This window comes from Chiloscyllium punctatum, chromosome 8 (genome assembly GCF_047496795.1).
Source record: "Chiloscyllium punctatum isolate Juve2018m chromosome 8, sChiPun1.3, whole genome shotgun sequence".
NCBI lineage: Eukaryota > Metazoa > Chordata > Chondrichthyes > Orectolobiformes > Hemiscylliidae > Chiloscyllium > Chiloscyllium punctatum.
In genome coordinates, this window is record NC_092746.1 from 108,696,773 (window position 1) to 108,768,861 (window position 72,089).

A 72,089-nucleotide genomic window follows, 5' to 3' on the forward strand; every position below is an offset into this window, starting at 1 on the left:
ATGTCAGAAGGTATCACTTGAGCTCCTTTCCATCTTTTGTGAGTGATTGGGCCCGTGTGGACTCGGAATCAATATGGTTGGGCGTTGTGGCCTCCCAGGCAAAGTGTCCTCTTATTAACCTGTTGTTTCTGGACAAAATGAGGGTAGTTGCGGAACATTGCCGCAATCTAGTTATTAACACTGTTAAAGCGTGGAGGGCAATGAGACAGATGGAGGGTAATATGTCTAAAACATCTTTCCATCCTCCCATACTTGGTATGGCAGGTTTCTGGCCGGGGACAATAGATCCTGGGTTAAGTCCAGGGCAGATAGGGGAGTCTCTTGTTTGGGTGACCTGTATGAAGATGAAACGCTAATGTCATTCGATCAAATAACCTGTGAGTATGGATTATCGAGCAGGGATCTCTTCCATTTTTTTCAGATGAGAGATTTTATCTAAAAAGAAACTACGCTTCTAACTGAGTGTTATAGATCTGATACGGAACAGAGGGAGCTTCAGGCTAAGAGCATTCTTTCAGTGAGTACTCTATCATTTTTTGGGGAAAGGTTTCTTGGGTGACATCGAGCGATTGCGGGAGGTCTGGGAGAGAGAGTTACGGTGGAGATCACTCCGGAAACTTGGGAGGACATTTGTGAGATTGCGAGGAGGACCTTCATATGTAGTAGGACCATGTATTGCAGTTAAAGATTCTCCATAGGGCTCATCTGGCCCCAGATTGTCTTGCAATATTTACATACGGTGCGTCTTCAATGTGCCCCGAATATAAGATAAATGCACGTGCCCTCACGCATTGTTTGTGGTCCTGCCACAGGCTCCGAACATATTGGAGCGCTGTGACCCGAGTAATAGAGAGGGTCTGGGGGACCAAAGTTAACGTAGACCCAGTTTCTCTTCTCTTGGGTTTGCCAAATTTATCTCCCTTAGTTGTATATGGGAGAAAGCTTTTTAGCATCCTCACTTTTTGTGTGAGGAAGAACATTCTGATGTGCTGGGTATCTATGAACCACACCCCCACCCCCCCCCCCCCCCCCCTCTCCGGGCCTGTCAGGGTGGCATAACTTAATTATGGAACATATTGCTTTGGACTTTCTTACAAACATGGCACACCAGAAAACAGATAATTTTTAATAGGACACAGCAGCCCTTTTTGAATTATTTGATTAGATTAGATTCCCTACAGAGTGGAAACAGGCCCTTCAGCCCAACAAGTCCACACCAAAGAGTAATGCACCTAGACCCATTCCCTCTAATACACCTAACTCTGCAGGCAATTTAGCATGACCAATTCACCTAATCTGCACATCTTTGGACTGTGGGAGGAAACCAGAGAAAACCCACGCAGATACAGGGAGAACGTACAAACTCCACACAGACAGTCACCTGAGGCTGGAATCAAACCCAGGTCCCTGGTGCTGTGAGGCAGCAGTGCTAACCACTGAGCCACCAAGGTCTGGGAGCAAATCTGTCTGCCATTTTAATTAGGGTTTTTATCCAGCCAAGGTTGGTTTAATAAGCTGAATGTCCTGAGAGGAAGAATTTCAAGCAACGTGGGTTTAATAATTGATGTTTCCAAGGGTTGAGAGCTGAGGACTTGTTACGTTGAGCAGTAACAATGTTGTTTGTGAATTCTCATCTATCCTCTTCAAAAAAAAAGCCACATAGAGATGCTTTTATTTACTTTTCTTTTCCACGGAATAATCAATAAACTTTGGTTTTGTTGAAACATTGATGGCTCATCTTTGCTTGCTCTTGAGAAGGTGGGCTGTGGGTTTGAATGAGGTTTAATTTACTTAATTATTTACTTATTTATTGATGCATAATGAGTGAGTTCTTTTGTAGAGTAGTATAGTAGTTGGTTTATTGTTAATGTTTGCTGTTTTTGTTATTATAATTTTATATTTTCATATTTTTGTAATTTTATAATTTTGTAAAGAAAAGTTTCTCAATAAAAGTATTTTTTTGAAAAGTACAACAGATGGCTGGTTTAGACCTTTGCTACTTTTCGTTTCCTTTTCATTTTAGTGTATTCAAAACTGGAGCTTTCCTGTCTTCCCATCGCTAATGTTTAATCTTTAACTGGACTCCGGGTGAACCTTTCTTTTTGACTGGCAAGATGTTTGCAACAAGAAGCAAAATAAACCACCAGCAATTGTTGACATCCTGAAGGTTAAAACAAAACACTTGGAAACACTCAGCAAATCAGTCAGCATCTTTGGAGAGCAGTTGAGAAGCTACTGGGGGCAAAAGTCAAATTCAGTGAAGGGTCAAAGTTGGCAGACATGGATTGGTTGTCTGTGTAGCTGGTTGTAAGGAAATTATTGGGCATGTCGCATAGGGGCACACACAGCCATTTTGCACCCCAAGCAATAGTGACTTTTACCCTCAGTGTATCAAGGTCACATTTTCAGTGTTTCAGGGTCATAACTTAAACTCTGACCATGAAGGAAGATGCAGACTTGAGACATTAACTTGTCTGCTCTGACTGTGCAACTTTCTCTGTTATTGATGCTTGCAACACACAGGTTAAGGCACCTAAATGGAGTGTTTATCTGTTAAAATATAAATGAGTTAACAACTTTATTAAATTGAGGAACACATTTACCAATAATTTGAAATAGTCATTTCAAAAGTCAGAGTGTTCAATACCAGAATTATCCGTGTGATTTGTCACGGATTGTCCCTCAGTGCTTTGAAACTTTGATCCCCAAAATGACACATTTTCCAACTTTCACTGGGATATAGTAATCTAGTGGTAATCTAGCAGAGGGATCATGAGCTTTAATTGGACTACTTTTCAGATTTGTGCTCAAACCCATGTAAATTTGCCCACAGCAAACTGATATAGTATTCAACAGAGAACAATCTCACCTGAAGAGCACTGTCTCCTAGTCTTTGGGTACCTGGCTGGGTCAGAACAATATGGTTGAGACCTTGCTTCGACCGGTGCTTATTGCATCTCGATTCCTGAACTGTTGTGGTTCTGTTCGCCGAGCTGGGAATTTGTCTTGCAAACGTTTCGTCCCCTGTCTAGGTGACATCCTCAGTGCTTGGGAGCCTCCTGTGAAGAGGTTCTGTGATGTTTCCTCCGGCATTTATAGTGGCCTGTCTCTGCCGCTTCCGGTTGTCAGTTCCAGCTGTCCGCTGTAGTGGCCGGTATACTGGGTCCAGGTCGATGTGTTTGTTGATAGAGTCTATGGATGAGTGCCATGCCTCTAGGAATTCCCTGGCTGTTCTCTGTTTGGCTTGCCCTACAATGGTAGTGTTGTCCCAGTCGAATTCATGTTGCTTGACAAGTTGGTACATCAGAATTTACAAGCAACATTTCAAAACATACCTCAGTGTATTATATTGTTTGGAGGGTGGATATAATTAAACAATAGAAACAGACTGGTCAGCCTACTGGTTTATGCTGATATTTATCTTTCAAACAAATTGGGAATACTGCAGCAAGGAACTCATATCCTGATTTCCCAAAGCCATCTACATATATAATGGAATACTCCATACTCACCTGGATGGGTGCACTCCCAACAACACTCAAGAAGCCATTCAAGACAAAGGAGCATGCTTGATTGTCACCATATCTAGAAGCATCTATTCCCTTTACCACCATAGTAGCAGCAGTGTGTTCTATTTACCAGATGCACAGCAGAAATTCACCAAAGATCTTTAGACAGTACCATTCAAACCCAAGTTCACTTCCATCTCAAAGGAAAAAGGTAGCAAATACATGGGAACATGACCACCTTCAAGTTCCCCTCCAAGTCATTCACTATCCTGACCTGGAAAAATATCATTGTTCCTTGAGTCAATTCCTGGAATTCCCTCCGTAATGGCATTGTGGGTCTACCCACAGCACGTGGACTGCAGTGGTTCAAGAGGCAGCTGACTACCACCTTCTCAAGGGCAAATAGGGATGGGCAAAAAGAGCTAGCCCAGCCAGCAACACCCACATCCCAAATGAGAATAAGACCAAACTTCCTCCCACTCTATTCCATCTCACCCAATGTTCCCACCCTCATAAATATTCTTACATCACCTGTTTTATATATGTTTGAGACAGTTGGGACTGAACGCAGGCCTTCTCATTCACAAACAGGGAAACTACCGCTATACCACAAGAGCCCCTGCTTGCTCTCATTTTCATATGTTCAATGTGAAGGTTAGGGTTAGGGTTAACCCTAGGCTAATCCTAATGGAGCCTAATAAGCCACTGAGCTATATTTTGAATTGTCATTTGTGAATTCTGATATACCCTCTTCAAAAAAGCACATAAAATGCCGTGGGCAGCATGGTGGCTCAGTGGTTAGTACTACTGCCTCACAGTGCCAGGGCCCTAGGTTCAATCCCAGCCTTGGGCAACTGTCTGTGTGGAGTCTGTGCTGGTTTCCTCCAGATGCTCCAATTTCCTCCTACAGTCCAAAGATGTGCAGGTCAGGTGAATTGTCCATAGTGCTAGGTGCATTAGTCAAAGGGAAATGGGTCTGGGTGGGTCACTCTTTGGAGGGTCAGTGTGGGCTGAAGGACCTGTTTCTGCACTGTAGGGAATCTAATCTAAAAGTTGCCTTTAATTACTTTTCTTTGGCATGGTGGCTCAGTGGTTAGCACTGCTGCCTCACAGCGCCAGGGACCCGGGTTAGATTCCAGTCTTGGGAGACCGTCTGTATGGAGTTCTCCCTGTGTCTGCATGGGTTTCCTCCCATAATCCAAAGATGTGCAGATTAGGTGAACTGGCTACGCACAATTGCCCATAGTGTACAGATGTTTAGTCAGGGGTAAATGTCAGGGAGGGAGAATGGGTCTGGGTGGGTTACTCTCCAGAAGGTTGGTGTGGATGTGATGGGCTGAATGGCCTATTTCCACACCATAAGAATTCTACGATTGTAAAGAAACTTAAATAAACTGTGAATAGAAAGGGGCTGTTCTTTCACTGGGGAGTAATAGGTGGTGATGCGTTTAACCTTAGGGTCACCACACCTCATGCAAGGGGCTAGGTTGAGAAAGTGGAACCTTCCTAGAGATCTCAGCTAGTACAGGAATCTGTACTGTGGACTAGATATCTAGCCAACTAAACTAACCAACTCTCTATTTATGAACATGCAAAATTGTACATATATAAAAATGACCCATGTTCATGCCTTGTTAAACAGCAGGGTAAGACATCCTCCTCAACTCATTTAACTTTGGAGATGCACACTTTGAACAATCAGTGTGATTTGTTTAGAGTTTAAGCTTAAACAACGTTTGAAGTTTGAGTTTTTCTTTTGGACATCTATTCTTAAGCCAAAAGCAATAATCCACTTTTTCAGGACTATTTTGTGTGAGCTGGATACAATTTTATGTAACAAGTAATCCAGGATAACATGATTGATGCAGGACAAACAGTGAGCCGTCTTTATTGTTAGGGAATGCACTAGAAAAGGGACTGGATTGCAACTTGTAAACCTGAACTCTCAAACACTCGGATAACAGAGCGATGGAGAGGGGCAGATAACAGATAGCAGGCTAAAGCTACTTATGGAATTTTTAAAGAAACAGAATAGAAGCAGGATTAAAATGAACTGCTTCTGATACATGTCTATATCAACAGAAATACTATGACACACCCCTGGAGCACAATGGGACTTGAACCCAAGTCTCCTTGCTTAAGGCCATTATTACTGCACCACAAGAGCCCCATAAGAGGTTTGGCAAATTTATAACAACTATTTAACTCGCAGGAGTTTCTATTAAACAATCAAAGTCATAAAGCTTTAACAGCTTGCTGGGATTATTGTTTAAACCCTTCATTATCCACTGGCCGCCTGAGGGTACAGAGTTAGAAAGAATGTATTATGTTTAAATGTAATTTCAAGTAGCTGCTGACCACTCTCCTTGTTTGCTCTTCAACAGTAGAGTGGGAACGTCTGGGTGAGGATGGGAATCTGACATCACCATGACTCCATCCATATTTGAACAGCCCAGTGACACTCATAGTCAGCTCAAACCTGAATGGTCTCCTTCCAGCACCTCTGGTACTGTACTCTCAGAATGGGTTAACAGCTTCAGGTCAGGACAGAGAGAAAAAGATAATGATTATAAGGAAAGCAGTATCATTATTTTACAGTCTTTTAATATTGAAGCAGAACAGCACCCAGTCAATAATCTATCCGCTGACTGATTTTGGAATGCTGCGTCTTCATCAGTTGGAACCTATGTGGTGCACATACAATTATAGTGCTACTAAGAACATACAACAGAATAGTACAGCACAGGAACACATGTCTGCACTGACCATGATAACATTCTAAACACATGGTCCATACCCCTCTATTCCCTGCCTGCTCACGTGTCTGTCTAAATGCCTCCTAAACATTGCTATCGCATCTGCTTCTAAAACTCCCATTACACGTTCCACGTAGCTAAACTTGACTTGAACATCTCCTTTAAACTTTTCTCGTCTCACCTTAAACCTCAGTAATTGATTTAATAAACCTATTCATAGTGATTTCTTCCATTTGATCTCTTTAGCAAAAAAGACCCTACACATGTTCCTGATTTCTCCACTACCCATTGTACCTCGATACATTTGCACCTCCATTGATGGTGACATAAAATGAAACAGTCAAGATGTAATCATGAACTGTCCTTCCTTTTATTCAAGACCACATTCTTGCAAAAATAATGTTACAGGAAACATGTGCACGAGATAATGCAAAGGGTTTAGTCTCTGGTTTTGGTCATCATTAATACCGGTGAGGATGATTCTTTTCTCAATCCTAATTTCTGAAATCCTCCTTTCATTGACTGGGTGCATAATAAATCGCATTTGTTAGCATCACCTGTAAGTTCAGAAGAACAATCCAACCTGCCAGCTGAAACCTTAGCTGTGCGGACTGCCCTAAATGGAGACCGTATATCTTCCACACGGGGTAGTTGCATGTCTTTCTGAGCAACAGTGTTCTGACTCTGAAACATGGCAACTAGTTTCCATACACATGAGAACTCCAGCTGACTGAAGTAAAGCCATACCATTTAAAAAAAAACAAACAAGGAAGATACAACTAATTCCAACCACAGATCATTCCAACAGTAATGACAATTTACCTCCTTGATCTTGGCTGAAGTTTAATGATTGTTTTTGGCTTTAGTATAACAACATCTATGGTGATTACTTTATTGTGGACCGTAGACTTACATTAGTTTGGTTCTGTGGGAACTGCCTGGCCTCTGATCAAAACCTTTGAGATCAAATAAAGGTAAAGTACTATGGATGCTGGAAACCTACAACAAACCACAGAACAATAAGGAGCTCCAGGAATTTGTCACAGTAGCCATGGAGGGACCTTCATATTTTTCCAAGTTAGTTAGCCATAGAGTCATAGAGGACTGCAGCACAGAAAAAGGCCCTTCGGCTCATTGAGTCTGCACTGGTCATAAACTACCAGTGAGACTTGAAATAGGGAGCTGGTACAGTCAAATATATAGTTAAAGAACTGGTGTAAGACAGAAGACATCAGGTATGTGGATCATTGACTTGACTTCCAGGTTAGGTGAGACCTGTACAAGAAGGATGGGCTGTATCTAAAAGGGAGGAGCACCAACATCCTGGCAGGGAGATTTGGTCGTGTCACTCAGGAGGTTTAAGCTAGTGTGGCATTGGGGTGGGGACCAGAGCAGTAGGTCAGCAAATGAATTGACTGAGGAGGAGTTAGAGTCTAAGGTCAGTAAGACTAAAAGAAAGGACAGACAGGGAGAGGTTGCTGAATGCAGTGAGACTGGCGGTCTGAAGTATATATGTTTTAATGCAAGGAGTAGTATACATAACGTACATGAACCTAGAGCTTAGGTTAATGCATGTTAGTATATCTGAAATTGTAGCTATTACCAAGACTTGATTGAGACAGGGACAAGACTGATAATTGAGCGTTCCAAGATTTAGCTGTTTTAAGTGAGATAGAGTTGGATGAAAAAGAGGCAGGGCAGTTGTGTTACTATTAACCTAGAAAGTCACAGGCTGTACTGAGGGAGGATACCTTGGAGAGATCAGCCAATAAGGCCATGTGGATATAGTTTAGGAATTGGAAGGGATGGATGGGATTTGATGGGATTGTACCAAACAGACAACAGTCAACAGAGGAACAGCGATATAGATGACTCTGAGAATGGGTCACTTGACCCGAAATGTTATCACTAATTTCTCTCCACAGATGTTACCAGACCTGCTGAGCTTTACCAGTAATTTCTATTTTTGTGTCTGATTTTCAGCATCCACAGTTCTTTTGGTTTTTATTTAGATAAATGTACAAACAACAGGATTGTTGTGGTGGGTGATTTTAACTTCTCCGATATTAACTGGATCTCCCTAAATGCCATGGGCCTTGATGGAGGGAGGAATTTGTTAAGTGTGTCCAGGGTGGTGTCTTGAAGTAATATGTAAATATTGTAAATATGTAAATAGCCGAGCCAAATACAAGGCCTGGTATTGGGGAATGGGCCTGGCCAAATGATCAAAGTTTCAGTGGGAAGCATTTCAGGGACAGTGACCATAATTCCATCAATTCTAAGTTACTTATGGATAAGGATAAGAATAGTTCACAGCTGGAAGTACTAAACTGGGGGAAGGCTAGCAAGGACAATATTAGGAAGGAATTGGGGATTCTGTGAGTATGATCTGGACCTCCACAACCACCCGATGAAGGAGCGGCACTCTGAAAGCTCGTACTTCCAAATAAACCTGTTGGTCTATAACCTGGTATTATGTGATTTTTTAAACTGGGGAATGTAGATTGAGAGCTTAAACAAAAAGGAAAAGGAGGCACACGTAAGGTTTAGGAAACTGAAGATAGGCAGAGCCCTCACAGAACATAAAGAAAGGAGGAAAAAAACTTAAACAAGGAGTTAGGAGGGCTAAAGGGACATGAAGTACCCTTAGCAAATATTATTTAGGAAAGTCCCAAGGCTTTTTATACATATATAAGGGGGCAAGAAGGTAGCTAGGGAAAGGATAGGTCCATTCAAGGACAAAGGAGGGAATTTATGTGCGGAACTGGAGCAAGTAGATGAGGTCCTTAATGGGCATTTTGCATCGGTATTGACAAAGGACTGGGTGAATGGTGAGTGTAGAGAGAGATATTTTGATATTCTAGCAAATGTCAACATGTAAAAGGGTTGTGCTTTGAAAAGCATTAAGGCAGACATGTCCCCAGGACCTGATGGGATCTATCTCAGAATCCTGAGTGAGATGACGGAGAATTTTGCTTAAGACTTGTACAAAACCTTGGTTTACTTAAGCCTTGTACAAAACCTTGGTATCCTCTTTAATCACAGGACAGGTCCCAGAGGACTGGAGAATAGCCAACGTTGTTCTTTTGTTTAAGAAGGGTAACAGAGATAATCCAGAAAATCACAGGCCGCTGAGACTTATGATGGTGGTAGGGAAATTATTGGAGAAGATCCTTAGGGACAAGGTTTATTCACATTTGGAAAAATATGGACATATTAGCAATAGGCAATTTGGCTTTGTGCAGGAAAGGTCTTGTGTCAAAAGCTTGGTTATAGAAGAGAGAGGCTAGCAATGGAAGGGTGTTTTTCATGTCTGGAGATCAGTGACTAGTGGTATTTCACAGGGATCAGTGTTGGGACACTTGTTGTTTGCAATATACGTAAATGATTTGTAGGAGAACTTGGGTGGTCTGATTACTAAGTTTGTGCACAACAGCAAGATTGGGAGAGCTGCAGATAATAAGAAGGATTGCCAAAAGATACAGCAGAATAAAGGTAGGCTGGAGACATGAGTGATGAAATAGCAAATGGAATTTAATCAAGACAAATCTAAGGTGATGCATTTTGAAAGGTCTAATGCAGGAGGCAAGTGTACATTAAATGGCAGAACCCTTAATGGCATCAATGTATAGAGGAATTCAGGTGTACAAATCCACAATTCCCTGAAAATGACAACACCACTGGTTAAGGTGGTCGAGAAGTCACATGACATGCTTACCTTCATCGGCCAATACATAGACTATAAACATTTGCAAGCCATGTTGCAGCTGTATCAAACTTTATCGAGGCAACATTTTGGAATATTGTTTACAGTTCTGGTCACCACACTACCAGAAGGCTGTAAAGGTTTTGGAGAGAGTACAGAAATGGTTTTTCAGGATGCTGCCTGGTTTGGAGGGTATTAGCTCTGAGGAGAGATTGGATAAACTTGGCTTGATTTCATTTGAAGATTGGAGGCTGAGGGGTGACCTGATCGAATTGTACAAAATTATGAGATCCATGTCAATTACTATGGTACATAGGTTTAAAGTAAAAGGGGGTAAATTTGAAGGAGATGTAAGAGGCAGGTTTTTTACATAGAGGGTGGGAAGTGCTTGGAACTTGCTGCCAGAGGGGGAGGTGGAGCCAGATATAATAGCAACGTTTATGCGGCATCTTGATAGTTATATAAATAGACAGGAAGCAAGGCGATACGAACTGCGTAGAAGCAAAAAGCTTTTAGTTTAAAAAGAGATTGTGTGCCAGTGCAGGCTTGGTGGGCCGAAGGGCCTATTCCTGTGCGGTACTGTTCTTTATTCTATTCTGATCTCATTTTCTAGCACTTGGACCAAAGCCTTGTATGCCTTGGCATCATAAGTATACATTTAAATACTTCTTAAATATTATGAAGGTTTCTGCTTCTCCTACCCCTTCAGGCAATGATTCCAAACTTCCACCACCCTCTGAGTGAAAATGTTTATCCTCTAAACATTCTGCCCCTTTCCTTACATCTACACCATCGGTCATCAATCCCCGCACCAAAGGGAAAGATTTCTTCCTGTTTATCCTGTCTATGCTCCTCCTAATTTTATATATTGCAATTACGTATCACCCTCAGTCTCCTCTGCTTCAAGGAAACCAATCCCAGTCTGTCAAGTCACCCACATAAATAAAACTTTCCAGTCAGGCAACATCCTGGTAAATCTCCTCTGTACCTTCTCTGATGCAATCTCACCCCTTCTATTGTGTGGATTCCAGAACTGCACACAATATTCTAGCTGTGGTTTAACCAACTTTTTATACAGTGTCCCGCTCTATGACTTGAGAGGTGCCTCCGGAACCCTTTAACCCTCTGTCCTAATACCTTAAGTACATGGTTTACATGCACACCTAGGTCTCTCTGGTCCTTGCGGCTTCCCAGGACTTGACCATTCATTATGTCTTCCCTTACTTCATTTGCCCTGCTTAAATGCAACTCCTCACATTAATCCGGATCGAATTCCATTTGCCACTGATCAGCCAATCTGACCAGACAATCTATATCAATCTGTAATCTAAGGCTATCCTCCTTATTATTTACCACCCCTCCAATTTTTCCATCAATCCTGAACAAACTGATAAATCCTTTTACATTCAAGGCTAAACGATTTATAGACAAGAACGAAGAACAGTGCAGAACAGGAACAGGCCCTTTAGCCCTCCAAGCCTGCACTGACACATTTTGCCCTTCCACACTAAAACAGTCTTTGCTCACAGGATCCATATCCCTCTATGTTCCTGTTCATGTATTCGTCCAGGTGCTTCTTGAATGCTGCTGTTGTGTCTGCTTCCACCACCTCCTCTCGGAACACTTTCTCGGTACTTACCACCCTTTGTGTGAACCACAACCAGCAAAGGCCCTGACACTGATCCCTGTGGGACCCCACTAGACACAGACTTCCACTTACAAAAAAACACCCTTCAACCGTCACTTTCTGCTTCCTGCCACTCAGACAATGTTGGATCCGATATGCCAATTTCCTTTGGATCTGAAGAGCTCTTATCTTCACTCTCAGTCTCCTGTGCAGGACCTTATCAAAATTCTTGTTGAGGTCTAAGCTATCACATGCACTACTCTCATCTACACACCTATCACTTATTGAGTCACAGAGTTATACAGCACAGAAACAGATCCTTCAGTCCAACTCATTCACGCTGAACAGACATTCCTATCTGACCTAGTCCCATTTGCCAGCATTAGCCCAAATCCTTCTAAACCCTTCCTATTCATGTACCCATCCAGATGTCTTTTAAATGCAGTAATTGTACCCGTATCCACCATTTCCTCGGGCAACTCGTTCCATGCACCAACGTCTGCTTGAAGAACTTACCCCTCAGGTCCCTTTTAAATCTTTCCCTTCTCACCTTAAACCTATGCCCTCCAGTTTTGGATTCCTCTACCCTAGAAAAAAAGGCCTTGACTCTTCTCCTTATCCATGCCCCACATGATTTTATAAACTTCTATAAGGTCACCCCTCAGCCTCTGACACTCCAGGGAAAACAGCCCCTGCCTATTCAGCCTTTTCCTATAAACTCAAACCCTCCCTCCCAGCAGCAGCTTTGTAAATCATTCAGGACCTTGCAAGTTTAACAACATCCTTCGTTCTTCAAAAAAATCAATCAAGTTGATGAGACATGATCTCTCCTCAACAAAATCGTGCTAACTATTCTGGATTAGTCCCTGCCTCTCCGAATACTTTTCCAAATTAATGCAGTCGAGGTTACGTGCTTGGAAGGAGTTTGATCAGGACGAGTCAAGAAGGCATAAGGCATGCTTTCCTTCAGCAGACGGGACATTGAGTACAAGACTTGGCAGGTCATGTTACATTGTACAAGACTTTGGTTCAGCCACATTTGGAAAACTGCATAGAGTTCTGGTTGCCACATTACCAAAAGGATGTGGATGCTTTGGAAAGGGTGCAGAGGAAGTTCTTCAGGATGTTGTCTGGTATGGAGGGTGCTAGCTATGAAGAGAGGTTGAGTAGATTAGGATTATTTTGATTAGAAAGACAGAGGTTGAGGGGGGGACTTGATTGAGGTCGACAAAATCATGAGAAGTACAGACAGGGTGGATAGTAAGAAACTTTTTTCCCAGAGTGGAGGACTCAATTACTAGGTGTCATGAGTTCAAGGTGAGAGGGGAAATGTTTAGGGGAGATATGTGTGGAAAGTTCTTTACGCCTGGAATGCGTTGCCAGTTGGGATGGTAGAGGCTGGCATGATAGAGTCATTTAAGATGTATCTAGATAGATACATGAATACTGGATTAGTGGTGCTGGAAGAGCACAGCAGTTCAGGCAGCATCCAACGAGCAGCGAAATCGACGTTTCGGGCTTTTATTCCTGATGAAGGGCTTTTGCCCGAAACGTCGATTTCGCTGCTCGTTGGATGCTGCCTGAACTGCTGTGCTCTTCCAGCACCACTAATCCAGTATTTGGTTTTCAGCATGTGCAGTCATTGTTTTTACCCAGGTACATGAATAGGCAGGGAGCAGAGGGATACAGACCCTTGGAAAATAGGTGACAGATTTCGATAAAGGATCTGGATTGGCACAGACCCGGAGGGCTGAAAGGCCTGTTCCTGTGCTAATATTTTTCTTTGTTCTTTGTTCTTTGATGCATTCGCTTTGCACATTGCAATGCATTATCAACAGCAAAAGGATGAATAAGCAGATAGTTTCCATTACTTCTGGGTGACAGATATGTGTTTGCTTGAGTACCAGCAGAACTAGATCTCTCTCAAGGCATCGCAAAGTGTTTTACATAATGAGTTGTGCAACTACCATTGTTATGCAGGTAAACACACAGACACTTTGCACACTGCAATGCACTGAGATGAATAAAGTTAAAAATCACACAACACCAGGTTGGAGTCCAACAGGTTTACTTAGAAGTACAGAGGAAACTTGATTATCTGGACGAGATGGGCGGACACTAATTCATTCGGAAATCGATTATTCTGTTAATCGATTCGAGGCCTTTCCTCTGCGGCTTGAACTTTTCTGAAAAGTCTGCTTCCCCGTTCAGGAGACAAGGCTGCAGCACATTGTGTGCAAGACCCTGCCAGCACCCCAAACCCACCTAACACTGTCCCCCCACCCGACCACCCCCAAAACCCACCCAACACCGCCCCCCCTGCCAAACCACATCCCAAACCCGTCCAACACCGTCCCCCCGCCCGACCAACCCCCAACCCGTCCAACTCCATCCCCCCGCCCAACCACCTCCCAAACTCGTCCAACACTGTCCCCCTGCCAACCACCCCCCAAACCCACCCAACACTGCCCCCCGCCCGACCACCCTCCACACCCGCCCAACACTGTACCCCTGCCCGTACACCCCCCAAACCCGTCCAACACCGTCCCCCTGCCCAGACACCCCCCAAAACCCACCCAACACTGCCCCCTGCCTGACCACCCTCCAAACCCATCCAACACCGTCCCCCTGCCCGACCACCCCCCAAACCCGTCCAATACCGTCCCCATGCCGTGCCCCCCAAACCCACCCAACACCGTCCCCCTGCCCAACCACCCCCCAAACCCACCCAAATCCATCCCCCCGCCTGACCACCCCCCAAAACACGTCCAACACCGACCCCCGCCCGACCATCCCCCAAACCCACCCAACACCGCCCCCCTGCCAAACCACACCCCAAACCCGTCCAACACCGTTCCCCCGCCCGACCCCCTCCCAAACCCACCCAACACCGCCCCCCTGCCAAACCACACCCCAAACCCGTCCAACACCGTTCCCCCGCCCAACCCCCTCCCAAACCCATCCAACACTGTCCCCCTGCCCGACCACCCCCCAAACCCACCCAACACTGCCCCCCCACCCGACCACCCTCCAAACCCGCCCAACACCGTCCCCCTGTCCGGACACCCCCTAAACCCGTCCAACACCGTCCTGCCCGGACAGACCCCAAAACCCACCCAACACCGCCCCCCTGCCTGACCACTCCCCAAACCCGTCCAACACCGTCTCCCTGCCCTGCCCCCCAAACCCACCCAACACTGTCCCCCTGCCCAATCACCCCCAAACCCACCCAACACCGTCCCCCTGCTCAACCAACCCCAAAACCCACCCAACACTGTCCCCCTGCCCGACCACCCCCCAAACCCACCCAACACTGCCCCCCCACCCGACCACCCTCCAAACCCGCCCAACACCGTCCCCCTGTCCGGACACCCCCTAAACCCGTCCAACACCGTCCTGCCCGGACAGACCCCAAAACCCACCCAACACCGCCCCCCTGCCTGACCACTCCCCAAACCCGTCCAACACCGTCTCCCTGCCCTGCCCCCCAAACCCACCCAACACTGTCCCCCTGCCCAATCACCCCCAAACCCACCCAACACCGTCCCCCTGCTCAACCAACCCCAAAACCCACCCAACACTGTCCCCCTGCCTGACCACCCCCCAAAACCCGTCCAACACCGACCCCACCCACCCCCCAAACCCGTGCAACACTGACCCCCCTCTCAACCACCCCCCAATCCCACCCAACACCGCCTCCCTGCCCAATTACACACCAATTCTGGATTAGTGGTGCTGGAAGAGCACAGCGGTTCAGGCAGCATCCAAGGAACCTCATTGTTTTTACCTCAACCACCCACCAAACCTGTCCAACACCACCCCCCCGCCCGACCACACCCCAGACCCATCCCCCCGCCCGACCAACCCCCCAAACCCGTCCAACACCATCACCCTGCCTGACCATCCCCCAAACCCGTCCAATACTGTCCCCCACCAGACCACCACCCAAACCCATCCAACACCGTCCCCCACCAGACTACCCCCCCAAACCCGCCAAACACCGTCCTCCTGCCCAACCAACCTCCAAACCCACACAACACTGTCCCCCTGCCCTGCCCCCAAACCCGTCCAACACCGCCCTCTGCCCGACCAACCCCCAAACCCATCCAACACCGTCCCCCCAGCCGACCACACCTCAAACCCGTCCCCCCGCCCAACCAACCCCCCCAAACCCATCTACCACCGTCCCCCTGCCTGACCACCCCCCAGACCCGTCCAACACCGTCCCCCCTGCTCCACCACCCCCCAAACCCATCCAACACCGTCCCCTGACCCGTCCAACACCATCCCCCTGCCTGACCATCCCCCAAACCCATCCAACACAGTCCCCCACCAGACCACCCCCCCAAACCCGCCAAACACCATCCTCCTGCCCAACCAACCCCCAAATCCACACAATACTGTTCCCCTGCCCTGCCTCCAAACCCATCCAACACCGTCCCCCTGCCCGACCACCCCCCAAACCCGTCCAACACCGTCCCCCCACCCGACCACCCCTGAAACCTGTCCAACACCTTCCCCCTGCCTGACCACCCCCAAAACCCACCCAACATCGTCCCCATGCCCTGCGCCCCAAACCCGTCCAACACCGTCACCCCGACCGACCACCCCCCCCCAAACCCGTCCAACACCGTCCCCCTGCCTGACCACCCCCCAAACCCGTCCAACACTGTCCCCTACCAGACCACCCCCCAAACCCGTCCAACACCTTCCCCCACGAGACCACCCCCCCCAAACCCGCCAAACACCGTCGTCCTGCCCAACCAACCCCCAAACCCACACAACGCTGTCCCCCTGCCCTGCCCCCAAACCCGTCCAACACCGTCCCCCTGCCCGACCACCCCCCAAACCCGTCCAACACCATCCCCCGCCCGACCACCCCCCAAACCCGTCCAACACCGTCCCCCTACCTGACCACCCCCCAAACCCACCCAACACCGTCCCCATGCCCTGCGCCCCAAACCCGTCCAACACCATCCCCCTGCCCAACCACCTCCCAAACCCATGCAACACCGTCCCCCTGCCTGACCACCCCTCAAAATCGTCCAACACTGTCCCCCTGCCCGACCACCTCCCAAACTCACCTAACACCGTCCCCCTGCCCGACCACCCCCCAAACCCACCCAACACCGTCCCCCCGCCCGACCACCCTCCAAACTGGTCCAATACCGTCCCCCTGCCCAACCACCCCCCAAACCCGCCCAACACCGTCGCCCTGCCTGACCACCTCCCAAACCCACCCAACACCGTCCCCCACCCACCCCCCAAACCCGTTTAGCACTGTCCCCCCGCCCGACCACCTCTCAAACCCGTCCAACACCATCCCCCACCTGACCACCCTCCAAACCCATCCCACATCGTCCCCCTGCCCGACTACCCCCCAAACCCACCCAACACTGTCCCCCAGACCGACCACCCTCAAAACCCGTAAAACGCCGTCTCCCGCCCGCCCCCAACACTGCACCCCTGCCTGCCCCTCAACCTCGTCCAACGCTGCCACCTGTCTACACACACACACACACAATTTTACTGCAAAAGCCTTTGCCCTGTACAAGACAATGTTGGAGAGATTATCTGGGGAAGGGCGATTTAGGATACATGCCTGTGTAGAACTCCCGGGATAAGTGTGGGAAGAGAGAGAGAGGTGGGAGGTCAGTCATTTAGAAACACTGCCTATGCTTCCATTAGTCCAGGACTATTCTCGGCAGCATTGAGTTCACTTTTAATTACTGTAAACAAAAGATAGGATCATTGTTGGAAACATGTCTTTGATGTAATGTTTCTGTCGGGATCTCGAGATCTCCTTCGGATAATCTGATATTCGGATTGTTGTGATTCTGTTCGCCGAGCTGGGAATTTGTCTTGCAAACGTTTCATCCCCTGTCTAGGTGACATCCTCAGTGCTTGGGAGCCTCCTGTGAAGCGCTTCTGTGCTGTTTCCTCCGGCATTTATAGAGGCCTGTCTCTGCTGCTTCCGGTTGTCAGTTCCAGCTGTCCGCTGCAGTGGCTGATATATTGGGTCCAGGTCGATGTGTTTGTTGATAGAGTCTGTGGATGAGTGCCATGCCTCTAGGAATTCCCTGGCTGTTCTCTGTTTGGCTTGCCCTATAATAGTAGTGCTGTCCCAGTCGAATTCATGTTGCTTGTCTTCTGCATGTGTGGCTACTAAGGATAGCTGGTCGTGTCGTTTCGTGGCTAGTTGGTGTTCATGGATACGGATTGTTAGCTGTCTTCCTGTTTGTCCGATGTAGTGTTTTGTGCAGTCCTTGCATGGGATTTTGTACACTACATTGGTTTTGCTCATGTTGGGTATCGGGTCCTTCGTTCTGGTGAGTTGTTGTCTGAGCATGGCTGTTGGTTTGTGTGCTGTTATTAGTCCTAGTGGTCGCAGTAGACTGGCTGTCAGTTCTGAAATGCTCCTGATGTATGGTAGTGTGGCTAGTCCTTTGGGTTTCGGCATGTCCTCGTTCCGTTGTCTTTCTTTTAGGCATTTGTTGATGAAATTGTGAGGGTATCCGTTTTTGGCGAATACCTTATATAGGTGTTCCTCTTCCTCTTTTTGTAGTTCTGGTGTGCTGCAGTGTGTTGTGGCCCTTTTGAATAGTGTCTTGATGCAACTTTGTTTGTGTGTGTTGGGGTGGTTGCTTTCATAGTTTAGGACTTGGTCTGTGTGTGTGGCTTTCCTGAATACCTTTGTGGTGAATTCTCCGTTCGGTGTTCTCTGTACCATCACGTCTAGGAATGGGAGTTGGTTGTCCTTTTCTTCCTCTCTAGTGAATCGGATTCCTGTGAGTGTGGCGTTGATGATCTGGTGTGTATTCTCTATTTCTGTGTTTTTAATTATTACAAAGGTGTCATCAACATATCTGACCCAGAGTTTGGGTTGAATTTGCGGTAAGACTGTTTGTTCTAACTTTTGCATTACTGCTTCTGCTATGAGTCCAGAGATGGGTGAGCCCATGGGTGTTCCGTTGATTTGTTCGTATATTTGGTTGTTGAATCTGAAGTGTGTTGTGAGGCACAAGTCCAGTAGTTTAAGTATGCCGTCTTTGTTGATAGGTTCAACGTCTTGTTGTCTGTTATGTCTGTCCAGCAGGTTGGCTATTGTTTCTCTGGCTAGGGTTTTGTCGATGGAGGTGAACAGTGCCTTTACATCGAATGAGACCATAGTTTCTTCCTTGTCTATGTGTATATTTCTGATGATGTCCAAGAATTCCTGTGTTGATTGTATAGATTGTCTGGATCCGCTGATCAGGTGTTTCAGTTTCTGCTGTAGTTCTTTGGCCAGTTTGTGTGATGGTGTCCCTGGTAGTGATACTATGGGTCTGAGTGGGATGTCTGGTTTGTGCACTTTGATATTCGGATTACTGGTATTCGGATAATTGAGGTTTTTTTGTACCAGCTTTTGGAGTGCTGTTCCTTCAACAGGCAGCTGTGGAGTAGGATCATAAGACACAGAATTTATAACAAAAGATCTTAGTGTCATGCCTATCTATTGAACAAGGGCGGCACAGTGGTTCGCACTGCTGCCTCAGAGCACCAGGGTCCTGGGTTTGATTCCCACCTGTCTGTGTGGAGTTTGCACATTCTCTGTATGTCTGACCTCCCACAATCCAAAGATGTGCAGGTCAGATGAATTGGCCATGCTTAAATTGCCCACAGTGTTAAGTGCGTAACTTAGGGTAGGGGGGTGGGTTTCTCTTCGGAGGGGTGGTGTGGACTTGTTGGGCTGAAGGGCTTGTTTCCACACTATAGAGAATCTAATCTAAATCTAGATTGCTGTTAAGTCTTTCATCTTTGAGAATGGGTTGCAGGTTTTGGTTCATTAATTTGTAAAACCCAGAACTTCTTTTAAGTCACATTCTCAAGATAACTTAAGGTTTTATTTTAAAAAAAGGTGACATCTCAGCTCAACCAATGCATTAAAAAGTGTGAGGTTAGAGTCTGTCTATATCCCAGTCTTGAGCCAGACTGGTTCTATTTCCAATGTAGGAATTTATAAAATATTACATGGATTGACTGCCTGCAGATTTTGTGCTTTTTGAACAAAATAGAATACATCTGTAATTAAAATTCTGCAGATGAAAATTTACCCCGTATGTGTGTATGCGTGCATGTGAGGGAGAGAAAGAGTGTGCGTGTGTGTGTGAGACAGTGTGTGTATGTGAGTGTGAGTCCATGTGAGATTGTGTGTTTGTGTGTGTGTGTTTGGTAGTGTGTGCGTGAGTGTGATGGAGTATAAGCTCATGAAAGAATGTGTCATGGATCTGAGTGTGCGGGATGTCTGAGTGTGTCTGAGAGTGGGTCTGTGTGTGTGTGAGTATGTAAGAGTGTCTGTGTGTGTGTGTGTCTGTGTCTGTGTAGTGTAGTGGAGTCAGCTGCAGTGTGACATGAACCCAAGGTCCTGGTTGAGGCCATCCTCATGGGTACCGAACTTGGCTATAGCTTCTGTTGTTGCGTATCCCAAAGTCTGCCTTGGAAGATGGTCACCCAAAGATCTGAGGCCGAAGGTCCCTGACCACTGAAGTGTTCCCTGATTGGGAGAGAACACCCCATCTTGGTGATTGTTGTGTGGTGTCCATTCATCTGTTGTCGTAGCCTCTGCTTGGTCTCACCAATGTACCATGCCTCTGGGCATCCTTGCCTGCAGCGTGTGAGATCGATGAGTTGAGCATTGCACCATGTTCTTATGATGGCATTCTTCAGCACCTTCAGGTGTTTATCGCATTCCTCCTCATCTGAACAGATCTGTGTATGTGTAGGGCTTGTCTGTAGGGGACAGCTACCTTAATGTGTTTCGTGTATCACCTTTTTAATAAAACCTGAAGTTATCTTGAGAATGTGACTTAAAAGTAGTTGTGGGTTTTACATATTTATGAACTGAAACCTGTAACCCATTCTAAAAGATGAGGCTTAACAGCAGTTTAAGTTTGTTCGATTTATCGTTTCAGTTGTATGACACTGAGATCTTCTTCTATAAATTCATATGATCCTTCTCCGCAGCTACCTGATGAAGGAGCAGTGCTCCGATAGCCAGTACTTCCAAATAAACCTGTTGGACTATAACCTGGTGTTGTGTGATTTTTAACTTTGCCCACCCCAGTCCAACGCCGGCACCTCCACATCACTGAGATGAATAAGCAGTTCATTTGTTTTCAGTACTTCTCAGGGAGAGAATCTTGTTAGCCCAGATATCAAGAGAACCAACTTCCTTTCAGATCACCTCAAGGGATCTAGATCACCTCAAGGGATCTATGCTTAAACCATGGGCCAGGTTGGTCCTCGCGGAAGGACAGGATTTCTCAAATTCTAGTATTCACACCCACCCATGCAGTATTAAACTAAATGAGAAATAAAAACTTATGTTTTTATACACTGTTCAACTCAGGTCACCACCAAGTATTTTATAACTAATGAAGTGTATTAGAAATACATTCATTATTCTGATGCACAAACCACAGCAGCCAATTTGCATACAGTAAGCTCCTACAATGAACAACAACATGCTGATAGCCAAATGAAGGAAGATTGACCCAATGTTAGATGAAGGATAGTCATTGGCTTTGTTGAAATGCAAGATGTCCTTCTCGTTTACCTCAGTCATGGTTCAGAACTGAAAGAGCAATGTTAAATTATTAGAAATGCTGTCCTTTCTAACATTTCAACCATTCCTCATGGTTCGTGTAACAGAACCCAGGGCATGACTGCAGGAGAAGCTGCTCTGTGGGTTCGCTCGGGGGGTCAGAAAGAAAACGAGAGACTTGAGAATAAAAATCAGACTGACACAGTATTGAGGGAATGCAGCACTCTCAGAAATGCTATCTTTATGAGAGACTCGGGTGAGACTCTGTCTACCCTCTCAGGCAGATATACAATATTTTGTTGCAGCATGGCGTCTTTAACACAGGCCTTGGTGCTATCAGGCAGGATATTGGTGCTATCAGGAGAGCTTTTCAAGCACTACACTCTCGACCCTTGGTGCTATCAGTCTGGTAACAGCACCCCTGCAATGCTGCACCTAACCTCTAGTGCTAGTCTCTCACACTTTAACTCAGAGAAGCCTCAAAGAGAGCTGATGTGGGAAATGGAAATGATACTTTAGTACAATAGAGGGAGCTATGTCACCATTAAAGCCAAGAGCAGAACCAGCACTCTCCTCAGAAAGAGGTTAGAACCAAATGATTTTTGGTTTGATTTGATTTATTATTGTCACATGTACCTTGGCACAGTGAAACGTTTTGTTTTGCTGACATTACAGGCAGATCATACCATACAAAAGTGAATCAGGGTATTAGAACAGAGCGAGGAATACAATGTTACAGCTGCTGAAAAGGTGCACAATGAGCAAGATCAGTATTAAATTTGAAATTTGAGAGCTCCATTCAGAAATTTAATAACAGCGGGGAAGAAGCTGTCCTTGAATCTGTTGGTTTAAGCTTTGTATCTTCTGGCTCTCAGAAGAGGTTCGAAGAGATTATAACTGGGGTGGGCAAGGTCTTTGATGATGTTAGCTGCCTGTAACTGAGGGGCAGACAAGGTTAAGGTGCCAACAGTCTGCACTACCACTGCTGACCTCCTCAAGCTATCCATGAAGTGTGGACAGTGCATTTGTGAGGGTGTGACCATCTTCAATGGAAGCTAAAAGCACATTTATCTGTTCTTTTTGAAATTTCAAGAAGGGTATAGCAGAGGCTTTATAATGTGTTTTAGAATGTTATTTGATATAAAAGTGTTTGTGGTGGCAGGGGAATTGGAGTGAGGCAAAGCAGGACGGACAGCAAAGACTGATTAGGGATAGTCCGCATGGCTTTGTGCGTGGGAATTTATGTCTCATGAATCTGATTGAGTTTTTTGAAGAAGTAACAGAGGATTGATGAGGGCAGAGTGGTGGACGTGATCTATATGGACTTCAGTAAGCGGTCGACAAAGTTCCTCATAGGAGACTAGTTAGCAAGGTTAGATCTCATGGAATACAGGGAGAACTAGCCATTTGGATACAGAACTGGCTAAAACGTAGAAGACAGTGGGTGGTGGTGGAGGGTTGCTTTTCAGACTGGAGGCCTGTGACCAGTGGAGTGCCACAAGGATCAATGCTGGGTCCATTGCTTTTCGTCATTTATATAAATGATTTGGATGTGAACATAGGAGGTATAGTTAGTAAGTTTCGAGATGACACCAAAATTGGAGTGTAGTGGACAGCGAAGAAGGTTACTTCAGATTACAACAGGATCTTGATCAGAAGGGCAAATGGACTGAGGAGTGGTAGATGGAGTTTAACTTATATAAATGCGAGGTGCTGCATTTTGGAAAAAGCAAATCTTAGCAGGACTTATACACTGAATGGTAAGGTCCTAGGGAGTGTTGCTGAACAAAGAGACCTTGGAGTGCAGGTTCATAGTTCCTTGAAAATAGAGTCACAGGTAGATAGTATAGTGACGAAGGCGCTTGGTATGCTTTCCTTTATTGGTCAGAGTATTGAGTCAGAAGGATGTTGTGAAACCTGAAAGGGTTCAGAAAAGATTTGCAAGGATGTTGGCAGGGTTGGAGGATTTGACTATCGAGAGAGATTAAATAGACTGGGGCTGTTTTGCCAGGAGCATTAGAGGCTGAGGTGTGACCTTATAGAAGTTTATAAGATCATGAGGGGCATGGATAGGATAACTAGATATGGTCTTTTCCCTGGGGTGGGGTTGTCCAGAACTAGAGGTTTAGGTGAGAGGGATCTATAAAATGGACCTACGGGGCAACTTTTCACGCAGAGAGAGGTAAGCATATGAAATGAGCTGCCAGAGGAAGTGGTAGAGGCTGGTACAATAACAGCATTTAAAAGACATCTGGATGGGTATATGGATAGGAAGGGTTTAGAGGGATATGGGCCCAATGCTGGCAAATGGGACTACATTGGGTTGGGATATCTGGTCGGCATGGACAAGTTGGACCGAAGGTTCTGTTTCTCTGTGGTATATCTCTATGACTCGGCCAAACGTTTAAAATTTTCTTCAGGATCCATATCAGCAAGCCTTTGTAGTTGCTGCCAGTATGTGGACTTAAGACAGCAATGGGGTCCTGCTGGACCTGAATTGAGCAAAAGAAATCAAAGCCATTATCCAGGAGAGTGCACACCTTGGAAAGTCCACCTTTCCACTGTTTGGAACTGTTAAATTGCTTAGCAACATCCAAATTAGAACCAATCAAAATAAACACCTGGTTAAATTGTCACCTGGTTCAAATAGTGGTCGACACCAGTGTGGCTGTTTCAGTGATTGCAGAACCGGCCTTTATCAAATTTGCTCTGGACTCCAACTTAAATTTGCGTAAGACCACCTTGGCTAGTTTGAGAACCTATACTTGGAAACCTTTCAGACTAAAGGTACAACTTTGGTTCCTGTCTCTTATGAGAAGCAATTGATTCAGTTGCCACTACTTGTCGGAGAAGGCTTGGGCCTAAACTTGATGGGGTGAAATTGGTTGAGAAAGATTCACCATGATTGGCTCAACATTTTTCAGTCAGAAAATGGCTGTCTGAGTGAAGTCTTAATTAAATATCCCAAGGTCTTTCAGGAGTTTCTAGGGGCTATCAAACGTGCGAAGACCATCTTGCATGTCGATCAGGAAGCAATTCCACAATTCTGCAAGGCCCGCCCAGTGCCATTTATTTTACAGACAAAAGCACTATCATACCCATGTTGAAGTCTGACGGTCGGTTCGCCCTTGTGAGGATTTCAAACAAATAAATTTCAAATAAATGGATTTCAAATAAACAGTTCAAATTTCACAGCTGAATAAATACCTAATTCCTCGCATAGAGGATTTATACGTAGAGCTGGCAGGGGGACTGTCCTTCACAAAGCTGGACATGAGCCAAGTGTATTTGCAATTGCAGTTAGATGAGGGTTCCCAGAAGTATGCTACAATTAATACCCATAAGAATTTGTCCCGATGTACGAGATTGCCATTTGGGGTATTGTCAGCCTGTGTAATTTTTCAGTGGATGATGGAGAACAGTTTGTAAGGTCTACCCCACCTCGCCATTTATTTAGATGATGTGGGAGTAACAGGAAAGATGAATTTGGAGATAGTCTTTCGATATTTCTTCCAGGTGTACATATTCCTGAAGGGTGTGCAGGAGTAGAGAGACCTGGATGCATATTTACACAGATCATTCAATGTCGGAGAGCAGGCAAACCTGGTGAAAAAGCAAAAAAGCATTCTAAGGTTTCATAATTATGGCCATTGGGTAGAAAACCAGGGAACTTATGATGAATTTATACGGAAGACTAGTTTGACCTCAGCTGGAGTACTGTGTACAGTTCTGGGTACTACACTTCAGGAAGGACGTGAATGCACTGGGGCGAGTTTTTTTAAATTTATTCTCAGGATGCAGGCACTGCTGGCTAGGCCAACATTTATTACAGAATGAATTATTCAGATGGCAATGAAGAGTTAATCACAGTGCTGTGGGTCTGGACTCACATTCAGGCCAGACCAGGTAAAGATGGCAGATTTCATTTCCTAAAGGAACCTGATAGGGTTTTCCCAACAATCGACTGTGGTTTCACAGTCATTATTAGACTTTTAATTCTAGATTTTAAAAAAAACTATATTCAATTTCCACCATCCTCCATGACAAGATTCAAACCTAGGTCCCTAGAGTATTACCTCGGTGTCTGGATTAACAGTCGAGCAATAATACTACTAGGCTATCACCTCCCCTCAATGCAAACCTGGTTTATGAGAAATATCAGTTATGAGGAAAGATTGGAGAAGTTGGGACTATTGGAGAGGTAAAGGCTGACGAATGACTTGATAGAAGTTTTCAAAATCATGAGGGATCTGAACAGAAGAGATAGGGAGAAACTGTTCATGTTTGTAATATGAATCAATTTGAAGGAATAGTTTTAATGTACATGAGGAAAGATTGTGTCGAGTTATTTTTTTGATAAAAAGTTAAGGATGTTTTTTTAATGGGACTTTAAAACGAGGCCATGTCTGCCATTTTGAGTTAATGCAAAAGATTCATTGATGCACTTTGACAGAAGAGCAGAGGAGTTATCATGAATTCATACAACATGGAAACATACCCTTTGGTCCAACTAGTCCATGTTGATTATGTTCCCAAACCAAACTAAGTCACACATCTCTGGTATCCTGTCTTAATACTTCCCACAACATCCCAAAAACAGGTTACTTAGTCATTATCAATTGCTGTTTTATAACTTGCTGTGCTCAATTTAGCATCTACTTTTAAACAGTGCAACAGTAACAGTGCTTCAAAAGTACCAAACATTGGGATATCTTGTAGGCATGGAAGGAGAGATGTAAGACTTTTTTCATGTAATCGAAAATAAGCAAATGTAGAATAGCAAATTAAAAAGGTATTGGTTATAATCAAAATAAACTCAAATGTAATGTACCAATGAGACTCCTCATTTTTCCGACTTTTTTACCTTTCAAGCTTCCAACACTGCTGACTTGGAAACAGTTAAAAATCACACACCAGGTTATAGTCCAAATAAACCTGTTGGACTATAACCTGATGTTGTGTGATTTTTAACTTTGTCCACCCCAGTCCAACACTGGCTCCTCCACATTGTGACTTGGAAACAGTACAGGACCTACAGTGCACTCGTGTTAGATTCCCGACTTTGTGCTGTGGTGCTGAGTGCACCATCTAGTGGCTGCAAAGAACCTTGCACATTTGTGGTAGCAACAAAGAGATTTACTTAATTTGGCATGACGGCAAATACTCTTGCCAATTTTTATAGGTGCACCATTGAGAGCATTCTGTCTGGATGTATCACTACCTGGCATGACAACTGGACCATTCAAGATCGGAGACGGTTACAGAGAATGGTGAACTCAGCCTGGACAATCACAAAGGCCAACCTCCCATCCATAGAATCTATCTCCCAGGCCCGCTGTCAAGGAAAGGCCGCCAGCATTCTCAAAGATCCATCCCACCCTGGCAATGTTTTTCTACAGCCTCTACCATCGAGGAGAAAGTACAGAAGCCTGAACACACGCACCAGGGTTTTGTAACAGTTTCTACCCTACTGTTGTCAGAATACTGAATGGACTCACAAACTCTTAACATTCACCTGTACCTGTGTTTTTGTTTTTGCCACTATTTACCTATTATGTACTTATCTATGCTACTTAACTCTGTGATCTGCCTGTATTGCTCACAAGACAAAGCTTTTCACTGTGCCTCGGTACACGTGACAATAAATTCAGTTCAATTCAATTGATGAACCACATGCATTTTTCAACAATCTGGAGGTGATCTTAGTTTTTCTCATTGGTATTAATGACTGTTAGATAAATGTGCCATTTGGTTGGACATCAGAATCGCCCAATCAGCACTGGGACAAATGAATGATCTGTTTTTGGAAATGGAAAGAACTGCAAATGCTGTAAATCAGAAAACAAAACAGAAATTGCTGGAAAGACCCAGCAGGTCTGGCAGCATCTGTGAAGAGAAATCAGAGTTAACTTTTCATGTCTAGTGACCCTCCTTCAGAACTGGGGAAGTTCTGAGGATGGGTCACTGGATCAGACTGGACCTGCTGAGCTTTTCCAGCAATTTCTGTTTTTGAAACCAATTTTTGGATATCTCTTTGATGAAGAAATGATGGCCAACATCACATAGAATGCCCTGCATTCAAAATCTATCAACTCTAGACATGAGCACAACTGAAAATTTAACAATGCCATGCTAAACACCCATTTTACCTGAACCAAGTTAGTGGAGGTATTCAGTGATAATACTCAGAAAATCTCCAAGTCAGAAGGGGCCAGTTCAAGTCCCAGTTCAACAGCTTACAACAGTTGAAGGTGATATTTCAGTGCAGTAATGAAGGAGTGCTTCACTTTCAGTGGTGCATTATTCCCATTAAGTTACAGTCATTTTCATTAACTACTGGGAGCATCAGTGAGAAATTGGCAGAATCTGTCTGGATAGCATTTGGTAATTAATGTGAGGAGATTGATCATAGCACATCCATTGCTTCTAGTTCAAAATAAGTTGTACATGCTTTGTAGATTGTATCATTGTTCCTAAAAAATTGTAAAACATTGTTCAAAACTGTGGAACCTTGTGGCTTTAACCTACAGAAAGACCCCTGGAGTTTAGTTTTTGTCCACTTCAAAATTAAGGGTTGTTGATCCTTAACAACATTGGAATGTAATTTGATTCTAGATTAGAGTGGTTCAGGCAGCATCCGAGAAACAGGAAAATCAACGTTTTGGGCAAAAGCCCTTCATCAGGAATAGGATTGTAATAGAATTGGAATGTAATTTGGTGATCTCACCCGGGATTGTAACAATAAATTTGGCAACCTGGTCCAGGATCATTGAAAAAAATCATGACGTAGTGTACATGCTTAAACCTCTTTAATAATCGAGCACAGCAAATCCCCAATGACAAATGTTAATCTTAGTGATTGATAGTTTCCTGCTTTCTGTCTCCCTCCTTATTTGAATAAAGGTGTTACATTTGCTATATTCCAAACAGTTGGGCCACTTCGGCAATCTAAGGAATTTTGGAAGGTTATTACCAATGTGTCCATGAACTCTCAGCCACTTTATTTTACAGACTCAAGTTTTCTTGTCTGGGTATTTGTCAACCTATCAGCCTAAGGGTTTCCCAGCACATTTTCTCTGGTGATGGTGACTCTTTTAAATTCCTCCCTCTGATTTTCAAATATTTCAGAAAGTTTTAAATGTAAAATAACTTACTCGATGCCTCTGCCATTTCCATCTCTCTATTGATTCGCCACATCTATTCTCTTGAAGGGTTGGAGAGGATTCTGGGAGATTTATATGCATTTGGAAAGGCAAGGAGAGATTAAGGATAGGCAACATGGCTTTGAGCTTGAGAAATTGTGTCTTACAAACTTGATTTGAGTTTTTTAGAGGATGTTCCCAAGAAAATAGATGGGGGCAAAGTGGTAGACGTTGTTTACATGAACCTTATCAAGACTTGACAAGGTTCGGCATGGTAGACTGTTAGTAAGATGAGATCTTAGAGGATTCAGAGACAGCTAGCCAATTGGATACAAAATTGGCTTGATGGTAGGACAAGAGGGTGATGCTGAAGGGTTGTTTTTCAAACTGGAGGCCTGTAACTAGCTGTGTTCCACAGGGATTGGTGCTAGATCCACTGTTGTTTGTCATTTATATAATTGATGTGGATGATATAAATGAAGCATGGTTGGTAGGTTTGTGGATGACACCAAAGTTGTTGGTATAGTGGATAGTGTAGAAGGTTATCTAAGGTTACAAAGGGATCGGGATCTATTATGCCAATGGGCCAGAGTGGCAGATAGAGTTTAATTTGGATAAATGTGAAGTGTTGCATTTTGGTAAGACAAACACGAACAAGGGCAGGGCTTACACAATAAACGGTAGGGCTTTGATGGAACATAGATCTAGGGGTTCAGATGCATACTTCATTTGAAGTAGCGTCACAGGTGGACAGAGTGGTAAAGAAAGCGATGGAAGTGCTTGAATTCATTGCTCAGACCATTGGATGCACAGGACGTTGGTGAGGTCATTTTTGGAGTACTGTGTACAGTTCTGGTTGCCCTGCTACAGGAGGATATTATTAAAGTAGGGAAGGTACAGAAAAGATTACCAAGGATGTTACGTTGACTGGAAGGTTTGGAGAATTATAAGGAAAGGCTGGATAGGCTGGGAGTTTTGTCCCCAGAGTGTAGGATACAGAGAGATGACCTTCTAGAGGTTACAAAATCATGAGATAAGGTGAACAGCAAAGGTCTTTTCCCTCGGCTTAGAGTGTTCAGACTAGGGGGCATAATTTTAAGGTGAGAGGAGAAAGATTTAAAAGGGACCCGAGAGGCAACTTTTTCACACAAAGAATGGTTCTCATGTGGAATGAACTGTTAGGAGGAGTGACAGATGCATATATAGTTACAACATTTAAGAGATGTTTGGATAGGTACATGAATAGGAAAGGTTTAGAAGGATATAGGTCAAGTGTAGGCAAACGGAATTAATTTGGTTTGGGAAATTTGGTTGGGGTGGACAGGTTGGGTCTGTTTTTGTGCTGTATGACTCCATGACCAATGCTAGCTTTACTGGTAATGTCCCTATCTTTGAGGAGGTGACCTAAGCTCCACCTGCTTCAGAGCTGTGTAGTAACATCTCTGAATAAGTCTGAGCTGTTACTCTAAGACACACACTGCTCTTCTCCATACTGAATTCTTGCCATATTACGATAACTTTCACCTAGAGTCTCCTTTATCATACGGTTATTGATTAATAGGGCTGGTGTTTTGAAGGATTGTCTGTTGCAACTCCCGTGTTCTTAAAATTGCACATACACCTCTGAAACTCAAGTATCTGTTCTCTCCAGTAACAATTAAAGGCAAAGTTTTATTACTTTTGTGCGATTTAATATATGGGAAACTTGTTGCTGGTGATAAGGTTTCAGATTGTGCCTTGCCTGAGGGACGTAGCAAGGTGTTACAATGTGATTAATGGCAGAACGCCATAATTGGGCACTGGCTGAATTGAAGGGTTTGTGTGGCATTTAGAGCAATTTAAACAATGTGAGATGGAGTAGGTGGTTTGTGTATTACCTGCATTCTACACATTTGCCTGTTATCTCTAGTGGACCCTTCAAAAGCACCTTGCTGACCTCTGGGGCTATGGACCCCCTTGAGAACCACCTTGTTATGATTAAATATTCCAATTGTGAAGTGCAGCTTGTACCCACAGCCTTCTCGCTCAGAAACCTGTGTGTGTCAATTTTGGAAAGCACGCCTACCGCGCAAAGTTTAATTTACACGACTTCCAGAACTTATGGTGCTAGTTAAAAATCTTTGCTTTCACGTCAACAGTGCTTGATAGTTTTCAGATGACTGGCAATTTTCAGTTGCTGCTTTTTGTTTTAGAAAATGTAGCCATTTGACAATTACTGTACATTTTTTATTGGGAACAGTGAAAGGAGAAAAAAAACCTCAAACATATTTAAACTGAATGTGTACATTCCGTTTACAAAAATCAGGTAAATTATCTTATCGACATGTGAGAAAGTGAGCTGATTGGTTCATATCGGAAACACTAACACTGCAAAAACCAAACAAAATAAAATCACTTCACTCTCGCAGCAGAGACAGATCCAGACTGACGAAGCCCAAAGCAATGGAAGTATTCTGTCACTGACTTATTGCACTGCATTGGCCAAGTGGAAAAGCGCAGCTTCACTGTGTGACTATCTCAATATAGGTTCAAGTGGAGATTTCGAGCTCGAGGGAGAGAGAGTTCACTTCCTTCTGTTCAGCACTATGTACATCCCTTAGGATTATATATCTCCACTGTACAAATACACACTGTGACACAGCAGCTAAACTCTGATGAACATTATCATCACTCGCAGGGACTGAATAACAGGCTGGAGGGGGAAAAAAAAAGACAGAACATCTCTTTGTTTCCATTCTATCACCATGCTACACAAAGAGATTGGCCCCCTCCACCCTCTCCCCAACACAAACATACACCTGTATGTTGTACAAATGAATCAAAGATAGGAAATTAAATAGGGTACAATTATACAACGAGACTCAGATACGGTGAACATTGCACTTTCATCAAGCAGATCTAATACTTGCTACTTAGGTCTGCTGTAGCAACAGAGTAATGGCATTGCAGTTCATACACAGACTAAATGATTACACTTAGAAGACCTGGTATGTACAGGTTGCAACAGAAGTATCTTCAATGTTGAGAAACAAATGAATTGTACAAAGGCAATCACAGATTGCAAAATTTTCCCTTTTATGAATATCATGCAGTAATCACATCTTCCACCATATATAGCACCTACTCATCTCCCTGGTGTATATATGTGCACTCCTACACGAAGTTATCTACATTGGCACCGTTATCACTTCTCATGGCTAACACTCAATCCTTGTGCATCTTCTCAAGGCAATCCTTGTGTGCAATTTCAGAAACTCCCTATGAAAACAGAAAAAGGGCAAATCAGGATAAAAACACCACACACAGATTACCACATGAGGTTAGACAGGCATTTAGCATTTCAAAACAAATATTAGGAAAAAAATGTACAGTGGGTGTGAAACTGAGAATCAGATTAGATGATTCAGGTGTGGCTCCCTTCTTCACATCTGGCCATTCTTGTATTTGATGGTCTATTCCTATCAATTTTCTGATTTTGCAATTTATAATTTGACATTAATAATGACATAGAATTTACATTGACAAATAGGTCATTCAACCTAACTAGTGCTTATATCACAAACAAGCCTCCTCCACTTTATTGACTTCATCTCATCCCCTCAAAAGAATTCTTCAATCATTTTCTCTCTTGCAACATTCCGCTGAAATGTGGAAAAGAAAATAAAAGACTTGCATTTACGTAGCACCTTTCATGACCACTGGCTATCACACCACCAGATTCGTCAGGGTAATTAAGAATGGATGACAATTGCTGGCCTACTTAGCCAACGACTCTACAACTGAGACAAGGCAGACTCAGGAAGGCACATGGTGTTAGATTTGTTAAAAATAATTATTTTTATATTCAGAAATTTGAAAATTGGTAATATGAATCATTAAATGTAAGATGAAGAGTGGGAGTTGCAAATCTGAAATATAAACATTTTGCCTTCAACTGAAGATTAATCTTTTTAGATAAGAGTCATACAGCACTGGAACAGACCCTTCAGCCCAACTTGTCCATACTGACCAGATTGCCTTCACTGAACTGGTCAGGTTTGCTTGCATTTGGCCCATATCCCTCTCAACCTTTCCTATCCATGTATCTGTCCAAATGCCTTTTAAATGTTGTAATTGTACTCAACTTTATCACTTCCTCTGGCAGCTCGTTCCATACATGCATCACTCTCTGTGCGAAAACGTTGCCCCTCAGGTCCCCTTTAAATCTTACTCCTCTAATCTTAAATCTATGCTCTCTCGTCTTGGACTCCCCTACTCTGGGGAAAAGACCTTAGCAATTCACCTTATCTATGCCCCTCATGATTTTACAAACCTCTAGAAGGTCACCCTGATTATTTCTTCTGAGCAGTACTTAAAAAAAAAAATCACGGGAAAATATCTGTCCTACATCTTTAGGGAGGCAGCTTGCATGGTGTGATTCATTCATTCAGTTGTTGAGACTAGAAACCCTGGAATACAATCATCAAAACTCTCCCTCTGTTTTTCTCCCTTATAAAACCCCTAACTTTGACTTATCTGCCTGACTGTCACCTTGTATGCCTTAGCGTCAACTATTGATGAATACTGCTGCTGTAAATCACCATGGGGCATTTTAGTTGTTATATAAATAAAAGTGTGAATCCAATATAGCATCCTGTGATTAAAATTGTTACAGAATGCGAAAGCAGAAATACAGAAGACTATTTCCTTCTATGACAATGACTAAAAACAGGGGACACTTTTTCATCTGTGGCTCAGTTGGTTAGGTCTCTCACTCCAAAGACCTGAGCTCAGAAATCGAAGGTGACACTCCAGTGTGTACTGAGGGAGGGCTGCACTGTTAAGACGTGCCAGCTTTTGGATAGGAGGTTAAACTGACATCCCCAACTGTCTCTCAGAAGGACGCAAAAACATCCTCAGGGATTGCTCTCCCGTGTCTTCAACCAACATCAGAAAGAACGGATTGCCTGGTCATCATTTCATTGTTGTGTATGGAAGCTGGCTTTGTGTAAACTGGGACAAGGGGCAGGGTCATTAGAGGAGGTTGCATTTTCGATTATGACAGCAACTACACACAAGTATTTTATTGGTTGGAAGGTGATGAAATGAGATCATGATAAGCTGCTGTATAAATATAGGTTTTTAAACTAGAAGTGAGATTGTTCAAGAGGGAAACCAGTAAGCCCTTTTGCAATCAAAGAAAAACTGCAATTTGGAATTCTCAGACTGTGCATGCTGGGATTATAAGTTTTCAGGACTCCAGTATGTTCACTTGCTTTGCTAACCCTGAGGGCCTGACAGAGGCAGCTCAATGACATTCCAGTAGATTGTGCAGGTCTGGTGGGGGCGGTGGGGTTTGGGTAACTGGCCTTCTGCTGTACAACTGTATAAACTCGCTGACCAAAGCAAGTAATGGTTAGAACCACAAAAGGTAGAATGGAGAGGAATGGGTGAATAGACAGCTCTAATATTGCTCTGATGTTGTTATTATTTTTTCAAACTTTATTTGTAACTTTCACAATCCGTATATAATATTTACCTTCCAGGAATAAATCTTGTCTTGCCTATACAGGGATATACGTATGACAGACTTTTAAAAATGGACTCAGTGGGACGATGAGATGGCTGCCAAGTGGCCAGCTGATTTTTGAAAACTAAAGACTCTTCAAAACGTAGACCAAACACAGGGGCAATAAATCCTGGACTCCCTGACCCTTGGTCTGCTTGAGTATCGAAGGAGAGTTGTCAGGACTGGTCACCAATAATGAAGTGCGAAACTTTCCTATCTACTATTGTCTGTATCAATGGTCTTTGGCTGCTTTATTGAGTGTGCTTCATAACTACGAAAGATGATCAATTAGATCCCGCTCTGTATCCATGATCATAAGATTAAAATGCCACTGACTATGAAATATTTTCATTATAAAACCTGTCTGCTATGAGACACTTCATTAAAAACAGCATTAACAAGATGCTGAAACAAGCCTGTAACACCTTCTTACTTTTCCAGAAATGCGAGAGCTAAAGACCTCTAACAGCCTTCTTGAACGAGTTTCCAAAATCTCTCGAGTTTGCTTGTACAGAAATTGGACCTCCAGTTACAACCTCTATCAGTGGTTGCCTACAAGAACAAAGTGGCTCCTTAGATTCTGACCTTAGCCATGTGAACTTGACTGGATTTCAGGATGAAAGAGCTCCTTCCTCAATTCAACTCTTACAGAAATGAGAACTGATAACTATTGTGTGATCTTAGGTCCTTTCTTTATTTCTCTCTTAGGTGTTCAATGCAGTTATAAACCATTCCATTTTACCGGGAATGGGGACGATGATTAAAAAAAAACTAATATAGTTATGTGGAGACAACAAACAAGCTGGGGTTACATTTTCTGGAATTACGATCGTCAAGGAGTGATTTGATTGAAATTTAAAAGATATTGAGGAACAGATAAGTTTTTCCCAATCCACCCCGTTTCCATTAATTCATGAATCTAGGCTGAGTGGTGGGGTAGAGTACAAATTCAGGAGTAAAATGAGGCAACATATCTTTGAGTAAACGATCTTGGAGGTTTGACACTTTTCAGTAAATGACAATTGGTGTTCGATCAAATGTTAATTTTAAAACAGAGATGGACAAGTTTAGGTTAGACCTAGGTATTAAGGGATCTGGGGCAAAAGTTATGGAATGCAGTCACAGACTGGCCATGAGAATGGTTTCATCAAGGGGACGTCACACCTGACAAATCTGCTCGAATTATCTGAGGAAATAACGAGCAGGTTAGACAAAGGACAGCTAATGGATGTTATCGACATGAACTTCTAGAAGACCTTTGACAAGGTACCACACAGGAGGCTACTGAGTAAGATAAGGGCCCATGGTGTCAGAGGCAAGGTGCCAGCATGGATAGAAGCTTGGCTTCTATAAGAATGAGGATCAAAGGGTCCTTCTCAGGATGGCAGCCAGTGGCAAGTGGTGTTCCGCAAGTCTCAATGTTGGGAGCACAATTTTTCATTTTATACATTAATGATCTAGATGAAGGAACTGAGGCTGTTCTGGCTATGTTTGCAGGCAATGCAAAGGTAAGTAGAGGGACAGGTCGCATTGTGGAGGTGGGGAGGCTGCAGAAGGATTTGGACAAGTTAGGAGATTGGGCGAAGAAGTGGCAGAGGGAGTACAACATGGGAAAGTGTGAGGTCATGCACTTTGGTACAAAGAATAGATGCATGAACTATTTCCGAAATGGGGATAAAGTTTATAAGTCTGAAGTGTAAAGAGACTTGGGAGTTCTAGTCCAGGATTCTCTCAAGATAAACTTGCAGATTGAGTCAGTAGTTCGGAAGGCAAATGCAATGATGGCATTTATTTTGACAGGACTTGAACATAAAAGCAGGGATGTACTCCTGAGGATCTACAAGACTCTGGTCAGACCACATTTGGAACATTGTGTGCAATTTGGATCCCATATCACAGAAGGAATGTACTGGCCCTGGAACATGTTCAGAGGACGGATCATGAGAATGGTCCCAGGAATGAAAACCTTGACATACGAGGAATGTTGAGGATTCTGGGTTTATACTCAACGAAGTTTAGAAGGATGAGGGCGATCTAATTGTAACTTACAGAATACTGAATGGCTTGGACAGAGTAGATGTTGGGAAAAAGTTTCCATTGAGACTACGACCTGACAGCACAGCCTCAGAGTAAAGGGAAGACCTTTTAGAATGGAGATAAGGAGAAACTTCTTCACCCAGAGAGTGGTGAATCTCCGGAATTCATTGCCACAGAAGGCTGTGGAGGCCAGGTCATTGAGTATATTTAAGACTGAGATAGATAAGATCCTGAGAATCAAGGGTTATGAGGAGAAAGTGGGAGAATAGGGATGAGAAACTTATCAGCCATGATTGAACAACGGAGAGACTTGATGGGCTGAATAGCCTAATTTCTGCTCCTATGTCTTATGGAGAATGGGAGAAAAGGTCAAATGACTACGTGCTCTCCCAAGCAGCATGATGGCTCAGTGATTAGGACTGCTCTTCACAGTATCAGAGTCCTGAGTTTAATTCCACCCTGGGGTAACTGTCTGTGTGGAGTTGATATATTGTCCCTGTGAATGCGTGGGTTTCTGCCCACAGTCCAAAGATGAGCAGGTTAGGTGGATAGGCCGCGGGAAATGCAGGGTTGCAGGAATAGGGTAGGGGGGTAGGTCTGGGAGGGGGAATCCTGCTTTTCGGAGGATTGGTGGATACTTGATGGGCCGAATGGCCTGCTTCCATACTGTAGTGATTCTATTCTATGATTCTTTGCGCATTGTAATCTCCTGTTGCAGTGAATTATTGAATCATTGTACAAGGCCAAAGAAATCCATGAAGCTCATGAATTTGACAAGCAGTCATGCTCCAGTTCAAGACTAGGGGGCATATTTTTAAGGTGAGAGGAGAGAGATTTTAAAAAGTCATAAAAGGCAATTTTTTTTTTTACACAGAAGGTAGTTTATGTGTGGGATGAACTTCCTGAAGAGGTGGTGGATGTAGCTACAATTACATTAAAAAGACATTTGGATAGATACACGAACAGGAGAGGTTTGGAGAGATATTGTCCAGGAGCAGGCAGTTGGGACTAGTTTTAGTTTGGTATTATGGTTGGCATGGACTGGTTGGATCGAAGGGTCTGTTTTTGTGCTATACGACTCAACGTCTATTTTGAAATTTTATTTCTGAGGCTTGCTTTCGTGATTGAAAGTAAAATGGGAAAAGTATTTGCTTTGGATGATTTAACAATTGCTGCACTTCGCAAGTTTCACAAGGGCAGGCAGGAACTCCGATTTACTGCCTTTGACAAATGTTATCTAAAAATATATTGTGCAGTTGTCAGCAGGTTTATTTCAAACCTTCATTGGGTTGGTTGCAGTGAAATGTGTGTGCCGTAAATTAAGGATTTGACTTAAACAAATCAAACATCTATTTAAACAAGACTGAGAATCAGCTTAATGTTAGGGCCTTGATGTAGAGCAGAGGGACCTAGGGGTTCAGGTACACTGTCCTTTTAAGTTTACTTCACATATAGACAGGTTGGTTAAAAAGGCTTTTGGCATTCTTACCTTCGTTGCTCAGGCCTTTGAGTAAAGGAGTTGGGAAATCATGTTGAGGTTGTACAGGACAGTGATGAGGCTTCTTCTGGAATACTGTGTCCAGTTCAGTTCACCCAGTTATAGGAAGGATATTATTAAGATGGAGAGGCGTCAGAAGAGATTTACCAAGATGTTGCCAGGAATGGAAAGTTTGAGTGAAAAGAAAGGCTGGGACTTTTTAACTCTAGCGGAGGAGGTTGAGAGACAACCTGATAGAAGTTTATAAAATAATGAGAGGCATAGATCGTTAATAGTAGTTGTCCTAGGATGGGGGATTTAAAGACTGGAGCACATTTTTAAGGGGAAATGGAGAGAGATTTAAAAAGACATGAGAGAAACTTTTTTACACAGAGGGTGGTTTGCATGTGGAATGAACCTCCTGAGGAGGTGGTGAATGTGGGTACAATTAAAACATTTAGATAAATAAATGGGAAAGAAAGGTCTGGCGGGATATAGTCCAGGAGCAGGCAGGTGGGACTAGTTTAGTTTGGGATTTTGTTCAGCATGGACTGGTTGAACCGAAGAGTCTGTTTTCGTGGTGTACGACTCTGAGAGTCAGCTGATAACCTGAGGTGGTCTTTGGAATAAAGTCACAGGAGACCTATTCCCTGAGTAAGATTGAGAGTGGGTCAGTTGGGAGCACTCTTGCTTCTGAGTCATGAGGTTGTAGGTTCCAGTCCCACTCTAAGAGTTAAGCTCAAAATAATGCTTCACTAATTTTGCGGTAACAGGCTTTGAACCAAAGCTTTGTTTACGCTCCTTAGGTGGGTATAAAAGACTTATGACATGATTTTTGCGGAAGAGCAAAGTTATTTCCTCCTTAATCAACCTCAACAAATGAAAAAGCTATCCATCATACATCTCATTGATTTCTTAGAGATTGTGTTTTCCACTTATTGGCTGCCACATTCTTTGCATTACAATAATCACCACTTTAGCACTGCTGCCTCACAGCGCCAGGGACCTGTGTTTGATTCCAGCCTCGGGAGACTGTCTGTGTAGAGTTTGCACATTCTCCCCATATCTGTTTGGGTTTCCTCTGGATTCTCCGGTTTCCTCCCACAGTCCAAAGTTGTGCAGGTCAGGTGAATTGGCCAAAGCTAAATTGCCCAGTGTTAGATGCATTAGCCAGGGGTAGGGGAATGGGTCTGGGTGGGTTACTTTTTGGAGGGTTGGTGTGGACTTGTTGGGTTGAAGGGCCTGTTTCCATTCTGTAGGGAATCTCATCTAAAACTACTAACCTCAACTGTACAGCAATTTGAGACATCGTGAAATTACAAGGAGTGCTGAGTAATGCAAGTGGTTCTCAAAAAAAACCTAAAGACATTCCCTAGCATCACAAAAGCACAATGCTTATAGAATGATTCCACAGATTTTGGTTGCTTTGCTCTGTTCAAACATTTGTAAGAATGTAACCACAGTAAGGAATTGTGCCAGACATTCCGCAGCAGATTCCCTGCAACTTTCTGATCTGATACTGATAAGCATCGCTTGTCAGTACACCAATGCGATAATCAGTCTTTGTGGGAAACTTTATTCCTCTTGTCCCACAAGGCACATTTTGCCAATTCTATACAATTACCATCTTGTCTTTTAAGTCCTCTCTTAGTTACTTCATTTCATGTCCAGCTGGATATATACTTGAAAAAATAACTTTGCAAGACTATGAAAAGAAGGCGGGTTAAGTGAAGACTAATTGGACAATTCTTTCAAAGGACAAGTACAGACAAGATGGCTGAATGGCCTGGTTTTATAGAAGCATAAAACACCTAGAGTGTGGAAACAGGCCATTTGGCCCAACAAGTCCATATTGACCCTCCAAAGAGTATCCTCCCATCCAGTTAACCAAATTCCTACATTTCCCATGCCTAGTGCTTCGACTCAACACTTCCCTGAACACAATGGGCAATTTAGCACGGCCAATTCACCTAACCTACACATCTTTGGACTGTGGGAGGAAACCCACGCAGAAAAGGGAGAACGTGCAATCCCCACACAGACAGTCACCCGAGGCTAGAATCAAACCTGGAACCCTGGCACTGTGAGGCATCAGTGCTAACCACTGTGCCACCCTATACTGGAAGGCTTGATGAAGTTGGAGCTCAGCCCTTGTTGGCTCATTTCCACCTTGCCACTAGTGATTAAAGGTCCCAGACATCCAACACTAGGCAACATAGTCGTTTTAGAAAGCCAATTTTGAAAAGGATTTGTGATACTTTTCAAGGAAGATTAACATAGAGCAGCGAAGCAGATATTACAGGTTGGCTGCCCCCTCTGCCCGAGTAAATGGGGAAACCAAAAATATACAGAATAGTCAGGACTAACACGGTTGCTGGTTGTTTACATTCCTTGCTGGGCACACTGTACTTTTGACATAGCCCCTTCCAAGCTACTCCTTATATCGTAGCGCTGCCTTGTTTATGTGACATCACTGTCAGCCAAGTCACGGTAGGTAATGGTGACAATAATGCAACATAAAGACAACATCACATTGAAGAGGAACTCTGCAGCAGTACACAACATTCAAAATGTACATAGGATCATGGGGACTTAGATTCACAGCGCGGAAACAAACTCTTTGGCCCAACTTGTCTATGCCGCCAAGATATCCTAAAATTAAGGTAATCCCATTTGCCAGCACTTGGCCCATGTCTCTCTAAACCCTTCCTATTCATATACCCATCCGGATGCCTTTTAAATGCTGTAATTGTACCAGCCTCCACCACTTCCTCTGGCAGCTCATTCCATACACATACCACCCTCTGCGTGAAAATGTTACCCTTTAGGTCCCTTTTAAACCTTTCCTCTCTCACCTTAAAAGCCACCCTGCTGTGAGCTCCCCATACAGGTTTCTTCAAGGGAAGCTGCGAATCTCACTGTTTGTTTATTTCTCTTAGAACTAACTCCAATGTCTAGAGATAGTTGAAACTAACAGCAGATGCAGTCAGCTATGAAGGTTCACGACCTGGTCAGACAGCTGTGCAGGTTCACGGCTCCCACGGGTTACCCACTTGCTTCTCTCTTCCTCATTTTTAAAAGTGCCGTTGTTTTGATCTTTTTTTTGTCCTAAGTTCCAAACAATGCAACAGCTTGTAAAACAAAGTTCAAAATCAGACAACACCACGTTATAGTCCAACAGGTTTAATTGAAAGCACTAGCTTTCAGAGTGCTGCTCCTTCTGATGAAGGGGCGTCGCTCCGAAAGCTAGTGTGCTTCCAATTAAACCTGTTGGACTATAACCTGGTGTTGTGTGATTTTTAACTTTGTACACCCCAGTCCAACACCGGCATCTCCAAATTATAGCTTGTAAAACAGTAAATTACAGTCCCAAAAAATTTGAGAAAATACCTCAAAAAAGCAGCTTTTACAAACACAATTTTTTCCCATCCTCCATCTTGGAATGGGAGGCCATTCAGCCCCTTGTGCCCTACAACTAGATCATGGCTAACCTTTTGTCCTAACCCTATTTATTTGTCACGGTTCTGTAAGGCTTAGTACTTCTGCCAAACAGGAACAATCAATAACAACTTGTACTTCGAGAGGGTGTGGTGTTTCAGCCATGGCTCAGTGGAGACTCACAATCTGACAAGTCTCACACCAGAGCTTGAACACAAAATTCAATACTGATGCTACAATGCAGCACCAAGTGTTGCACCATAGGGGTGCTGTCTTGCAGGTGAGAGAGGCCCTACCTACCTGCTCGGGTGAGTGTGAAAGATCTATCAGGAGACACCAGAGGGGCTTGGATTGTTTTCTTTGGAACATAGAAGGCTGAGGGGGGAGGACTTGATTGAGGTGTATAAGATTATGAGGGGCATGGTCAAGGTAAATAAACAGCAGCTCCTCCCCTTGGTTGGGGGGTCAGTCATAGTTTTAGAGAGCATAGATTTAGGGTAAGGGGCAGGAGATTCAGATAATATTTGGGAAAAAACACTTTCACTTCGTGGGTGGTGGGCATCTGAAATGCCTGTCAAGGTAGTGGAGGCTGGAAACCTTACAACCTTTAAAAACAACATCTGGATAAGTACTTCAAATATCATAACATTCAAGGATATGGGACGACAAGTGCAGGAAATTGGGATTAGCACACTTCTAGTGGCAGGTATGGCGGTGCAGACCCGATAGGCCAAAGGGTCTTTTCTGCACTGTAGGAATCTATGAAATTGAAGTCCCGGGGAGTTATCCCTAAGTGTTGTAGTGTTAATTATCCCTCAACCAAATCACCAAAACCAGATTATCTGGTCAATATTTTGTTGCTGGTCATGGGATTCTGCTGTGTGAAAATATTTTCCATTACAACAGAGACAGCACTTTGTAGATGGAGACAGAGAGATTATTAATGAGGATGGGGATTAAACCTTGAGAAGGCAGGAGACTGGGGATGAGAAACATCAGTCGGAGAAGATTTGTAGCTCAGGTGCTCGTTGTTGTGGTTCTGTTCGCCAAGTTGGGAATTTGTGTTGCAGATGCTTCGTCCCCTGTCTAGGTGACATCCTCAGTGCTTGGGAGCCTCCTGTGAAGCGCTTCTGTGATCTTTCCTCCGGCATTTGCAGTGGTTTGCATCTGCCGCTTCCGGTTGTCAGTTCCAGCTGTCCGCTGCAGTGGACTACTGCGACCACTAAGACTCATAACAGCACACAAACCAACAGCCACTCTCAGACAACAACTCACCAGAACGAAGGACCCAATACCCAGCATGAGCAAAACCAATGTAGTGTACAAGATCCCATGCAAGGACTGTACAAAACACTACATAGGGCAAACAGGAAGACAGCTAACGATCCGTATCCATGAACACCAAATATCTACGAAACGACACGACCAGCTATCCTTAGTAGCCACACACGCAAATGACAAACAACATGAATTCGACTGGGACAACACTACTATTACTGGACAAGCCAAACAGAGAACAGCCAGGGAATTCCTAGAGGCACGGAACTCATCCACAGATTCAATCAATAAGCACATCGATCTGGACCCAATATACCGAACACTGCAGCGGACAGCTGGAACTGACAGCCGGAAGCGGCAGATGCAAACCACTACAAATGCCGGAGGAAAGATCACAGAAGCGCTTCACAGGAGGCTCCCAAGCACTGAGGATGTCACCTAGACAGGGGACGAAACATGTGCAACACAAATTCCCAGCTCGGCGAACAGAACCACAACAATGAGAAACATCAGCCACGATTAAATGTTGTAGCACATTCGATGGGCTGAATGGCCTAATTTGACACCAATGTCTTATGGTCTAAAAGCACTCAGCTAGTTGCAAAGCACTTGGACATTTGGTAATTGTGAAGGATGCTAGATAAACACAACAGGTCTTTCTTTTCCCGGCTCTGTTAATGAAGTAAAACATTCTAAAATGCTTAACAAGAGTAAACCCGGAAAAATCGGCAACTTTAGACACTTGCACAGATGAGAATGATCAGATTCAGTTTCAAGAGACAACTTACCATGGCCAGCTGTCTTCCGATATTTCCAACAGTCACTCCTCCAGAGAAAAATATACATGGCAGCCAAGAGCGAATGTACAGGAAATCTGGTGAGGTGTACCTAGATCAACAATGAAACATACTTCCCTTATTTCCAGGCTTGATGCATGAATGTTCACAGTACTATTGATCCAGCTGATGTTTTTATCCTTCAGAGGTGAGTGATTCTGGGACCAGGTCTTCATCAATCATACAATGCACACCCACAGTCTCTGTCTCTGCACTGCACAGTGGCTGATCATGGGTCACCTCGACTTGCCAAAATTACAACAGTGCTCAGCAGCATTCTGTAAATTCCACTTTTCTCCCATGGGCTCTGGCAACAAATATCTTTAACAATCACACAACACCAGGTTATAGTCCAACAAGCTTATGTAAAAGCACAAGCTTTCAAAGCGCTGGTGTTGTGTAATTTTTAACTTTTTCCACCCCAGTCCAACACCTGTAGCTCCACATCATAGCAAATATCCAGGCATCTCAACTGCCAACGTCAGGGTCATCATTCTCCATGATGTAGATCTATGAATGTGGGAGACGTCACAGCTCTCTGCACTCACTCATAGAATCTCTACAGTGGAACCAGGCCATTCGGCCCATTGAGTCCACACCAACCCTCTGAAGAGCATCCCACCCAAATCCAACCCCCACCTTCCCTATCCCTGTAACCCTGCATTTCCCACGGGTAATCTAACTAGACTGCACATCCCTGAACATTTTGGGCCATTTAGCAAGGCCAATCTACCTGACCTGCACATCTTTGGACTGTGGGAAGAAACCCACGCAGACACAGGGAGAATAAGCAGACTCCATACAGACAGTCAGCCAAGGGGGAAATCGAAACTGTGTCCCTGATGCTGTGAGGCAGCAATGCTCACCACTGAACTACACCCTTCCTAAAGAGTGGGGTGGGGATATCAGGCTCACAGATAGCAACCCATACAGGAGAGAGACACTGAGAATCACAGGTTCATTGCAATGCCACCATCACCACTCTTGCTGACACACGTAGCTCACCAGTGTTTTGCAGCCAGAATAAAGTGTTTTGGCACCTTATTCCACGGCTACGAGCTCCGTGACATATTGTCTATTGTCTAAGTGAGGCAATTGGCTATGCCTCGCTTCTTGCATCTCTCCATGAGCACCCACTTCATGGTTTAGCAGTCAGCATCTTCACTCCCCACAAAAGAGTGGCAACCCTGTCCAACGTGGCAATGTGAAACGAGGGAGTAAAGAGAAATATCCACCTAGCTAACTGTGAAATGGTTAGACAGACTTCATGAGGTACTAATATCCAACTGCTCAGGCACTTAACAGGATTGGGCATGACATATACCAACTAATGGACGAGGAGTGGGAGGAGGGGGGAGTAGTAAGTGGATGAATTTCATAATAGATATGGGAAGAAAACATATGTGGATGTTGCAACTTAACATGACCTTAATGAAGTAGTCCAAAAACAAGGTTATTTTTACAAGTCATGATAAAAGAAACTCAAAGAAAACTGAATTACTATTGTACAAAACCTCACGGACCTTTGTGATATTATAACTTCCAACAAATGAGCCCCAGGATGGTTAAAAGCGTATTGTTGCAGTATTGATCAGGTTCAACACAGCACCAGAACTGAATCCAAATGCCAACCTTGGCTGATTTTCACATTTGGGATCCCCAGTGCTTTTCCTCCACTTTGAAGACCACATTTAAGGGGAAGAAATTTAAATATTTTCTTACGGAGGTGCTTTTGGTACTTTCCAAGACCGTTCTCCTAGGTCGGTAATAATCAGGGAGATATCTGTAAATTCCATGTTGACACTTATTAAATTTATAAATATTCCTATCATCCAATTCTGGTCGGGGTAGAGGGTGTGACTGGAAGTAGGATCATACAAGTTAAAATTATAAATCAAACATTTTGCACTTACTGGTAAACGCCATTATACACCAACAGTTGAGTGACCAAGGTTGCTACAAAGGCTATTGTAAGGCCAAGTCCAAATCCACTTCTAGAGCGATCAAATGTCCACCACAGACCCAGTGAGAGGGCTGCCAGGGTCAAAGACAATTGCATGTTATTGGCAAAGTCCAATTTCTGGTTAAACAAGTGTTAAGGAAAGAACCCAAGTGACCTTCAATTATAAAATACAACAGATCCATAAGGCACCTAATAATGCATAACACCTGCACCAAAATGCAGTTGAATTCTTCAGCCTTATGTGCATGAATCTGACAGTAAGTTAAAAGTCCTGAATTCAATCAAATGATTCCTCTGATGACATAAAGTGCATAATCTGAGACATGCAATGGAACTACAAATGTTGAAGAAATGGAGCTATACTTGGTGAGAATAAGAGGCAGTTTTTGTCTATTACAATGAGTAAACTCTCAGAGATTCCAATTTTACTTTTGCTTACGGTATAAATCTATGGCTGTTTTGGCATTCTTCTACCACAATGTTTTTTTGTTTTTTTTTTGTTACCCTTAAGGTAAGGTTCACTCCAATATAAAACCTTGCTGACAATTCAGTACAGTAGTGAATGGGTTGGATGTGCCTTCATCCAGATGTGGGATTAAACCTGTAGGACCTCTCTGGTGAATTTAAAAAGATCCCATCACACTATTTAACAAAGAATGGGCTGCTAGGCCCTGGTGTCATTTATTATGTTTATCTCTCAATAAACATCGCCAAAAAAAACTATTTGGCTTTTGTCATATTATTGAATATGTGGGAGCTTGGTCAATATAATTTGCTGTGTTTCTCAAATTTCAACAATGACTACATTTCAAACGTACCTCAAAGACTATTTGAGTAGGCGCTATGAAAATGCAATTCACTCTTTCACTCATTTTCTGTGTTTTCGTGTTATACACAAAAACTTTTTGTGGATTGATTTCTGATCCACTCCCTGACAGTATTAAGCTCCAATACTTTGCCCCTATGTAGGCATCAGAGAGTTGGTGGGACAGATTTGTATGTGAGGCTGACCAATACAATACTAGGACCATGAGAGTGAAGTAAGAAGGACAAGTTCAAATCAGTGCCTTAATTTTACAAAGCTAATGGGGTTTAAAGCCAGACATTGAACATTAAATGATGGAAAAGAGCGTAATCAATTAAACAAAAATCAAACTTAGGTCCTGAAGGGCAAATGGTAAATCAAATCATGCCTTAAATTAAAATGAAATAAATGATGGAATTTGGAGTCCAACATGAAGACCAGGTTACGACTAGCAAACTGTTGAGTTCCAAACACAAATGAGAAGATGGAGGTGGAACTGGTGAGTCACTAGGAGATCAGGATTAGCTGAACTGTCTTCCCTTCCAGATGGTGACTCTTCACATTTTGTTTGTCAGGGAAAAAAAGAAGCTGTGCTCATCTAAAAAACAAGTTTTTTTTTTAAACATTGAAGATTGGTAATTATGACTGAATTTGTTGGAATCACCTCTCCTGTATTTAAAGAAAGTGGGCACTATTAATGACATAACAAGAACCTGACTGATGGTAGTGGAACAGATCTGGATGCCACTATCATTTGATGATGTCACTAAATTAACAACAATTCATAGTGCACAACACTGCATTATTATTTTAGCATTTTCTGGAAATCAAAGGAACCAAGCAGTTTTACAACCGCATTAAAATAAAACAAAGAACAGCAATGCTGGGCATCTGAAACAAACAAAAACAGGAAGTGCTGGAGATATTCAGCAGCTGCTGTGGAGAGGAAACAGAACTCATGTTTTGAGTCCTGCGACCCAATCGTTCTGATGATGCCACCTGCTTGCAAAGGGTCTCAGAAAGGCCAACTTTTTTTCCTCAGCCAAGGTTCTCTGCTACATTGGTCCACAGGGTTCTTAACTGTGTCTGACCCTTTTCCCTCACTTCTGCTCTCACCTCTTCTCTTCCCTCCCACAACAGAGACCCCTGGTCCTCAATTTCCACCCAATAGTCTCCGCGTTCAAAAGATCATTTGCCGCCAGTTCTGCCACCTCCAGCAGGATGTCACCATCAGACACATATTCCCATCCCTTCCCTTGTTAGCATTCTACAAAGTTCTCTCCCTCTGGGACACTCCACCTCCACTCCCAACACTTCCACTCACCCCCATGGGCAGCTTCCCCTGCAACTGCAGAAAGTGCAATACTTGCTTGTTTACCTCCTCCCTATCCAAGGCTCCAGACACACTTTCCAGGTGAAGCAGCAAATTACCTGCACCTAACTCAACCTAGTCAACTCCATTCAGCAGTCGAAATGGGATTTCCTCCACAATAGGCAGACAAAACGCTGACTGGCTGACCACTTTGCAGAATACATGCGTCTGTCCACAGAATGAGCCTGAGCCTCCAGTTGCCTGACATGTTATCATACCACTGCGTTCCCATGCCACGTCTATCACCTCCCTCCATGTCTATCAACCACTTCCATACCTCTGGTCCTATGTTGATACAGGTTTCTTTCAGCACAATCAACCCCTATAATAACTGTGCATAAGCCTTGGTATTACCTATCCAGTTTCTTTTCCTTCCTGGCTTACTATCAACAATCCCTTTGTCTGCCTATCTCTTCTGTCCCTCCAGGTGCCCTTGCCACCCATCCAATCACTCCTTCTCCCTGCCACCTTCTCCCGTCATCAGCATAAATACCATCTTTCCCTCGCTGCTATCAGTTCTGGAGATGGGTTGCTGGACTCAAAACCGATAACTGATTTCTCTCCACAGATATGGCTAGACATGTTGAGTTTCTCCAACAATTTCTGTTTTTTTGTTTGTCACAACAATAATCTGAAGTTATTGTGCCTTTACCATAGTTGCAAGGGTGCAGTAAAGAACTTGCATTTATACAGAGTCTTTCATGCTGCCTCAAAGCATTTTACAGCCAAAACCTAAATATATCAGATAAGGGCAATAACTAGCTAGTCTGTTTAATATTTTTTAAGTTAAATTAAATTTCTTAGTTAATCTTTCACCAAGCTCTGGGTCATCCAGCTGAATATTGCCTTACATGGCTCAGTGCCAAGTTCTGATTGAGAAAAAGGTTTTGAAGTGCCTTTTGATGTTTTTCTACAGTAAAGACATTGCATAACTATAAGTTATTGTTGGTGGAGAGATCAATGCTGGTCCAAATACTAACTGCTTCCCTCTCTGAGAACAGTTCCAATGGATTCTTGGCCTCCTAAATAAATAGGAACCTCAAAATGGCGGCACGGTGGCAGTGGTTAGCACTGCTGCTTCACAGCGCATGAGACACGGGTTCAATTCCCACCTCAGGCAACTGACTGTGTGGTGTTTGCACATTCTCTCCGTGTCTGCGTGGGTTTCCTCTGGGTGCTCCAGTTTCCTCCCACAGTCCAAAGATGTGCAGGTCAGGTGAATTGGCCATGCTAAATTGCCCGTAGTGTTAGGTAAGGGGTAAATGTAGGGGTATGGGTGGGTTGCGCTTTGGCAGGTCAGTGTAGACTTGTTGGGCCAAAGGGCCTGTTTCCACGCTGTAATGTAATCTAAAATCTAAGTATGCAGGTCAGGTGAATTGGCCATGCTAAATTGCCCATAGTGTTAAGTGAAGGGTTAAATGTAGGGGTATGGACGAGTTGCACTTCGGTGGGTTGGTGTGGACTTATTGGGCTGAAGGGCCTGTTTCCACACTGTAAGTAATCTAATAAAAAACAAGGGACTGCGGATGTTGGGGATCTGAAATGAACAAAAACAGAAATTGCTGGAGAAACTCAGGAGCTCTGGCAGCACCCACAGAGAGAAAGCACAGTTAATGTTTCGAGTCCAGTGACCCTTCTTCAGAGCATCAAGTTCCGAAGTCACGGCACCTCGAAACGTTAACTGTCTTCTCTCCATAGATGCTGCCAGATCTGAGTTGAAACTTTGGGTTTTGTACAAATCAGGACTAAGACACAAGAAAAACTCAGAAATAAAAAGGACACCAATGTGTATAGTGTCCTGTTTTCCAGTCAGTTCCTTACAGCCAGTCCTGGTAAGTACAGGATGATAAAGTATAACTTTTTATCTCTTTTTAGCAATGTTTCAGTCTGGTACCAACAAGCAATTTTTGATGTTTCAGATAGTGATTGCTGCGACATATTCTCCTCATTTTAAATAATGGTCATTGACAAATTATAAAGTTCATCTTTTGCACTGTGTTTCTTGACATGTAGGGCTGATGGTTGTTTCACAGGTAAGCACACCTTACCCTCAACCACTTTGACCTCCCTGTTAGCAAGTTGTTATGATTAGATTAGAGTAGATTAGATTCCATTCCCTCCAGTGTGGAAACAGGCCATTCAGCCCAACAAGTTCACACCAACCCTCTGAAGAGCAATCCACCCAGACCCATTCCCCTACATTTACCCCTGACTAATGTAGTTAACATTACGGGCAATTTACAATGGCCAATTCACCTGACCTGCATGTTTGGGCTATGGGAGGAAACCAGGGAACCCGGAGGAAACCCACACAGACACAGGGAGAATGTGCAAACTCCACATAGACAGTTGCCCGAGGCTGGAACTGAACGTGGGACCCTGGTGCTGAGGCAGCAGTGCTAACCACTGAGCCACCGTGCCGCCCCCTGTTCTGTCAGGGGCAAAAGAGAGATAGAACTTCCTTCTCAATTGACTTTCTGTCCTTTTAAAAATTAAGACACTGCCTTACACTAAAAAAGTAGCAATAAATGTTCATTTGGCAGTTCCACAAAAATATTAACATTAATTTGGTGGGGGGGAGGAAGCAAATAAACTGCTGGAATTTGTCCCACTAACGATTGGAAGGATACAGCACTCGCGTGGTTGATGCCAACGAAGACTGCTACACATCTCATAACACTTGCCCACTCTCTTTTGAACTTGTGAGGCTCTCCAAGGTGGCTGTCAATGCAGGGATACAGCAGACCTACCACAGCTGAAGGAAGATTAGATGTTAAAACAGTTGCAACTGTAAACTTCATGCAGAAGGACATTCGTTAAAGCTTGCTGTCATGAATTTCTTAAAATGCTTACAGATTTGTGGAAGGTAAAATACTTACCTTTCACTACATGAATAGGAAAAAAATTATCAATATTTCAGTTTGTTAAAATGTTACTAACAGGGAAATAAAAAACAAAAAATAAATGCAGGAGATGGTCAATTTAATAATCATTATCAGACAGAAAAGGCTACTGTTTAGGGATGAGCTTTTCCCTCCAAATGTTAATTGATTTGCATGCTAATTATGTAACTCAATCATTTTCCATTCCTCTCTAGAAAATAGAAGAATTATGACAATCAACTTCAATATACTATGTCACTGCTGAGCTCAACTAATGACATTGAGCAACAAGTTACTTCTGTAAGCCCAACAGAATGCTGAATCAGAGATGTGCCATTAAGCCATTGAATGAGATATGGCTGTGGACAGTGTTTGACGATCAGTGTTCACCCTAATACAAACACAACCTATTTTTCCAAACGACAGGACTGAGAACAGTCACCAAGATGCATGCAGTTCACTGAAATAAAATAAAGAACTGGGATGGTGAAGATCTAAAATAGAAGCTGCTGGAGAACCCCAACAGCTCTAGCAGCTTCTGTGGAGAGAAACCAAGGCTAACATTTCCAGTCCAGTGACCCTTCTTCAGGAGTCGACTCTACATTCTCTCCACAGATGCTGCCAAACCTGCTGAGCTTCTCCAGCAAGTTTCTGTTCCTTGTTGCACGAAGTTTCCCATCAACCAGAAGTAGTCACACCAGAAACTCCAAAGGTCGATCATGTGAGCTGTACAGGCCTGAGGGAGTGAAAGGTATTATATGAAATGCAAATCTTTTCTGGCCACCTTTCAGGAGTACTCTCCTTGCTACTGCGCTGAGAGATTGGGCTGAACCTTTTTAAAAGCAGCTTGAATACTAACATCAGTGAAATAGGAGGGAAAACACACAATGTCAATAAGTTGAGGACTCAGCAGTATTGCAAACTCCTGAGACAGCCTCCGTTTCCTGCCACCTCATTTCCTTGTTTTCATTCTGCTTTTTATTTTAAAAAGCCAAGTGGCATGTTGCACATAGCAACCAATCAGAAACAAGTTATCCAGCTCACCCGTTGCTAGCTGAGCCAATCAGAAAGCGATTCTACACAGCAAGGCCCCACCCCCTTCAGCTCTGTTGCAGTTTTATGCAAATCCATCGACACGTGGCGCGAAAAACCTCCCTCAGGAATGGGACACAAATATCATATTCGAAAATACATTAACTGAGTTAAAAACTCTGGCATTCTCCCTCCTACCACCTTTTTTTAAAAAACTTCAACTGGTCTTATTTCGTTGCCATTTCAAGCATGGAAATTGGCAATACTTTATCATTTCTGAAAGAAGAACTGACTTCCTCTTTTAAAAATGCCCTTATTTTGTGCGCGGGGAGATTTGTGTGCTGCAGAGGAGCTTGGGGATTGATCGAATTAAACCACATTTTAGATGCTAGGAGTTGCTTCCACTTCACTGCAAGTTTCACCCCAAAGTTGAGATCCATTTCTGAAAGTATCGAGGGTTTAAAGTGTCACAACACAAAAAGATTGATACATTGCCACGTTTGGAGAGAGAGAAAAGAATTGAACTACGAGCAATGAAAAACACACATCCTTGTAGTCGAACACAGATGTGTACCTGTTCAAGATTTAATAAATTATTGATGTATGGGTTTAACTGCTGTAGCTTAAAAATGTTGCTGGAAAAGCGCAGCATGTCAGGCTGCATCAAAGGAGCAGGAGAATCAACGATTCAGACATAAGCCCTTCTTCAGGAATGAGAAGGGTGTGCCAAGCAGGCTAAGATAAAAGGTACGGAGGAGGGACTTGGGGGAGGGACCTTGGGAATACATAGGTGGGAGGAGATTAAGGTGAGGGTGATAGGCTGGAGAGGGGGTGGGGGTGGAGAGGTCGGGAAGAAGATTGCAGGTCAAGAAGGCGGTTCTGAGTCTGAGGGTTGGGACTGCGAAAAGGTTGGGTGGGGGGGAGCGGGGAATAAGAAAGCTGGAGAAATCTTCATTCATCCCTTGTGGTTGGAGGGTTCCTAGACGGAAGATGAGGCGCTTTTCCTCCAGGCGTTGTGTTGCCATGGTCTGGCGATGGAGGAGGCCAAGGACCTGCATGTCCTTGGCGGAGTGGGAAGGGGAGTTAAAGTGTTCTGCCATGGGGCGGTTCAGTTGGTTGGTGCGGGTGTCCCAGAGGTGTTCTCTGAAATGTTCCGCAAGTAGGCGGCTTGTCTCCCCAATGTATAGGAGGTCACATCGGGTGCAGCGGATGTAGTAAATGATGTGTGTGGAGGTGCAGGTGAATTTGTGAAGGATATGGAAGGATCCCTTGGGGCCTTGGAGGGAAGTGAGGGGGGAGATGTGGGCGCAAGTTTTGCATTTCTTGCGGTTGCAGGGGAAGGTGCCGGGAGTGGAGGTTGGGCTGGTGGAGGGTGTGGATCTGACGAGGGAGTCGTGGAGGGAGTGGTCTTTCCACAACGCTGATAGGGGTGGGGAGGGAAATATATCCTTGGTGGCGGGGTCTGTTTGGAGGTGGCGGAAATGACAAAGGATGATACGATGTATCTGGAGGTTGGTGGGGTGGTAGGTGAGGACCAGTGGGGTTCTGTCCTGGTGGCGATTGGAGGGGCAGGGTTCAAGGGCGGAGGAGCGGGAAGTGGAGGAGATGCGGTGGAGAGCATCATCAACCATGTCTGAGGGGAAATTGCAGTCTTTGAAGAAGGAGGCCATCTGGGTTGTTAGGTATTGGAATTGGTCCTCCTGGGAGCAGATGCGACGAAGGCGAAGGAATTGGGAAGGGGGCAGGGTGGGAGGAGGTGTAATTTAGGTAGCTGTGGGAGTCAGTCGATTTATAGTAAATGTCCATGTCGAGTCGGTCGTCCGAGATAGAAATGGAGAGGTCTAGGAAGGGGAGGGAGGAGTCTGAGGCGGTCCAGGTAAATTTGAGGTTGGGGTGGAAGGTGTTAGTAAAGTGGATGAACTGTTCAACCTCCTCATGTAACTGCTGTAGTATTTACAACTCATGAGATTATCAGGTTTGGTGACAGATGTCCAATGCAAGAACACAGTAGGATTGGCATGGTTTTTTTTAAAAGACTGAAAACGTCTATCGAGGCTTCCAAAACATTTGTATTCCAAATGCAAGCCTCGTTGATGTTTCAATAATACAAGATGTAATAAAATATTCTTTTAAAAATAAAATTATAATTTAAGATAGGTCTTGTTGATATTTAAAGTGCACCCTCTGATTGAATGGAAGTCAAAATCTGCCGCACATCATTCTCTTGAACAACTTTGTAGCATCAAACTGTAATGGGCCTAAACTGCACGGCCCTCCCAGTACCCCTGTGCTTACCTGCTGCTGTGCCACAACAAGGTGGCACCCACCAGGCCGAAGAGAAGATTGTGGCGATGACCTCTTCAGGGAACAGGGTGACGTGCCTCTGGATCTGCAGCAGGTTCAACACCAGGGCCAGAAAGACTCCCACAGTGAAAAGCACCAAGCCCCGCCGCAGTAAGTTCATAGTATGCCCGCTGACCAGGGAGCAGTAGGCACTGCCCAGGATCGAGCTGACGATGGTCATCATTTCGTGGACCTTTGTCACTAGCAGCGTGCCGTTGCTTTCAGACGGATGTACCCGGGTGCAACTGCACGACCAACAAGTTTCTTCAATCCTTGACATTTGGTACTGGGGGGCAAGTAGCAGGAATTACATTAAATTGGCGGCGCCTCTGCGGCCCTGCTGGGGTGAAGAGCAAACGGAAAGTGTATAATGAAATGACTTCATTCGAGTGACACTAAAACTCATCTTGTCCAAGTCCCAAACTTTTGTGAAATTATGGACACAGCAACACCAATAAATACTAACACTACGATATCCCAAGTGCCAAGCCAATGTGAATGGCAGCGGAATTGTAAGTGAAGATGATCTCAAGAGTTAATGGCAAAGAAACAGGCTTGATATGTTAGTTTCGCTTTCCATACTAACGATTATCTCTGCCAGGATTCTGGCCTTAAACATAAGGAGAGCTGGCCGTACAATTAGGAACCTGAACAGAGAAAGGAATATTTACAGGCAAAAACATCCTGTCGCCCCGACACAAAATAAATACCCATTGTACTTCTCAAAGCCACACCGGGTTACAGTATAACCAACTCACTGAAAATAAAACAATAAATCTCGTTGCAGTGAAATCTCGCCCGAGAAACAAATGCAAGACCTTACCGTCCACTTTTGTGTAGCCCCAAATATGAAAGCACCATTAAATGCTAGCCTTCTGTAAAAAATGAAGGGGAACTTTGTGCAAGCGACGCTTTGCAGGTTGCCAGTTGCTTTACATTGTATGTGTGGAATCATTAGCTCACATCCTGCAATGGGACTATTCATACGGCGCAGGCAGGCAAGCGGTCAAAACAATCTGTCTGGTGAGACGACTGGAGCCAATCGCAGTCTGAACGGCCCATATGACGTTCAGGACACACCATTCAGTGCACCGTCCCTCCAGAGAAAGAGGAAGAGGAGGACAAAGCACACCCTCCCGTCACAGCATCATGAGATGCGCGCACCATCTACTCTTTACTCGTTCGCCCCCTCCCCCTCCTCCCGCTTGAAGGTTGATAATAAAATCGAGGTGCAAAGTGGTGACACAGAGATTACTTGGCAGGGTGAGGTGACCTTGTGTGAATTACAGACAGGAGAAAGTGAGGACTGCAGATGCTGGAGATCGGAGCTGAAAATGGGTTGCTGGAAAAGCGCAGCAGGTCAGGCAGCATCCAAGGAGCAGGAGAATCGACGTTTCGGGCATGAGCCCTGCTTCACGAATTACAGACAGTCGGGGAATGTGGGAGGCAGCCAGAACGTGTAGAGAGTCAGTAGCAGGGCATGACAGCAGCAAGGCAGGTAAATAAAGTGGTTAAGAAAGCAGAAATAAGATCAGAAATTGCTGGAGTAGCTCAGCAAGTCTGGCAGCATCTGTGCAGAGAAATCAGAGTGAACTTTCAAGTCCAATGATACATCTGCGGAACCTTCTTTAGACCCTCCCCTGTGTTCTGAGGAAGGGTCACTGGACCTGAAATGTTAGCTCTGATTTCTCACCGCAGATGCTGCCACATTGTCAACCTTTTGCCGGAATTCCTGTTTTTGTTTCTGATTTCCAGCATCCGCAGTTACTGATAGTTCTATAACGCGACGGTTGCAATCTTGTGCACCCCCATGTTATAGAAAAATCACGCTTTAGAAACAGTGCTTCAAGTGTTGCCGATGTAATCTTGTTACAGCCACCACATATTTTAAAAGTTGGCGCTTTAGAAACGATGTCCCCAAGTTGTCAATTGCGTTACAGCCAATTCACATTAATGAAACACACATCATAGCAGAACAAACTGCAGAGTCATAGAGATATACAGCAAGGAAACAGACCCTTCAATCCAACTCGTCCATGCCAACTAGATATTCCAACCTAATCTAGTCCCATTTGCCAGCACCCGGCCCATACACCCATCCAGATGTCTCTTAAATGTTGCAGTTGTATCCGCCTCCACAACTTCCTCTGGCAGCTCATTCTACACATGCACCACTCTCTGCATGAAAAAGTTGCCCCTTAGGTCCCTTTTATATCTTTCCCCTCTCACCCTAAACCTATGCCCTCTAGTTCAGGATTCCCCCACCCCAGGAAAAAGACTTTGTCTATTTACCCTATCCATGCCCCTTGTGATTTTATAAACCTCTTTAAGGTCACCCCTCAGTCTCCCAACACTCCAGGGAAAATTGCCCCAGCCTATTCAACCTCCCCTGTAGCTCAAACCCTCCAACCCTGGCAATATCCTTGGAAATCTTTTCTGAACCCTCTCAAATTTCACAACATCCTTCCAATAGGAAGGAGACCAGAATTGCCTGTAAAATTCCAATAGTTGCCTAACCAACATCTGCTTTCTGCAAAGACCATTCCCTCTGTGACTACCTGGTCAGATCCATGCCCCCCAACAACCCAACCTCTCTTCCTGGCACCCTCCCCTGCCACCGCAAAAATTGCAAAACCTGCGCCCACACCTCCTCCCTCACATCCAACCAAGGCCCAAAGGAGCCTTCCACATCCATCAAAGTTTTACCTGCACATCCACCAATATCATTTATTGTATCCGTTGCTCCCGATGCAATCTCCTCTACATTGGGGAGACTGGATGCCTCCTTGCAGAACGCTTTAGGGAACATCTCCGGGATACCCAACACCAATCAACCACCCCGCTCTGTGGCCCAACATTTCAACTCCCGCTCCCACTCTGCCAAGGACATGGAGGTCCTGAGCCTCCTCCACCGCCGCTCCCTCATCACCCGACGCCTGGAGGAAGAACAGCTCATCTTCTGCCTTGGAACACTTCAACCCCAGGGCATCAATTTGGATTTCACCAGTTTCCTCATTTCCCCTTCCCCCACCTCACCCCAGCTCCAACCTTCCAGTTCAGCATCGCCCTCATGACCTGTCCTACCTACCTATCTTCCTTTCCACCTATCCACTCCACCTTCCTCTCTGACCTATAACCTTCATCGCCACCCCCATTCACCCATTGTACTCTTTGCTACCTTACGGATGAAGGGCTTTACCTGAAATATCGATTTTCCTGCTCCTCGGATGCTGCCTGACCTGCTGTGCATATCCAGCACCACTCTAATCTAGAGTCTGGTTTCCAGCATCTGCAGTCCTTGTTTGTAACCTCTTTGCTACCATCCCCCACCCTCCATCTGACCTATCACCTCCATCCCCACCCCCCACTCACCTATTGTACTCTATGCTACTTTTGCCCCACCCCCACCCTCCGCTTATTTATCTCTCCACTCTGCAGGCACCCTGCCTCTATTCCTGATGAAGGGCTTTTGCCCGAAACGTCGATTTTCCTGCTCCTCAGATGCTGCCTGACCTGCTGTGCTTTTCCAGCACCACTCTAATCTCAACATCCTGTACAGCCGCAACATGATCTCCCAACTCCCATACTCAATACTCTGACCAACGAAGGAAAGCATCCCAAACGCCTGTTTCATTATCCTACTTTCAAGGAATTATGAACCTGCACTCTAAGGCCTCTTTATTCAGCAACATTCCTTCGGACCTTGTCATTAAGTGTACAAGTCCTGCTAAGATTTGTTTTCCCAAAGTGCAACACTTTGCATTTAGCTAAATTAAATTCCATCTGCCATTTGATCAAGGTCCAGTTGTAATCTGAGGTAACCTTCTTCGCTCTCCTCTACAGCTCTAATTTTAGTGTCATTTAGTGTCTAATTTAGTTAGTAACTACACCTACTATGTTCACATCCAAATAATTTATGTAAATGATAAAAAGTAGTGGAACCAGCACCGATCCTTGTGGCACTCCACTGGTTACAGGCCTCCAGTCTGAAAAGCAACCCTCCACCGCCACCCTCTGTCTTCTACCTTTGAGCCAGTTCTGTATCCAAATGGCTAGTTCTCCCTGTATTCCATGAGATCTAACCTTGCTAACCAGTCTCCCATGGGAAACCTTGTCGAACGCCTTACTGAAGTCCATTTGGAACATGTCTACTGCTCTGCCCTCATCAATCCTCTTTGTTAGTTCTTCAAAAAACTCAATCAAGTTTGTGAGACATAATTTCCCATGCACAAAGCCATGTTGACTATCCCTAATCAGTCCTTGCTATTCCAAATACATGTACATCCTGCCAGTCAGGATTCCCTCCAACATCCTGCTCACCACTGACGTCAGGCTCACTGGTCTATAGTTCCCTGGCTTGTCCTTACCACCTTTCTTAAATAGTGGTACATGTCTGCCAATCTTCAGTCTTCTGTGACTATCGATGATACAAATTTCTCAGCTAGGGGCCCAGCAATTATTTCCCTAGCTTCCCACAGAGTTCGAGGGTACACCTGATCAGGTCCTGGGGATTTATCCACTTCTGCACGTTTCAAGACATCTAGCACTTCCTCCTCTGTAATATGGGTATTTTATGTCTTCCCTACATTCTATATCTTCCATGTCCTTTTCCACAGTAAATGCTGATGAAAAATACTCATTTAGTATCTCCCACATCTCCTGTGGCTCCACACAAAGGCTGCCGGAGTTACCCTTTTGTCCTTAATGTATTTGTAAAAACTCTTTGATTCCCTTTAACTCTATTTGCCAAAGATATCTCATGTCTCTTTTTTTGCCCTCCTGATTTCCCACTTAAGAATACTCCTACTGCATTTGTACTCTTCTGACGATTCACTCGATCTAGCCTGTTGATATCTTACATATGCTTCCTTCTTTTTCTTAACCAAACCCTCAATTTCTCTAGTCATCCAGCATTCCCTATACCTACCAGCCTTTCCTTTCACCCTAACAGGAATGTACTGTCTCTGGATTCTTGTTATCTCATTTCTGAATGCTTCCCATTTTTCAGTCTTCCCTTTATCTGCAAACATCTGCCGCCAATCAGCTTTTGAAAGTTCTTGCGTAAAACAGTCAAAATTAACCTTTCTCCAATTTAGAACTTTGACTTTTAGATATCATCTATCCTTTTCCATCACAATTTTAAAACTAAAATAATTATGATCACTGGCCACAAAGTGCTCTCCCACTGACACCTCAGTCACCTGCCCTGCCTTATTTCCCAAGAGCAGGTCAAGTTTTGCACCTTCTGTAATAGGTGCACCCACATACTGAATCAGAAAACTTTCTTGTACGCTTAACAAATTCCTCTCCATCTAAACCCTTAACACTATGGCAATCCCAGTCTATGTTTGGTAAGTTAAAATCCCCTGCCATAACCACCCTATTATTCTTACAGATAAATGAAATCTCCTGACAAATTTGTTTCTCAATCTCCTTCTGGCTATTACTTAGTCTATAATACAATCCCAATAAGGTGATCATCCCTTTCTTATTTCTCAGTTCCACCCAAATAACCTCCCTGGATGTATTTCCAGGGAATATCCTCCCTCAGTACAGCTGTAATGTTATCCCTTATCAAAAACACCACTCCCCCTCCTCTCTTGCCTCCTTTTCTATCTTTCCTGTAGCATTTGTATCCTAGAACATTAAGCTGCCAGTCCTGTTCATCCCTGAGCCATGTTTCTGTAATTGCAATGATATCCCAGTCCCATGTTCCTAACCATGCCCTGAGTTCATCTGCCTTCCCTGTTAGGCCTCTTGCATTGAAATAAATGTAGTTTAATTTATCAGTCCTACATTGTTCTCCTCGCTTCTTTTCTCAACTGTACCAGTTTCAGATTGATCTCTTTCCTCACTATCTCCCTGGATCCCACCCCCACCTTACTAGTTTAAATCCCCCTGAGCAGCGGTAGCAAATCTCCCTTTCAATTATATTAGTCCCCTTTCAATTCAGGTGCAAACTGTCCTTGTACAGGTCACTTGCTATCCCAGAAGAGATTCCAACGATCCAAAAATGTGAATCCTTCTCCCACACATCAGCACCTCTCAGCCACACATTCATCTGCTCCATCCTACTATCCCTACCCTCATAGCACATAGCACTGGAGTAATCCAGATAATACTACCCTTGAGGACCTCCTGTTTAAATTTCTGCCTAACTTTCTATATTCTCCCTTCTGAATCTCATCCTTTTTCCCTTCCCATGTCATTGGTTCCAATGAGTACAATGACCTCATGCTGGACCCTCTCCCCTTTGAGAACATTCTGCATCCTTTCTGAAACATCCTTGATCCTGGTACTAGGGAGGCAACACACCATTCTGATTTTTCACTGCTGACCTCTGAAATGTCTATCTGTGCTTCTGACTAGAGTGTCCCCTAACACAACTCAATGTTGCCCTCATTACATTAGAGCCAGTCTTGATACCAACACAATGGACAGGCACAATGGGCCGAATGGCTCCTTTCCATGCTGTAAAAATTCTATGAATCTATTTGAGCAGCAAACACACCTACTCAAACACACAGGAGGCAGTGATGTAGTGGTAATGTTACTGATGAAGGGCTTTTGCTCGAAATGTCAATTTTCCTGATCCTCGGATGCTGCCTGACCTGCTGTGCTTTTCCAGCATCGCTCTAATCTTGACTCTGATCTCCAATTTCTGCAGTCCTCACTTTCGCCTGGTAATGTTACTGGACTAATAATCCAGAACAAACACTGAAATTAGTGGAGAAACTCAGCAGGTCTGGTGACATCTTTGTCTGAAGAAAGGTCACTGGACTTGAAACATTAGCTCTGCTTTCTTGCCACAGATGCTGTCAGACCTGATGAATTTCTCCAGCAATTTCTGTTTTTCATTTCAGATCTTCAGCATCTGTAGCTCTTTGCTTTGTGATACTCCAGAGCCCCAGGCTAACGGTCTGGGGACATCGGTTTGAATTCCTCCATGGCAAATGGTGTAATTTGAATTAATGATGGCGGCTATGTGGCAGGACTGAGCCCGGGGCACGTTCACTGCCATCCGATTTCTTTCTTTCCTTATCTTTTCTTTTCGCTTTTTCTCTTTTATCTTTTGTTTTCTTTTCTTTAAAGCCTTTTATGGTGATTGAATTCAGTGGCGTCAATGACATGGCTTCTTCCAGCATTCAGGGGGTGATGGCAGCAGCGGCGGTAATGATCCTCCAGTGATTGAAGGCTGTGACAACATTATCAACGGCAACGAGAACGTTGCTCCTCCCAGTGATCAATACGAGACTCTCAGGCTGAACTAGACTCCAGGCCACAGCTCGCCCAGGTGGCTGCTTCGAAGACTGTGCATTCCAAACACCTTCATGATGATAAACATTAGACTTTAAAATCTAAACTTTTTTTACCTTTTGGCTTTTTAAAAATGTTTTCTTTTTAAAAATTCTGGTTTTACAGTCAGGTTGGCGGCAGAGAATGGTGACATTGTACATTTTTCACTGTACTCCTGCAATTCTATAGTTGAGTACAAGTGGCAATAAATTCTAATTCTGATTCTAATCAAAAATTCAAAGCTTAGCCATTCTCCACATAATCATTGTTATAAGAAAAAAAAATCTGATTCAGTAATGTTCCTTTTGAGAAGGAAATCTTCCAAACCTGCTGAGTTTCTCCAGCATTCTCTGTGTTTGGTTCAGATTTCCAGCATTCGCTGTATTTTATTTATATTCAAATTTATCCAGCTGGCAGTCCAGGAGAGTATAATACTCATTGGGTAAGACTGAACCACACTGATGCTGAATTTTCATCCCTGGCAAGTCTGCCCACTTTTATGCCTGTAATATTACTGCTGCTCAACTCTGCCCTGTCTCACTGCTACTGACGCACTCATTCATGTCTCAAATCAGCAGAGACTGGATTAGTGGTGCTGGAAGAGCACAGCAGTTCAGGCAGCATTCGCTGCTCGTTGGATGCTGCCTGAACTGCTGTGCTCTTCCAGCACCACTAATCCAGTATTTGGTTTTCAGCATCTGCAGTCATTGTTTTTACCTCAAATCAGCAGAGACCTGTTGGACAGAATGCCATGTTTCTGCACTGCAAATTCTAGATAACGTTTTTAAGTGGAAATGTTTGTTTCAGAAGGAGTAATTTTACACTGAGTCACTCTCTCCATACTGTCCTGGGTTTCAAGAAAATCTCTGTTCGCTCTTCCAGTACCACAGTGTATGGAGCAGTTGAAAATATGTCAGGGTGACCCAGTGAGAATGCTTGGCTGACCCTAAATAATGGGATTGAATAAGAGGAATATAAACATAAGTACAGATTATCTGAGCCAACTGGCCTATTTATGTAACTTTTTAATGCAAAAACGTGACTGCGACACCAGTTGTATTTGCTCCCACAGTAACTTACCTGACATAGGATACTCTCCGAGTGAAGGATCTCGCCCTGCTGATAGTGCAAGAAAATGGTGGTGACATAGAGATCAGTCATCATCTTATTCAGTCATTCAAAAGGCTGAATGGCCTGCTACTGCTCTTACTCCTTACATTCCTATGATAGCTGACACTTTCCATGTTCACCATGTCATGTGCGCAAATCTGAATGCACCCCGTTTTGTATCAAAACAAAATTCTCTGGATGCTGGACTTTTAAAAAAATCATTCACGGGTTGGGGATGCTGGTGACCTGGCCAGCATTTATTGTTCATCACTAATTGCCCAGAGGGCAGTTGAGAGTCAACCACATTGCTGTGGGTCTGGGGTTACATGTAGGCCAAGTGAGGATGGCAGTTTCCTCCCCTAAAGGACATTAGTGAACCAGATGGGTTTTCCCAGCAATCAACAAAAATTTCATGATCAACATAGAATCACTATTGTGTGGAAACAGTCTATTCGGCTGAACAAGTTCACACTGACCCTCTGAACAGCATCCCATCCAGACCCATCCCTGTAACCCCACATTTCCAATGGCTAATGCACCTAAACTGCACAACCCTTAACACTACGGGCAATTTAGCGTGGCCAATTTACCTAACCTGCACATTTTTGGACTGTGGGAGGAAACCAAAGCACCCAGAGGAAACCCACACAGACAACGTGCAAACTCCGCACAGACAGTTACCCAAGGGGGGAATTGAACCCAGGTCCAGGGTGCCGTGAGGCACCAGTGCTAATCACTGAGCCACCGTGCTGTCCCAATCAATTCTTAATTCCAGACTTTTATTGAATTCATATTCCACAATCTGCCATGGCAGGATTTGGACTAGGTCCCCACACATTACTTGGCTCTCTGGATTAATAGTCTAGTATCAGACCACCAGGCCATTGCTCCCCCCTGCAATGCAGTCAGAAACTGCTGGAGAAACTCAGCAGGCCTGGCAGCATCTGTGGCAAGAGAAACAGAGTTAACATTTAAAATCCTGTATGACTCTTTGTATCAAACCCGAAATGTTATTTTATTTATCTGTCTTCACAGATGCTGCTAGGCGTCATGAGTTCCTCCAGCGATTTTTCTCCAGTACTTTATGCCTTTAACGCAGGTTTGGATACACCAGTCCAACCACACAATAATTTGGCTTGAGATCTTTCAGAAGGGAAGAGGAACTGAAATTCCAGTTTGAGAAACAGAGCATTAAAATATGAGTTGGACATGATCGCATTTCATTCTAGCTTGCCGCTCAAAACCAAAAGAGAACTGTAATTTCCTCCCGAGAGATAAGCAATTGAAGTCTTGCTGCTTTTGTTAATCACTGCACTATTTCTTTCACTAACTTTCTGCCTGGAATACAATCAGAATTGCAAAATTAAGTGAAAATCTCACAACGCTAGGTTTCAGTCCAACAGGTTTATTTGGAAGAACTAGTTTTCGGAGCGCTACTCCTTCATCAGGAAGATGTGAAGCAGGACTCCAAAGGCTAGTGCCTCCAAATAAACCTGTTGGCCTATAATCTGGTGTTGTGTGATTTTTAACTTTTTCCACCCCAGTCCAACACTGACTCTCCAAATCAAACTTAAGTTGGCAACTGATACACGTGACATTTAATGTAGGTGAAAGTGCTTCATAACTACATGTTAGTTTCACAAACACCCATGCATTTGCGACAACATAGAATTACACATATTATTTAGCACAGAAACAGACCATTAAGCTTAACCTTGCTGACTAATAAGCTCCTCATTAGCCTGCGGTCATCCATTCTCAACTGCCTCTCTAAGCACAACCCTCAATATCTTTCCCCTCATACACTTATCTAGTTTTCCCTTTATCATTCACTTCAATTACTTCTAGTGGTAGCAAGATCCATCCACAATCTTTACCAATGCACACATTTAATTATTTGTTAAATGCATTCCATAACATGTAGGTTCTGTCTGCAAACCTTAGCTCCAGTTATTAATTAACTTTTTTTTAATCAACATCTACAATCCAAATACCTGCCTGTTTGTCTGACTCAACCTCTCTTTCTCTCTCTCTCTACTTATCAAGATAGAAAGGAAAGAAAGATGTTCGTTTTTAGACATTTTAAAAGCTTTTCAACTGATTAAATATTTTGAAGAGTGGTCATTATATATGGTGCAGTTCCAACAACAATTTGCATTTACACAGCACCTTTCACATAAGCAAATGCCTCAAGGGGAGAAGTCAGATAAAAATTGGCATGTAACCAAAGAAGAATTTATTAGGACGAGCTACTAAACACTTGGCCAGAAGTAGATTTTAAGCAATGTCTTAAAGAGGGAGGAGCAAGGAAGAGCCGGAGAGGTGTCAGAAAGAACTTCCCAAGCTTACAGCTGAGATGACTGAAAGCAGAGTTGCCACCAATGGTGCAAAGGGAAGGAAGTGAGGAATGTTTGTGAAATCTTGAGACCTAAGAGGGGCATCTACTCTACTAGAGCCTGAAGAGATCAGGTCTCACACCCCCAGACTACTGCAGAATGGTTCTGGATACAAGCACTGAGTTATCCAGACTCATGTAAGCAAACAAAAAGGACAACAGGAATGCAGGACAAAACACATTCCAGAAAGACTACCCTGTCACACAGGACAAAAGACCAAATTCCAAAACAGCCTAGAAAATTGTCTCACCATGGCACAGAATATGAATGCATCAGTTGCAGTTTTGCAAATTTTATTATTATCTAGATTGGCCCAGGGGATTAGAAATTCACAAATGTCAAACAAAACAACTATTCAAGAAAGAAGGGAGAGAAAAAACAGGAAACTACAGGCCAGTTAGCCTGACAGTCTTTGTGAAAGTGCAGTAATTTATTTTAGCAGTGCTCTTAGAAAATCGTAGTGTGTTTAGACAAAGTCAATATGGTTTTACGAAAAGGATACTGTTTGACAAACCTGTTAATTTTTTTTCAGGATGTAACTGGTCAATCAGGGAACTGGTCAATGTCCAAAAGACTATAAGAAATAGCAATAGGCCATTCGGCCCTCTCAAGCCTGTTCCACCATTCAATAGGATCATGGCTGATCTGACATTCCTCATGTCCATTTCCTGTCCTTTTCTCATAACCCTTAATTTTCCACTGATTAAGAATCTATCTATCTCAGTCTTACATATACACAAGAGCTCTGCCTCACAACTTTCTGTGGCAATGAGTTCCAAAGACTCACATGCCTCTGAGAGAAGAAATTCCTCCTTTTCTCATTCTCTTAATTAACACCCTTTTATTCTGAGACTGTGCCCTCTGCTTCTAGATTCTCCTATGAAGGGCAACATCCTCCCAGCATTTATCCTGCCAACCCCCTTAAGAATTCTCCCTTTCTTAGAAATTCCAATGAATACAATCCAAATCTGTTTAATCTTTGATTAGAAGACAATCCCTTCACACCAGGGATTGCCCTTCTCTGAACCGTCTCCAATGAAGTAATGCCATACATCTGAGCACAGTGGCTCAGTGGTTAGCACTGCTGCTTCACAGCATCAGGAATCCGGGTTTGATTCCTGCCTCGGGCGAGTGTCTTTGTGGAGCTTGCACATTCTCCCCGTGTCTGCGTGGGTTTCCTCTGGGTGCTCCGGTTTCCTCCCACAATCCAAAGATGTGCAGGTCAGGTGAATTGGCCATGCTAAATTGCCCATGGTGTTAGGTGCATTAATCAATGGTAAATATAGGGTAGGGGAATGAAGCTGGGTGTGTTACTCTTCTGAGGGCCGGTGCGGACTTGTTGAGCCGAAGGGCCTGTTTCCATACTGTAGGGAATCTAATCATATCTGTATTTCCAAAAGGCATTCATTCACAAAGGTACCACATAGGCAAAATAAGACCTCATGTAGTTGGGGGTCATGTATTAACACGGAGAGAGGATTGATCAATAGACAGTAGTAAGGAGTAGGGATATACCAAACATCCAAATTAGAACTTGGAGTAGGACCCCTTTACTCCTCGAACTTACTTTGTCATTCAATAAGAAAATGGCTGATCTGATTACTCCCCATTTCCACCTACCTTCAATAACTTTTCACCTCCTTGTTTATTAAGAATCTATCTACCTTAGCCTCGAAAGTATTTGAAGACATTGCATGCATTGTCTTTTGAGGAACAGAGTTCCAAAGATTCACGATCCTCTGTGAGTAAAGAGTTCTCCTAATCCTTTTTTAAATGGGAGACACCTTATTTTGAAACAGTAGCCTTTAGTCCTAGATTCTCCCTCAAGAGGAAATATCTCTTCCACACCCATCCTGTCAAAACTATTCAGATCCTGATTTGGAGATGCCAGTGTTGGACTGGGGTGTACAAAGTTAAAAATCATGTAGTCCAACAGGTCTAATTGGAAGCACACTAGCTTTCGGAGCGCCGCTCCTTCATCAGGTGGTTGTCCACAATCACCTGATGAAGGAGCGACGCTCCGAAAGCTAGTGTGCTTCCAATTAAATCTGTTGGACTATAACCTGGTGTTGTGTGATTTTTAACTCTTCAGATCCGATATAGTTCAATCAAGGCACTACTTACTGTTCTACATTACAGTAGATATAAGCCTAACCTGTCCAATCTTTCCACATAAGACAACTTGCACATTTCAGTACTGGTATTAATTCAGTTAACATTCTCTGAACTGTTTGCAATGTGCGTGCATCCTTCCTTAAATCAGGAGATCAATAGTGTACACAGCACAGGACATTTTTAAGTTGTCAGTAAGTAACTGGTGGTGTACCACAAGGATCAGTGCTGGTCCCTCAACCACATCCAATCTGTATTTAAAACTTAGACTAAGAGGCAGTGAATAATATATCCATGTTTGTATCCATGTTTGCTGATACAAAGCTAGGTGGGAGTGTATGAGGAGGACGCAAAATGGCTGCAAAATCAAAGACAGGTTAAATGACTGGGCAATAAATGGCATAACTTGGGGAAGTGTGAGTTCATTCACTTTGGCTGTAAGAAGAAAGAAGATTATTTTTATGAGGTGCAAAATGTGTAAGTTTTATATTTAAAGGGACCTTGGTGCATTTGTACAAGTACACAATCCTTTATCCGAAATCCTTGGTGCCAGTTGTTTTTCGGAATTCAGAATTTTTCCAATTTTGGAATAAATGACTTTCTCACAGTGAAATAAAAACAAATTACCCAACAGCCGACGCACGTATGACTAGTATGAGCGTTGAGACACAATTGACGCCTGCCAGTGCTGGGCCACACTGCCACGTCACATCTGGGTGACGTGGGTCAAGTGGGTGTGGGGTTGGGTCACCTGTTCACATGCTAAAATGACGCTCCACAGTCCACAAAAAAAAAATTTGGATCTCAGAGCTTTTCTGATTTCAAAATTTAGGATAAAGGATTGTGTACCTGTACAAGCAATATAGAAAGTTAGTATCTTTAAAAGTTCTTCAACTTCTGAGAAGGTTGCTGGCTAGGCCAACATTAATTGTTCATCCTCAAGGCCCATGAGAAAGTTATAGTGAACCCTCTTCTGGAACAAGTGCAGTTCATGTAGTGTAGGTGCACTCACAGTGCTGTTAGGAAGAGATTTTTAATTCATTTGCTGTATGTGAGCAGTGCTGTATAGACCAACACTTATAGTCCCTCCCTAATTGTCATTGAAAGCATAACAATGAGCTTACCTTCTTGTAGTGCTGCAGTCCATGTGGTGAAGACAGACCCAGAACCCTGTTAGGAAGGGAGTTGCAGGATTTTGATGCAGCTACAGTGAAGGAGTTGCTAGGTACAGGTACATCCAAGTCAGGGTAGATTCGATCTTGAAGAAAGGTCGTTGCACTGGAAATGTTGACTCTGCTTTCTCTTCACAGATGCGGCCATACCAGCTGTGTTTCTCTGGCAATTTCTGTTTCTGTTTCAGGTCAGGATAGTTTGTGGTTTGGAAGAGGCAGATTACAGGTGGCAATGATCCCATGTGTCTGCTGCCCTTGTTCTTCCAGGTGGGTAGAGGTTGTGGGTCTGCAAGGTGCTATTGCAATGCATCTTGCAGACAGGCACACACTGTTGACACCGTGTGTCAGTGGTGGAGAGTATGAATATTGAAGATGGTAGATGGGATATCTATCAAGCTGGCTGCTTTGTCCTGGATAGTGTGGGCTTCTTGAGCATTGTTGGAGATGTGCACATCCAAGCAACTGGAGGGCATTCCATCACATTCCTGAATTGTTGACAGTGCGGGTGTTGATATACAGCTTTGTTAATACCATTGATTATCAAGCAGCGGTGGATTCTCTTTTGTGGGAGAATGTCATTGCCTGGCATTTATTCCTTGTCATTTACCAGCTCAAGCCTTGTTGCTTTTCAGGTTTTGCTGAATTTGGACATGGACGGTTCAATATCTCAGGACTAGTGAATGGTATGGAGCATGGTGCTTTTTGTGTCCTCCTCATACATTCCCTCCCAGCTTTATATCAGCAAACATCCCCATTCCTGACCTTCCAAATGAGGGAAGGTTACAGACAGAGCAGCTGAAAATGTTTGAGCCGAGGACGCTTCCTTGAGGAACTTTCACAGAAATGTCCTAAAGCTGTGATTATTGACCTCTAAAAACTATAGCCATAATTGTTTCTGCTTGGTGCAACTTCAAACAGTTGGAGCTTAATCCCTGATTCCCAATTCCTCCAGTTCTCCCTGATGCCACACTCAGTCAAATGCTGGCTTGATGTCAAAGGCAGTAATCCTCACTTCGCCGCTTGACCTCAACTTGTCTTGTCTGTTTCTGGAACTAGGCTGTAATGAGGTCAGGAGCTGAGCTGTCTGACAAACTAAACTGAGGAGAAAGTGAGGACTGCAGATGCTGGAGATCAGAGTCGGGAGTGTGGTGCTGGAAAAGCACAGCAGTTCAGGCAACATCCGAGGAGCAGGAGAATCGATGTTTTGGGTATAAGCCCTTCATTCTCCCCGTGTCTGCATGGGTTTCCTCCGGGTGCTCCGGTTTCCTCCCACAGTCACAAAGATGTGCAGGTTAGGTGAATTGGCCATGCTAAATTGCCCGTAGTGTTAGGTGAAGGGGTAAGTGTATGGGTAGGTTGCGCTTCGGCGGGTCGGTGTGGACTTGTTGGGCTGAAGGGCCTGTTTCCACACTGTAGGTAATCTAATCAGGAGTGAGACTAACTGACTAACCTAACCTGGGTGTGAGTGAACAGGTTATTGCTGAGTAAGTGTCATTTGATATCAATGTGGATGACTAGCTCCCTTTACTGATGATAAAGAATTAACTGACGGGGCGGTAATTGGGGTTGAGTCAGATATTTCCTCTTATTTGTTGGCAGGACGTGCCAGGGTAATTCTGCATGTAATTAGGTAGATGTCAAATGTTGCATCTGCACAGGAAGCGTTGGCATGGCTAGTTTAGCAGAACAACTGAATCATACTAATGTCAGAATGCTATCAGGGTCTGTAACCTTTGGAGTATCCAATACCTTCAACATCTTGTTGTTCCTTGACAATATCTGCACTGTTGGTTGTTCCCCCGCATTGCAAACCAGCCTCTCAGCTAACTGAGTGAACCAACCCCCATAAAGGGACTGAAGTACATGACACGCTGTTACAACTCTGTAAGGTATGGTGAGATCACACCTGCCATACATTAGATTACCTACAATGTGGAAACAGGCCCATCAGCCCAACAAGTCCACACTGACCCGCCGAAGCGCAACCCACTCCCCTACATTTACCCCTTCGCCTAACACTACAGTCAATTTAGCATGGCCAGTTCACCTAACCTGCACATTTTTGGACTGTGGGAGGAAACCCACACAGACACGGGGAGAATGCGCAAACTCCACACAGTCAGTCGCCTGAGGCGAGAATTGAACCTGGGTCTCGGGCGCTGTGAGGCAGCAGTGCTAACCACTGTGCCACTGTGCCACCCACTTTGTGTAGTTTGTGTCTCCATATTTAGGAAGGGATGTTTTATTTGTTCATGGGAATGTGGGTATCACTGGCTACACCTGAACTTATTGTCCAGCCCTAATTGCCCCAGGGAAGATAGTGGTCAGCTGCACTCTTTTGAATCACTACAGGACTTGGGGTGTAAGGGTATCTATAATTTCATTAGCAAGAGAGTTCCAAGATTTTTACACAGGATAAACTTGTATTAGAGCTGTTACACTAAAGGTTGGTCCCTGGAATCAAAATCTGAGTAAATTGTGCCTGCATTCCCTGGAGTTTGCAAGAATGAGAGATGACCTGACTAAAACATACAGGAAATTGAAGGAGATTGATACATTGACAACCCAACTTAAAAATTGAAACGAGAAGTCTTTTTTTTTAATTGTTCAAACAGTTGCAAATCTTTGCAATTCTCTATCGAAGAGGGTTATGTTAGCTCCATCATCAAATATGACTGAGGCTGAGGTAAACCCGCTTTTGGTCGGTCAGGGAATTAAGGGAGATGGGGAGTAGGAAAATGGAAAACGAAGATCAGCCACGATGGTACTGAATAGCAGAATAGACACAAGGAGAGGGTCATATTGCATATGCTGGCCCCTGATCCTTATGTCCTTCTGTTTTTATTGGGGAATCTAATAACGATAATGTTCAGTATTACTAGGACCATATTATTACTTGCTCAGGCAACTTTGTTTCCGATAAACAATGGAAAGCCTGTATTTGCACCATTGAAGTTTGGGAACAAGACCGATGATTTTCACGCACTGTTTCTCCCTGCCCAGTAATTAAGCACTTAACTTTTGATAGATGCAGCCTCATCCACAGTGCACAATGGCTAAATAAGTTTATTTGAACAGAAATTCCAAAGCAAGATAGGTTGAGCCGACTGAAGTGTGCAATTTACAGCGATTGGAAGTAATGGCAAAGTAATGTATCTCCCTGGTGATCTAGTGGTTAGGATTCGACGCTCTCAATGCCGCAGCCTGGGTTCGATTCCTGGTCAGGGAAGCAGTTTTCAGGAGAGCTACCAACACGTGTTTGTCTACAAGTTATTGGGTGGCACAATGGCTCAGTGGTTAGCACTGCTGCCTCACAGCACCAGGGTCCCAAGTTCAATTGCATGTTCTCCCTGCGTCTGTGTGGTACTCTGTCTCTGGGTACTCTGGTTTCCTCCCATATTCCAAAGATGTGCAGGTTAGGTGAATTGGCCATACTAAATTGTCCATAGTTGTTAGTTGCATTAGTCGTGGTGGGTTATTCGTTGGTTGGGCCGAAGGGCCTGTTTCCACATTTAGGGAATCTAAGCTGAGGTTAAAGAGCAGAAAAGGCCAAATGCACCAAGGAGAGAGGGCTTATACTTGTATTTTGTATGCTGTTATAGCAGTCTCCCATGACATGATTAGTGTCTTGATCCACGTTTTTCAGAAATGTGGAATATTATTCAGGAAAAATTTAGATGTACAGTAGTGAAGAAAGAGGAGGGAATGTAATACCCTCTAACATTAATCAGTTGTGATCATCTCAGACAGTCTGAGGTAAACTTCCTCATTCTTTCTCTCATAATTACTTGAGGTTTTCTGCTTGTTTGCCTCTCTCATGCAATGACATGATCCTAGGTGGAGCAGGAAGTGTATGCATAATGATGCATCATGATAGTACTGGACAAACGGGATGCACTGACGTATTCTTCCTTTCAGTCATTTTCCATATGATTGCTGGAATGGAATCAGGGAAACATCAGCGAAGAATTGTAAAATGAGGAATACGCCATGGTCCATTCTCTACAGAATTATCTCCCTTTTTAATTCTCCTTATCTTCAGTATTTGCTTTGCAGAATGTGTGAGCACGTGCGATACATGCAGAAAAGTGTTGCTTCACATTTAACGAAGTGTGGGAATGGAGGGGCGGGAATTTGGGGATTTGGGATTCGCTGTCACCTCAAGATCAAAAGCTTTTAGGTCAAAGTTCACATCAGATGTTACCACAGAAATGAGGCTGACACAGTGCATCCTAAAGGGAGTGTCTCACTTATAAAGATAGAACATAGAAAAACATAGAAAAATACAGCGCAGTACAGGCCCTTCGGCCCTCGATGTTGCACCGACCGAAGCCTACCTAACCTACACTAGCCCAATAACCTCCATATGCTTATCCAATGCCCACTTGAATGACCATAAAGAGGGAGAGTCCACCACTGATACTGGCAGGGCATTCCATGAACTCGCAACCCGCTGAGTAAAGAATCTACCCCTAACATCTGTCCTATACCAACCTCCCCTTAATTTAAAGCTGTGTCCCCTAGTAACAGCTGACTCCATACGCGGAAAAAGGTTCTCACTGTCAACCCTATCTAAACCCCTAATCATCTTGTACACCTCTATCAAATCTCCCCTAAACCTTCTTTTCTCCAATGAGAACAGCCCCGAGTGCCTCAGCCTTTCCTCATA

At 43.9% G+C, this 72,089-nt stretch overlaps 1 protein-coding gene across 2 annotated transcripts; it reads right to left on the reverse strand.

Moving 5' to 3' along the window:
* Positions 1–30,527: 30,527 nt before the first annotated feature.
* Positions 30,528–54,403, reverse strand: insig1 (insulin induced gene 1). 2 transcript variants are annotated; one of them, XM_072576227.1, is made up of 6 exons: positions 54,158–54,403; positions 53,287–53,674; positions 49,708–49,832; positions 44,851–45,017; positions 42,890–42,989; positions 30,528–31,581 (listed from the first exon to the last, which is right to left on the reverse strand). In XM_072576227.1, exons 2-6 carry the CDS (start codon positions 53,612–53,614, stop codon positions 31,528–31,530), a joined length of 774 nt encoding a protein of 257 aa, XP_072432328.1. In that variant the 5' UTR covers positions 53,615–53,674; positions 54,158–54,403; the 3' UTR covers positions 30,528–31,527. The 2 variants fall into 2 exon arrangements, with proteins under 2 accessions (XP_072432328.1, XP_072432329.1); XM_072576228.1 differs by having other exon boundaries at positions 53,287–53,671; positions 54,158–54,402.
* Between the last annotated feature and the right edge of the window lie 17,686 nt (positions 54,404–72,089).

Excerpts from the sequence above, each read along its gene's own strand:
- insig1 (XM_072576227.1), bottom strand. The coding sequence starts at position 53,614 with ATGTCAAGGATTGAAGAAACTTGTTGGTCGTGCAGTTGCACCCGGGTA. Across the intron at positions 49,833-53,286 it reads TTGTTGTGGCACAGCAGCAG|CTGTGGTAGGTCTGCTGTAT; the intron begins GTAAGCACAGGG and ends ATCTTCCTTCAG. Across the intron at positions 45,018-49,707 it reads GCATCAACCACGCGAGTGCT|AAATTGGACTTTGCCAATAA; the intron begins GTATCCTTCCAA and ends TTGTTTAACCAG.